At 44.6% G+C, this 72089-nt stretch overlaps 2 long non-coding RNA genes across 3 annotated transcripts; both read left to right on the top strand.

Annotated features, from left to right (window-relative positions):
- Window positions 1-3258: 3258 nt before the first annotated feature.
- On the top strand, window positions 3259-24957 carry LOC111094001. Its single transcript, XR_005384349.1, has 4 exons — window positions 3259-4550; window positions 6557-6697; window positions 21598-21674; window positions 24741-24957. It is a non-coding gene; the product is annotated as an uncharacterized LOC111094001 (long non-coding RNA).
- A 9067-nt stretch (window positions 24958-34024) lies between these two features.
- Window positions 34025-48061, top strand: LOC119867616. 2 transcript variants are annotated; one of them, XR_005384155.1, is made up of 5 exons: window positions 34025-34488; window positions 35391-35515; window positions 39839-40005; window positions 40473-40589; window positions 47911-48061. It is a non-coding gene; the product is annotated as an uncharacterized LOC119867616 (long non-coding RNA). The 2 variants fall into 2 exon arrangements; XR_005384154.1 differs by lacking the exon at window positions 47911-48061 and adding an exon at window positions 43019-44895.
- The last annotated feature ends 24028 nt before the right edge of the window (window positions 48062-72089 follow it).

Consider the following 72089-nt stretch of genomic DNA (forward strand, 5'->3'; position numbering starts at 1 on the left):
TGTCCCCAGAGGCTGGCAGGTGGGTGGGCTGCTGGGGAGCCTGATGGAGATCCCAGAGACTGTGTTTCTTATGCTCCCCTCCACCTTCCCCTTCTCTCCCCTCCACTTGTGCTCTGTCTCCTTCACTTTCTGAGATGTTCAGATAGACAGGAATGAAGCAGCGCTAGTATCTGCAGCTCCCCCGCACCTGCTCTCAGGCCCCCTCCCCTGGCATGCCGTCTAGACTCCTCTGCCTGCCTGTGTTAGATGGGAAACAAACTACACAGTAGGTTGAATGTGGGAAGTTTAAATATAGAGATGTATTAACTGCAACAGGGAAGTAAGTTACACAGATGTAAAGAAAACCCTACAGAACACCCTAAGGCTAATGGAGAACTCCTGTGGAAAGACAAGCCCGGAAGGGGCCCCTCTCCTAGGCTACTGGGTTTCTAATAGTGTTGGAGAGAGTGTGATCACAGCCTGATGGGTGGGAGGCTGCTCTCACCTCCCAGTGGAGGCCCAGGTGGGCCAAAGTTGGCAGGAGAGGTCACAGAGGGCAGTGGGATGTCAGAAGCCTGGTCTCCAAGAGGCCAGTGTAAGGACCAGGGTGTTCAGACTCTATCTACATCAGAAGTGCCGTGGCCAGGTGGTCACCGTGGGCAAAGGGCTGGGTCTGGGTGCTAAGCTCTGGGTGTAGGGCTGGGGCCAGACACTGGGAGCCAGGCAGCCCCAGCAGGGTGAGGAGGAGACAGCAATACCCCACAGCGGAACCAGGAAGAGAAGCTCCTTCCTCCTGCTGGACCCAGAGCTGTGTGCTGACAAAGCTTGATACTGCATTTGCTGCAAAGGAGAAGCCACTTACAGCTTCTTGATCACAGAGCAGGTGCAGAAGCACGGATCTGAGGCTCAGAGCAACAGATCGACGGCCGACCCTGACCTTGGCTGCTCTCCCTGTCTGGCTCACACAGCTTTAGGAATCGTATTCCCCAGCAAACACCCTCTGGCTCTTCAGTTTGGCTGCTCCATCATCTTTCTCCAGGTGTTGATCTTTCTGGCCTAAGGAGAGTGTCCTCCCGTCTCTCTTCTTGATCAGATTCGACCCATTCCGTAGGCCTGGTGTGAGGCCCGTGAACTGCCTCCTAACTCTTCCTCTGCTCTGGTTCCACCACATCTGGTTCTTGTCACTTCGCCTCCCTAATAAAACTGCATGTTCCTTGAGACAAGGACAGTATCTCTCTGGCCCCATTTTCCATGGTGCCTTGGATAATGCCTGGTCCTCAGTGACCCCCGATTGATATTCTGATGTGATTGAATAAGGACCTGGAAGTTTCAGCGCTGGGAGCCAGTTGGGGAATGTTTGGAAGCTTCTGGAAAAGGAATTCAGTGGCTGCTCCTTTCTCTACTCACACCCAAGACCCAGTCTGAGAGCTTATAAGAGACTGGGAGCCTCCTTCACAGGCAGCACTACTTATTTCCTTTCCGGTGTTAGGAAGTAGAGTCATTGCAACCCACCCATTAACAGCATGTAACCTCCTGCCATAATTCTGTGTACCAAGTGAAGGAGGAGGAATAATGTCGGGTATAATGAAAATGCTTTTGCCTACTTTGACCTGAGTCTGGTCGGCAAAGGCTATATTACTCTCTTTATCCTCTTTATAAAATGGAGTTGCTTTCATAATAGGGACCTATTTCTCAAGATGAAATACTAGAGATCATAAAGAAGTGGAGAAAGAGAATGACCTGAGTGCTTTATATGGGACATTTTATTGGATCAATGCTATTTTGTCTTATTGCTTCGTGCTTTCCCAAATGGCCGGTAAGTGAATCTTGAATCACTGTGATCTCAGCCTCAACAGCCAGGACTAGGTTATATTAAAAGCTTTGGTCTGTGCAATGAGTCACTTGTTGTTTATGGAGCAGGGCTCCTCAACCCTCTCTGCTGGCATTCCTAAACAGTCCTTTAGAACTAATCACTTTCCTTTATTTTTTTTTTTTAATTTTTTTTTTTTAATTTTTATTTATGATAGTCACAGAGAGAGAGAGAGAGACACAGGCAGAGGGAGAAGCAGGCTCCATGCACCGGGAGCCCGACGTGGGATTCGATCCCGGGTCTCCAGGATCGCGCCCTGGGCCAAAGGCAGGCGCCAAACCACTGCGCCACCCAGGGATCCCTAATCACTTTCCTTTAATATCCGGGCTCGATCTTCCCTGACTACCTCCTCCTACCATTAGACTGAGCTGATTTTCTTCTTTTGTATTTTCTTAGCATTAAAAAAAAAAAAAAAAGGGTAGGCATGTATAAATATCTCATATCACTCTGTATTGTAATTCTTAGTTGATTCCTTGTCATTCTGGAATGTGCCATCTTTAACTGTGTATCCCCAGGATATAAATCAGTGGCTTACATATAGTAAAGGTTCAATAAGTATTATTGGTATGAATAGGTGGTTGAATGATGACCCAATCATGCTTCCTTTGGTGGCAAACATCAATAATCCAATTTGACCTCTTTTTTGGGCATAAAAGAAAATTTATCTGCTTGTGTAGTTAGGAAGATCAAAGGGTATGACTTCTGGCTTCAGGTATGAGTGGGTTCAGGGAATGATTCTATCATCAGGACTCTTTCTTTCGAAAAGAATCTTGGTTTCTGCAGACATCCAGATTTACTTCGTTATCATAGATCTCTCCGTGGGGCCTGCCTAAATAAATGAAGAATAAAGCCACTGAAGGTTCTAGCCCAGGGTTTCTCAATGTGGAGGTATTGACAATTTGGAATTGGTAATTCTTTACTGTATGGGGCTGTTCCATGTCCCATCAAATGCCAGTAGTGCTTCCACACATCGTGACTACTAAATTTATCCCCCTCCTCCAAACTTTCAAATGTCCCCTAGAGAGGATAGTACGGCCTCTGGTTGAGATTCCAAAGAAAATGGCCTGTCACCTAGTCTCTATATCAGCTCTTGAAAAGGATTCTGATTGGCTCTGTGTAGGTTGTGTTTCTACTTCTGGACCGATCACAGTGTTCGATGCATTTGGGAGCCTGGCATAATCTGATTGGTCAACGTATTAGTTGTCTATTGCCTCTCAGCAAATTACTCCAAAACTTAGCAGCTTAACGCATTTATTGTGGCAAATGATTTCTGTGGGACAGGAATCTGGGAGTGCTGTGGTTGGGCTGTTCTGGCTCAGGGTCTGTCACAAGGCTGCAGTCAAGGTGATGTCTTCCCAAGGCTCACCTGGGGCTGAAAGATCCACTTCTTCTTCTTTTTTTTTTTTTTTTAATTTATATTTTATTGGTGTTCAATTTGCCAACATATAGAAGATCCACTTCCAAGCTCAGCCATGTGGTGGCTTGTAGGCATCATTTCTCGTGGGCTGTTGGGTAGCTCACCACATGGTTTCTCCGTAGGCACATGGCAGCTAGCTTCCCCAGAGTGACTGATCTAAGAGAGAAACTGGAGAGGAAAGGAACAGAGGTGAGAGTGCCGTGTGGCACTGCAATCTTTTACAACCTAATCTTGGAAGTGACATACATCATCTCTGCTATATTCTGTTGGTCACACAGGCCAACTCTGGGTGGGGCTACATGAGGGTGTGAACCCAAGAGGCAGGATCTCTGGAGGCCACTGGGAGGCTGGATTACAGGAATGCCCCTCTGGGAAATCACAGAGGGTGAGGACCTGCATTTCCCCAAAGGAAGTCATGCATCGTAAACAAAAAGTAGATAGATGTCTGCTACAAATGAATATTTAAATTCACATCATCATTAACTCACTCAAGGCAGCACAAGGAAAGGTCTGGTGAAAACAGTGCTATGAGTTATTTCTCTTTATCTGTGGCTCATCCCATGCTCCTTAAGAATATTTTTTTTCTGCTGCGAGCTGATGTTTCCTGGTCAGCATTTATTTGTGCAAAGGCTTTCACAAGCAATTCAACTGCTGATGTAGAAATAGGTTTTGTAGATCTTGGGGGTACACCAGTATTTGGGGGTGTGACTCTTACATGAATTGTCCTGGCAGCTGCTTACTGTTTCTCCAAAGTTCTCCTTTCTCTGATGCTCTTTAATGCTTTCAACTTATAGCAGAGAGAAGGCATCAGCTCTAGCCTGGTACATTTCCACCGAGAGGAGGTGGGGTGCAGGACTGGAGCAGCCCCGGGAACAGCATACAGCTGAACCCACTACAAGGCAAGAGGTGGTTGTTCAAAAGTAGGCGTTCTGATTCTGTGCATTGGGATAGATGTTCTGCGGTAGTGTTCCCCTGAGACGACGTGGAATAGGTAAATGCTGTTTTCTCATTAGGGATTAATGGTGTACACAGGCAAGGTGATTTCTGAGACTTCGGTCTCTGGTTAAAGTACCGCCAGCAACTGAGCCATCCTGACACCCCACTGCTCTCAGTAATGAGAAATCACTCTTTGCCTTCCCACCGCCCCGCCAGGAAGAAGGCTGCCAGCTATCGTGTAACCCATACCCAGACAGCTGATGGAAGATTTTGCTTCTCCTCCCTCCAAGCTTTTGGAAAGTAATAAAAGCAATGTAGAAAACGAGCGACTCAGGAAATGGGTTGAAAGTAAGTCTTGTGCAGGTTGAATTGTACAAATGGAGGCACTTCCTCTCTTGACTAATGAAAACAAAGATGCCAAGTGTGAGGCCCTGTGTTCCTTCTGCTTGATTTTCCACAAATGCTGCCTGTCAGATTGGGAACCCCTTGACAGTGAATGTTCTGTTCAATGAGGAAGAAGATGCATCTGACTTGGGGCAGCTCAACACATCACCAAGCAGAGGCCGGGATTTGTCAGCTCTCTGGCCAGAGTATCTAGAAACAGGCGAACCACTCGGCCTGGCCAAAGGCTGCAGATTTATGCACTGGCCTTTTCAACAGGGCTTCAGAAGTGATTAAACATCTACAAATGACACTCCTCCATTCTTCTTTTGTTCCTGACAAGCCCTGGCCCTTTAACTGTCCAGGTAGCTCAAGAGAGAAGAGTAGAGAAGGTGAAGAAAAACAGCATCCTTAGGAGAATGTGGCCTGTTTCCCTGCATGCTCCAGCACAGATGGAAAGAGAGAGTCACACGTACCAAATTGGTTCTCTTATGCCGGGTCTCACTAGGCTGGATGTGTTGGTTTTACATTTGTGAAACCCAGAATACAGCAGGTCCCCCCCTTATCTACTGAGGATACATGCCAAGACCCTCAGTGGATGCCTGGAAACTGTGGGAAGAGACATCACAGTTAAAGGGGGACTCTGGTATTTAAGCGAAAGGTTATCTATGGCTAGCTGGAGTCATAGAATGAGGGGGTCCTCCCCAGGGGTACTCAGTGGAGTGCTATTAACTTTGGTGTCATTGCCGGAGGAATGAATGGGGGATGGGTTGCCCGAATCTGTGTCCCTGTTTCTCTCCTTACACTTAGGCTCTGACTATTCTGCTGAGCCATGTTCCCTACCCTGTCCCTCTCATTCCTGAGTGGCCCATTGGCAGGGCTTGGGCAGAAAGGAGCATGAGGCAGATAGAGAGGGTTTGATCTCTAGCTCTGGACATGGACAGTCCTGGGTTTAATTCTGCTAGCTGTGTGAGCTTGGACAAGTTCCTTAACCTCTCTGGGCCCTGTGTTCTTATGCAGACACTGGAGATAATCGTGGTACCTCTTTAACCTACGGGGCTGTAGTAAAGGCTAAGTCAGATGATGCAGTGCCTGGTGTAACTCAGAAAGGATCTGCACCTCCTGTTCTAGCACCTGGGTGGTCACCCTCACACTGAGGGCTCCGGAGTATAGGATGGCAGAGCTGGAAGGACCTAACCACTCACAGGGCCCCCGTCCCTCCTTCGGTCTTAGGGGTCAAAATCCAGCCTTGTTGCTGTTGTTGTTCAATCAGCCTTCTTGGGAACCCTCTTACACTGTTGGTGGGAATGTGAACTGGGGCAGCCACTCTGGAAAACTGTGTGGAGGTTCCTCAAAGAGTTAAAAATAGACCTGCCCTACGACCCAGCAATTGCACTGCTGGGGATTTACCCCAAAGATACAGATGCAGTGAAACGCTGGGACACCTGCACCCCGACGTTTCTAGCAGCAATGTCCACAATAGCCAAACTGTGGAAGGAGCCTCGGTGTCCATCGAAAGATGAATGGATAAAGAAGATGTGGTCTATGTATACAATGGAATATTCCTCAGCCATTAGAAACTACAAATACCCACCATTTGCTTCAACGTGGATGGAACTGGAGGGTATTATGCTGAGTGAAGTAAGTCAACCGGAGAAGGACAAACATTATATGGTCTCATTCATTTGGGGAATATAAAAAATAGTGAAAGGGAATAGAAGGGAAGGGAGAAGAAATGTGTGGGAAATATCAGAAAGGGAGACAGAACATGAAGACTCCTAACTCTGGGAAACGAACTAGGGGTGGTGGAAGGGGAGGAGGGCGGGGGTGGGGGTGAATGGGTGAAGGGCACTGAGGGGGGCACTTGATGGGATGAGCACTGGGTGTTATTCTGTATGTTGGCAAATTGAACACCAATAAAAAATAAATATATTATTAAAAAAAAAATCAGCCTTCTTTGGTTTTCTTTCCAGGAGGAGGAGTTTGGAATGTTCCACCACTTTACCTTAGGGAGTGGGGGGAGCTCTAGTGCAGCACTTGGAATTACCTGCCACCTGTCGTTGTATTGGAAGAAGCAGAGCTCAGAGAAACTGCCACGTGATCTTCCTGAGAAGGTTTGCCTCTGTAAAGCTTTGTAAGACAGAAGGTAGACAATTCATCCTACCTTTTGACCTGGTGTCCTTGTTGTTGTTGCTGTTTGTTTTTTGTTTTTAAAGGAAGAGAGGTAATAATTGTGTGATGCAGCCTGTAGGGAGTAAACAAAACACCTCTGTGTTTAGTAAGTCTTTCATTTATTAATTTTCTACTAGGATTTTTTTCTCCCTTTATTTTAAATGGAAAAATAATTTTATTTTTTCCTCACCGAGAGAAATATTTGGTCTTCTGCTGTTTTTCTTCTCCCCAAAGCTCTGCTTCCATCACATCAAAGCACTGCAGGCCTGGCTTCAAAACCCAGTCAGGGGACACCTGGGTGGCTCAGTGGCTGAGCATCTGCCTTCAGCTCAGGGTCCTGGGATGTGTCCTGCATCGGGCTCTCTGCAGGGAGCCTGCTTCTCCCTCTGCCTATGTCTCTGCCTTTCTCTCTCATGAATAAATAAATAAAATCTTAATCAATCAACCAACCAACCAACCAACCAACCAACCAACCAACCCCAGGCGGGAATAAAATGGGGCCAGAGTCAAGCACCTGCCATCTCACTGCCTGGGGCCACACACAGTAGGGTAGGCTTTGCCCTAGACCCCAAAATATTGACATTGAGTGTTTAGACACAGAGCCTGATGCCAAGTGGCACCCACAGGGGCCTGGGTCCAGCCCTCCCCCACCACATGGGACCCCAGGTGTCTGAAGTGCTGGAAGCGCACCTGCAGTCCTGGCTGACCAGGGGTGGGGGACCCCAGAGGACAGGCACCCAGCCCCTGCCGCATGGAGCTTCTGTCCTGCGGGAAAGGCAAGCATGAAACCAAGGCTGTGGGGGAAACTCATTCCCAACAGCTATGGGGAGGGAGACCTTCTGAAGATGGAATATCGAGGAGCAGTTGAGGGATGTGGTGGAGACTTGCTCTTCTCTGGATGCTGAAGGTCAAGTAAGTCACTTGAAACAAGTGTTTGGGGAGCTTTTCCTTCACAGTCATATTTGAGACTGAACGAGGGGTGGATATCGGAGGCTGGGAAGAGGAGGAGTTAGCACCGCCAAGTAGCTGGCCAACAGCGCCTCTGGGGTGGAGGGAGCCCGAGTCTGGCCGGCCCGAGCCTGGTGGGTTTGCACCCAGCAGGGCAGGGACTGGTGTCCTCGGGCTGCGGGGAGGCCGCGGTCCTGGTCATCCCGAGACTGCGGAGGCAGAGGCCTTTGGAGCCCAACACCCAGGCCCCTGTGGAGGTGCAGGCTGCAGCGCCCGGCCCCAGAGCCCGCCTTCCCAGGGGCATCAGGACCCACTTTCATAATGCCTTTCCACCCACCCTTTAGCTGGCTTGCATTTGCATCCAGGACTAAAGCCTAGGCCTTGTTTGGGGTTTTCAGCTTCTGGAACATTTTCCTTCACTGCTTTCAGAAAGTGTCCAAATGACACCACCAAGGGAAGCCGGAGCAGTTAGATCTATGGCCCCTCTGGGGTTAGCAAATGAATGGCACTGAAGGTGGCTCTCGAGCCCACCCCTGGCGCTTAACTCACTCGGGCGTCAGTGAGCTCACCCCTCAGGACTGGCACATTAGTGACCTCGCAGTAATAACTTTCCTGGCAGAGACCAAAGTGACAGCCCAGCTGGAACCATTAGGTCACTCCCCATCCCTTGCAGGTGTAGATGGCCTCTGATGCTTTACCACTGCATCTGAATCCATGCAGGTAGTTATCGAGCCAGGCAGAGCTGCATGCCATTATCTGGCCCCTGCTGTCCTTCCAGCTCCCTTCCCCACCCCACCCACCCCTCCTTCATGTAGCCTGAGTTCGAAGAAGACTCTGTCCTCTTTCCTGAACATACCTCTGTGCTCTAACTGAAGGCATTCATTCACTGGAATGCCCTCCCCTCCCATCTCTACCTGTTGAAATCCCATTATTCTCCAGTGTGCATCGCAAATGCCATTTCCTCCATAAAGCCTTCTGTGATTTCCAGACCCAGAAGTGAATCTGGGCTTCATTGCGGTTTTCTGGGCTCTCATCTCCTTGTCCTTCTCAGAGCATGGTTATTTCCATCAGCTCTCATCCATGGTTGTGGGTCTTTAGCTTTCTGGACTAATTTTTGCTACACAAATATCCATTGACGATCTTTGAGTTCCAATTACTGTGTTAGATACTGGCAGCATGAGGATGAATAAGACACTGAAAATGTCTTTGAGGACGTATAAAAATCCCCCAGTGAACAAATAGGCAGGTAAACACCTCATTACAATAAAATGTGCTAAGACACAGAAACAGGGTTCTGGGAGTGCACCAGGATGGACAAGGTCTACTAAAAACTACTCAGGTCCTGGTGTAGCCAAGGAATAATTATTAGCCTTTGAGGGCCCAGAGGAAGGGCCTATGTTGGGAAAAGAAACTGGAGAACCATGTTTGTGATGGCTAATTCCGTGTGTGAACTTGGCTAGGCCATGGTACCCAGATATTTGATTAAACACTATTCTCCATATTTTGGTGAAGCTATGTTTTAGATGAGATGAACATTTAAATCAGTGGACTTTGAGTAAAGCAGATTACTCCTTATAATGTGGGTGAGCCTCATCTAACTAGTTGAAGGTCTCAATGAAATCAAGATCAGCTTTCCCCAAGGAAGAGGAAATTGTGCCTTTGGGCTTGAGTTGCAACATTGCTTCTTCTTTGGGTCTCAACCTGTTGACCCACTCTGCAAAGTTAGAACTTGTCAGCTTCTGTATCCACATGAGCCCATAGCTCAAAATCTCTCTGTCCCTCTCTCTCCACGTATTGATGTGCATGCACACACACATGCACACATACATACACACATGCACACCTCTTGATTCTGCTTCTCTGGAGAGCCCTGACACAGTATTGATCCCCACTGCCAGCTGTTTTGCAGGCAGTATAAAGCCATCAGAAGTCATTAAGTAGGGGTGTCTTGGGTCAGAGCTGTATTAATAAAGGGTCCTTTTTTTAAAAAAAAATTATTTATTTATTTTTGGAGAGAGAGAGCATGCACAAGTGGAGGGGCAGAGGGAGAGGGAGGGAGAGAGAATCTCAAGCAGACTCTCTGCTCAGAGTAGAGCCTGGCACGGGGCTTGATCTCACGACCCTGAGATCATCACCTGAACCAAAACCAAGAGTCGGATGTTTGACTGACTGGGCCACCCAGGTGCCCCAGTGAAGGCTTCTTTATTAAAGGAGCAGGTTCTAGTCCAGGCTCAACTATAGCTGTTAGCTTTGGGCCACCAGGAACCTCAGGGGGCCCTGCCCCTTCCTGGCCACAGGGGTGTCCTGTGCTGTCTGCCATCAGTAAGGAGTTTTGTCCCATTACCTGCAGTGTTGGGGAGGTGGTCACTCTCTTTCGGTTCCCACGGACCCAGTTGGGTGTTCATCACCAGGAACTGCTGAGACTGCGTCTTGCCTCATCTCTGGTTCCTGCCCATCCAGCAGAAGGTTTGATTCTGTCCTGCCTGCCCTGGGGGAGCTAGCCACTGCATTCTGGAAGCTAAGCGAAGGAAGTAAGCATGTGGTTTAGGAGCGTCCCCGGGCAGAGATGCTGGTCCCGGACAGTGCTTCTAATCATAGACACGTCCACCTAGGGCTGTTGAATCCTGTCTCCTTACCGATGGCCGTTGAGAGATGAGTGGCCCTCCATAGGGGGACGGGGTAGGAGCCAGGCTTATTTTCTACAGACTTGAGGACCGCCCTGCCTAGGGTGGGTGAAGGCCTGGCCCTGGAGCAGGCATATGCAAGGCCATCAAATGGCCCAGCTCGGGGAGTGGATCCAAGCTTCAGGGGCAGGGGTTGCTCAGACTTGAGGCACCTGGAGCTTGCAGGAGCTCAGAAGTTCAGGGTCACTGGCTCCCCATCTGGAGCAGTAACTTAATTCCATGAGCCACCCTGACTCATGTGGCCAAGGATGCTGACATTTTCCTGTTGCTGTTAAATCCAGGCTCCGGGGCAGGAGGGGACCAGTCGTAGATGCGGCTGTGGGGGGCTGGAGAAGGCGAAGGTATGGGGAGTGAGGCAGGGCCGACAGTCCTGGTATCATGTAGACTTTCTTAAATTAGCTGTGGGGAGAGGAAATAAGAAAGAAGAGCCAGAAAGTCAGCAGCCAGACTTTCCCATACCATCTGGGATGGGAAGCAGTAAGCTGCCAAGAAAAGCTATGTGCTAGAGCTAATTGGGAGAACTTGAAAGCAGGAGCAGCATGCCGCCCCACGAAATCGAGAGGCTTTTCTTTTCTTTCTCTGTTTTCTTTTTTTTTTTTTTCTCTGTTTTCTTTCCTTCCTTCCGTCTTCCTTCTTCCCCACCCCTCCCCGTCCTGTCCCCCTCCCTTGCTTTCTTTTTTAAACACAGAACTCTATGGAGCCTCAAAAGTCATGGAACTGCTAAGAAAACACAGATCTGAAGATTTGGTATAATCAGAAAGCAAGTATGTAGACTAGTGAAGCAGGATTCAGCTGAGTCATGTCTGATAGTTTACTGCAAAGTGGGGCTAGCTCAGTGTAGCAGTTTGATTTTTTTAAAAATTTATTTATTCAAGACAGACACACACACACACACAGAGGCAGAGACACAGGCAGAGGGAGAAGGAGGCTCCATGCAGGGAGCCCGATGTGGGACTCGATCCCGGGTCTCCAGGATCATACCCTGGGCCAAAGGCAGCGCCAAATCGCTGGGCCATGGGGGCTGCCCAGCAGTTCGATTTTTTTTTTAATAAATTTATTTTTTATTGGTGTTCAATTTGCCAACATATAGCATAACACCCAGTGCTCATCCTCTCAAGTGCCCCCCTCAGTGCTCGTCACCCAGTCACCCCACCCCCCGCCCACCTCCTCTTCCACCACCCCTAGTTCGTTTCCCAGAGTTAGGAGTCTCTCATGTTCAGTTCGATTTTTTAAAATCTTGTTGCAAATTGGATTCCTAATTCGTAATACCAGTTAGGTCACTGTATGCATGCCTTAATTTCTTACTTGTGTTACTCGTAATGCAGAACAGTTTCACTGTGGGGCCCCTGCCACCTTGTCTGGCATGACCAGCCACCTGGTGTGGCCAGGGCTCCATGTGTTGAAAGGTTTAAGGAGACTTTAGGTGAGTGCTTGAAGCTTTTCCTCTCATCCAGATACTTTGAAGGCTACAGAGAGGGTTTGGCCTTCTCAGAGGTGGAGTACTCCTATATCCCCCCAATCAGATGAGGGAACCGGGCTCTGCAGAGTTGTACGATGTGAGTAAAATTGACAGCCAGTGGTTTGCAGGGTCAGTCTCGAACTAGGCTTGTGTGACCCAGAAACCTCTTCTCTTTCTGCCACATCATTATCTTCCTGCTGCCTTTTCACAGACTAAGGGGCTAGTGGCTTTTACAGGCAAGACCGTGAGGAAGCTACCTGAGTGCCTGCTAGGGCTCTGGGTGAGGGTAGGCAGTATGGAGGCGGTGAACGTTGACCCTGCTTGGCTTTTAGCACATTTCTCACTCCTGTAGCCTTCTGCTTCTATGAAAACAGAAATCTCTCCCCTAAGCCATGCCTTGGTGACATTATGTGCAGGCATAGCATCACCTAAGCACAGCAGCTCACCTTTAAGCAAGGGTAGCCTATACATGCCCCTTCTCTCTTGGTGCCCACGATCCTGTCCCAGTGCGGCCTGGAAGCCCAACCTGATACACCCTCTCCGCACCACTCCAGGAGTCTGCTTTCATCTTGCTCTTCTTCTTGTGCATGTTCAACAGTGACCCGCCCAAGGAAACATGAGCTTGTCACTGTGGACTGGAAGGACTCACGAGTGTGGTCCTCACTACTTGGTCCAGTGTCCAGCAGCTTGATGCTCAGAGGGGTATCCTTAAAGGGTCTCTTCCATATTGCCAGTACAAGAACACTTCACTTTTTTTCTCCAGTTGATCTGATCACTTTCAACTTTCTGTTGACTGTCATTAAATACAGCATAAGTAGAATTATTGCCCAGGGAGCAAGAGAGAGCTTGATACCTCACTATTGATGCATCAAGTCAGTGACTGGTATCTGTTTTGGCCATATAGACTCTTGAGACTTTAAAAGTGAACAAAGATCATTGTTTTCTGTGACATGAAGACACAAATCAATAATGTATTTCTACTTGTGGTGAAATGGGATAAGTCCTAGGCTGAGAAAAAACCTAGATTCAAGTTCCAGCTGCTTGACCTTGGATGGGTCACATAACTTGGATATCCTCAGTTTCTTTCTGTGCAGATTGGAGATGCCTAGTGGAGACTGCTGGCAGACACCCATGAGAATCCAAATGAGATCATTATGTGAGAGAGCTCTTCAATCTATGAAAGCTTAGACAGATATCAGGCAAGGAAGGTTAAAAAATATTCCACATGGTTTCTCCTCCAGGATCTGCAGCCTGGCAGGTTGGTCCCTCTCATGCCGGTGGTAAGAACTTGTGGGTTGTACATTATACCAGGGTCCCAAATGCAACCTGGAAATTTGTACACTTTCACTATACCCTGCATCCATGAGAATCACCAGAAAAAGCATAAAGGCTGGTAGAATTATATTTCATTTCAAATGGTATAAAGGAAGGAAAAAATAATTGCCTATCTTAACATATTATTTTGTGAATATTATTCCTTCCTTCCTCTCACCGATCCTTCCATCCATCCATCCATCCATCCATCCATCCATCCATCCATCCATGTTGTTCCATCCATCCATCCATCCATCCATCCATCCATCCATCCATGGTGTTCTTTCCCTCTGTTCATCTATGCACCCATGCATCCATCAATCCATACATCTATGCATGCATGCATCATCCATCCATGATGTTCCTTCTATCCATCTATGCATCCATGCATGTATGCGTCCACCCATCTGGCTGTCCATCCATCTATCAGTCTATCCGTTCATCCATCAGTCCATCCATCCATCCATCCATCCATCCATCCATCCATCCTTCTACATGCTGTTCCTTCCTTCTGTTCATCTGTGCATCCATGCATCTATGCATTCATCTGTCCATCTATTCATCCATGCATCTATGCATCTTTCCATCCATCCAGTTCCTTCTATCGATCCATGCTTTCATCCATCTACCCACGCTGTTCCTTCTTTCCATCCGTGCCTCCGTCTGTCCATCCATCCATCAGTCCATCCATCCATCCATCCATCCATCCATCCACCTTTCACTGACCACCTGTTAGGTCTAATTAAGCACGTGGGGATATACAATTGATTAGGAGGCAGTTTCTGTCTTTAGTTGCTTGTTGTAGTGAGAGATAAATGAGTAATCAACGAACTAAACTGCTATATGACCAAGTGATATAAATTGATCGAAAGCCTTCTCTCTACTTCCCTCCTTCCCTTCTTCCTTCTTTCCATCCTTTCATTCTTTGCATATAATAGAGTGTTTCAAGGGAATCTAGAGTTCTTTTTCTCATTTCTTAAGAAACAGCAATACAGGGAAAGGAACTGCTCTTTTTGAAGCTATCTGTAGTGTTTCTTTTTCTCCATAGATAGAGGACAGACTTATTCATTACATGCAGAATGACACTTTAATGGACTTTTTGGTTATGAAGCTCATAAATTCCAGATTGTCTTCTGGAATAAAGTGGTTTAAGACAAGAATCTAAATATTTTACATAAAATGTCTTCTGTGAGGGCAGAATTGCAAACTCAGATGATTTCATTGTAGAAACAACTCCCTGCCCCCTCCTATGGAAGCCTCAGAAGAGACCCATCTGGACTCCAACTTGGAAGACATGGTCCTTGGGGAGCTAGTTTGGGCTTTTCATCACAGTCCTAGAATAGGGCCTAGGAGAGCAGTGTCCAGCAGAGCCTGAAGGAAGCTTGGCCCATTGGCTCCAAGAGCAGCCAAAGCTCCCACCAACACCTTGTTAATCATTACAATCTATATTTAGAATCAGGGGATGGTCTGGGGTTCAAGCTTGGGCAAAGTGGTTCTGGAAGCAACAGAAGCTCTGGGAAAGCTAGAGTCCACACCATAGAGGTGACTGGATGTGAGCTGGAGGAGCAGACAGGAATTGGACAGTGTCACTCAGGGAGTCCTAGAACACAGGCCTTAGACCACTGTTTTCAAGGTGCTATTGAGCATATGACTCATGTAGGTAAGAGAGTCTGGGACATTTGGGCATCAGGCAGGTTTACTTAGCAACTCTTTATTCTTAAAAGAATATGCATAACATCTCACCCCCAAGTCACTGGCTCAAATTCTTGGCTAAAGGACACAGAGGACTTTAGCCTACACTATGGCCACCAGAAAAGTGGCCAGGCCAGCCTCCTCTAAGGCCCTGAAGTCAGCCTCATGGAGGTCGGTGGACACGAGCTGGGGCTTGAACCAGGCATATCCCCCTGACCATCTACTCCCCTGTGTCCCCTATGACCACAGTTTTCACTCCTATGAACATGTGGTTCTTATTTCAACTCTGATCCCACCCCCCTCAACCAAGTTGAACCTCTCTGCAGGCATCCCTCCCCCGACAGGGTCTTCAGAAATATACGTGGAAAAACAGCCTGATGTCTAATGTCCTGCACCCCCTTTTCTACAAAGCCTTTCAGGAAGCACAAGTAAACCCTGGCTTAAAACCATGGTTGAAACCATGGCTCATGAAGCCAGAGAATGCTAGATTTACCCTGCTAGGGATAGCTTGCACATCACCAAGTCTAACCCCCCGAGGATCTATCTGTTCCTCATTCTTCTAAAAGACTGAGTCTGCACAGGTGGAAAACCTAAAAGGGAAAAAGGTAATACCCAAGATTGAAGAAGAGTCTCCCATTGGCAGAAACCATCCCTTGCTTGAGTGAAAAGGGAAAAAACACTGCGTAGTAAAGTTCACCAGCTCTGGCATCAGAAAGATCTGGGGCTGGGTCCCCTGCGAATATGCCCTGGCTGCATGACCTTAAGTCCCACACACATAGTTTACTCATTTAATTCTCAGAACGAGCAGAGAAGCAGGTGTTATTATTTTCATTTAGAAACAAGGAAAATGGATGGTGAAAGGTTGTGCATAGAAAATGCCAGCACTGTGCATATCCACACTGAGTCTGTGGTAGGGGCTCCCTGTCGTTGCTGCCATGGGCCCTGATCCTTGGGATCTCCAGGCGCAGGTGGGTATTTATTTTATCTGAATCATGACAGGATGGTATAAAGAAGGCTTGTATTTACATAGCCCTTCAAAATGTACAAAGCACTTTCCATTCTTTATTCCCAAGAGGGCGGTACCCATTTGAGGAATTGGCCCTGGAGAAACAGGCCTTAGTTTCCTCACCAGCACCTGATTTTCCTACTTCAAGAAGAAGAAGTGCTTTCCATCTCCTTGGAAGCATTGATGCTTCCATTGTGCACCACCCAACAGAGGCGTGGGCTTGGTGCAGCGCTGTGGGTCCTCTTGATCCTAAGGCTTCCAACTGATCCACATCTGGAGATTCCAAAGAGGCAATGGTGTGGAGGTCCTGGTTGTGATGTTCTGTATGGACATTGCCTTCTGGAGTGTGTTGAATGGCATTCTACTCCCCAAAACACACCACCTATGCCCCAAAAAGGACATGGACACTAGGTGGATACCAGGAATCTAAATGGGAACTTATTTGGCGAGAGAGTGTCTCAGAAGTAACTAAGGATCTCAAGATAAGATCACCCTAGATTATCCAAATTGCCCCTAAATCCAGTGACGAGTGTCCTTAAAAGAGAAGAATAGATAGGGACAGACACACAGAGGAGAGGAGGCCACGTGAAGACAGAAACAGAGATTGGGGGGCAGCCCAGGTGGCTCAGCGGTGTTGTGCCACCTTCGGACCAGGGCATGATCCTGGAGACCCAGGATCGAGTCCCACATCAGGCTCCCTGCATGGAGCCTGCTTCTCCCTCTGCCTATGCCTGTGCCTCTCTCTCTCTCATTCTCTCTCATGATTAAATAAAATAAAATCTTAAAAAAAAAAAAAGAAGCAGAGATTAGAGTGAGCAACCACAGCCAAGGTAATGCTTGGAGCCACTGGAAGCTGACAAGGCAAGGAAGGGTCCTTCCCTCGAGCCTTGAGGGGGAGCACAGCCCTGCCGATGCCTCAATTTGGGACTCTTGCCTCCAGAACCGTGAGAGAATACATTTCTGTTGTTTCAAGCCACCCAGTTTGTAGTGATTTGTTACAGCAGCCCTAAGAAACCCATACACCAACACACACATGCACGTGCAAACAGTTCTGCCCCCACCTCCAAAAAAACTGCAGAAGGCAAATGAAATAGGGAGAAAGACCGAGGTTCTAGTCATGTAGATTGCGAAAAATTCATGTACACAGAAAAGTAATGTCCCCACTACAGAGGGAGAGATCGCTGGAAGGGATTCATTCTCTACTAACTCTTTCTTCGCTCATGCTTCTGGGTCAGAGAGGGGCTGCTGGCTTCATTCAGCTTGAAGCAGTTGCCCGTTTGTTTGGCCTCCAAACTCTTGTGCTTCTTTCAGTCACAGGAGGGACTTGCTCAACAAAGCCTGACATTTCCTAGTTCTTGGCTTTGTGCCTGGACTCCACAACCCCCACCAGGCAGGTCAAACAAATTCCCAACATGTCAGCATGTTGGTCTGCCTGGACCTGGCTTTTCCTTCCCACCCCTGGAAAGCCGTGCGCTGTGTCTCAAGGCTCCATGTGAACAGATGGATGTTGTCCACCCACAATCATAAAGGCTGCTTTGGTAGCCCTGGTGGCTTCAGGAGGGTCAAGGCCAGGGTGGCCCCACTAACTCTGGATGGCCAAACTTTTAAGAAACATTAGTCAAGGGTGTGGATCAGCCTTGTTTACTGGCCTAAATTGAAGCTTACCAGAAACCCAAGTGAGTAGCAACCCAAGACATCAGAGAGCTCCCTTGTCCAAGTAAGGACCAAAGGGTAGGTGACGGTGGAGGGTAGGACCCCAGTGTGGTGGTTGTGACCAATTCACTGAAGGAGCCAGCCCAGTGTAGGGTAAGTGGGACAAATTGGCGCTTCCCTGCCACCTGTTGCCTTTCCTGCCTCGACTTTGTGACATATCTAGCTGATCCTACAGCTTTCCTGGTCAGTTTGGGATCTTCATGAGCAGCCTCCCTTCTAGGTTTAATCCAATTGAGTCTAATATCAAAGCTTCAGTGTTCCAAGAGATGCTTGGAACTCTTGGAGAGTTCCAAGCTTCCAGCCTGGCAGCCCGCAGCAAGGAGAGTAACACAGTGGGGTCCGCTCCGCTCTCTAGGCCAGCCCGGTGAGGTGGAGGGAGGGAGGGAGGGAGGAGAGACAGGGCCTAGGAGGGATCATACTTGCTGGCCTCAGACAGGGCCAGAGGCCCAAAAGCTACCTCTGATTTTTGTGAGTTCTTTGATGTCCCTCTGGGGACTGCCGTGGGGCTCTCTGGTCACCACATTTTGCAGTGGAGCAGGTGGTTCTCCCTTGGACTGGTCAGAGCTTCTCCCAGCTACTGCTTCTGAAGCTTTACTCTTCAGAGACCCTTCTCTTGTGGTCACTTCCTGTTCCGGACACCTGTTGGGAGCATCTGTTTCAAGGCAGTTCCAGTCTCATGACCTTTTGCGGGGCCCGCTCTGGTCTGTGGAAAATGCTCTCTCACTCCTCCATGGTCTAGGAGAGCAGACTGCTCCCAGTGCTGCCCACTTCTCCCCTTGCCCTCAAGGCACTTCTGGTGGGACTTTGATTTTCAGACTGCTGCGGGCAGGGGTCAGGCATCAGTCAGACAGGGTCTCATCAGGCTCCTCAAACACTTCCTTACAGGCCCTTCATCTGGCCTCTGGAAGGGAGAAAGAGCAGGGAACCTCCTCCCCTTCCTGCTGGGGAGCAGGGAACACAGCCTTCCACACCCCCGGCATCCAGAGACCCTCTCCTCCACTTACTCAGCCTGCTGGTGATGATAGGCTTGAGGTCACAAACCTGGCTTTGGCCCCCCCTGAGAAAGTCCCACATACATGGTGCAACTCCCTTCACTGAGCATGGAGGTCAGCTCTCAGACCCTCCTGGGGCCACCAGCAGAGGATTCACTGGTTCTGTTTTCAGAGTGTTCTCGATTCTTCAAGCTCTCATCCCTGTGCCCTCCTTGCTGCTATTCCTCAGCCTCTTTGGAGCCCTTCCCCTGCTTGGGGCCCAGGCCTTCTCCTTCAGAGCATGATAAGCTTCCCTATGGGATGACAGTTCCAGTCAGAAGACTTTGAGATTGTGAACTGCCTCACCAGGCAGTAGCTGGCTGTTGAGGGTGTCCCCCTTTGCTCTGGCTCCTGAAGGCTTCTGGGAGGGATGGTTGAGATGGGAACAGGTCCATGGAAAAGGAGACAAGGGCAAGAGGCCCCTGACCCTTGGGTACCTCCATTTCAGTGAGGTCTGTCTCCACCAGTGATGCCAGGGCAACCTGTGCTTCTCAACACATAATAGTACTAGGGGCTGCTCTATGGAGTGCTTCTCTGGCAGGACCCTCGGGCTAGTCTATATGAGAGAAGACATACTCCTCTTAATGGCTGTGCTTTGGACATGACTGGGTGGCTCAGTGGTTGATCATCTTCCTTTGGCTCAGGTCATGATCCCGGGGTCCTGGGATCGAGTTCTGCATCAGGCTCCCCACAGGGAGCCTGCTTCTCCCTCTGCCTGTGTCTCCACCTCTCTCTCTCTCTCTGTGTCTCTCATGAGTAGGTAAATAAAATCTTTAAAAAAAAAATAGCTATGTGGGACACCTGGGTGGCTCAGCGGTTGAGCGTCTGCCTTTGGCTCAGGACATGATCTCAGAGTCCCAGGATCAATTTCCACATTGGGCTTCCTGCAGGAAGCCTGCTTCTCCCTCTGCCTGTGTCTCTGCCTCTCTCTCTGTGTGTCTCTCATGAATAAATTAATAAAATCTTAGAAAAAAAAAAAAAGCTATGCTTTGACCCCAGCGCTGACCCCACAATGGCCTAGAGCTTTGATGCTAAGTCTGGTCAGATGAATGGTGGCACCATGTTCAAATAATCCTGCTTTGCCAGAGAGGAAATTACACCCTCTGCCTCATCAGAGACAGTGTAAAGTGATGTGGGAAATGGAGAGGTTGCAAGGGGGCAGGAGACGGAAGCACATAGAGGAGATGAGTCCATTTTGGGGGAAGATGGACTTGTGCTTCTCTGGGAACCTTCAGTGGTAACATTTGGCTGAGTATAATGTGCAAAGGGGGTGTTGGGGAGAAGGCGCAGTGGTGGGGGTGATGCTGGAGGACCAAGCAAGGAACAGATGATGTGAGGCCTGTTGGTCACACCAGGGACCCTAGTTCGTTCGAGAGGCCACGGGGTCTATTACAAGGTTCTAAGTGGGGGTTGACATGATCAGCTTTATAAGTTAGAAAGAATACTCTTGATTGTAGCAGGAAGCATAAAAGGGGTGAGGTGAGATGAGCTAGAGGTGGGAGATCAGGTAAGAGGTTATTACAGAAGTCCAGGGGCCCATGCTGAGCCTGGACTAAGGCCATGGCAGTGGGGTAAGTAGGCTGAATGCGAGAGAGAGAGAGAGAGAGAGAGAGAGAGTGAGCGAGCACTGGAGGTGGAATCAGAGGGGTGGAGGCTCTGCTGGGGAGAGTGAAGGCTCAGGCAACTGGGCGGATGATGGCACCCTCCCCTCGGGTGGGAGACACAGGAGGAGCACATGTCATGTCTGGGCGTCCACAGTGTGATTTGGTCCTTGCTGGAGTCCCTGACCCTGCCAAGGATGGTCCTGGATGCCCACACCTTTCAGTAGACACGTCTAATCTAACTTCCTTCCTAAAGCCCTGGTCCTAATTCACTAAGGAATGCTGCGCTTGCAGAATAATTCCCAAGGCTTTTTCCTTCTTTCTCAGCCAAGGCCCTGTGGTGGATACACTCCTCCAGGCTCGACTGCCATAGTCTCCCAAGAGCACCTTCATATCTTGGCACGCTCCTTGGGTACAACGGTTCCTGTGAACTGAGACTTCCATGTACTTTGGAACAAAAAGTTACTTCTTGGGTCTGTAGAGTGGGTGTTTGCACCTTGATTTAGCTGTCACTGGGTCTGGCCTTTGGGGATGTTAAGTCCAATCGAAGGCCTGATTGAATCAGACTAACAAAAGTTTTGTTTAGCTTCCTCCTTCCTCCCTCCCTTCCTTTCTTTCTTCCTTTCATCTTCCTTCCTTCCTTCCTTCCTTCCTTCCTTCCTTCCTTCCTTCCTTCCTTCCTTCCTTCCTTCCTTCCTTCCTTCTTTCTTTCTTTCTTTCTTTCTTTCTTTCTCTTTCTTTCTTTCTTCTTATTCTCTCGTTCTCTTCCTTCTTTTATTCTTTCCTCCTTTCTTTTTTTTTTTTTTTTTTTTTACCAAGCTTATTTAGCACACTCAAAGTTTAGTAACTTAATAGACTGAAGGAAACATCACCTAGGACAGAGATTGGCTACATTTCAATTGTGTTTTCTCTTCCCGGCACACTGGGAGGATGCATTTCCCCACTGCCCCTGTAGTTATGTGGGGACCCATGAGTGGATTCTGGCCAATGAAATGTGGCAGGAAGAGAGATTTCAGTGGCTTCTAGGCCTGGCATGAAACCCTGTGTGCAATGGTCCATGCTCTCCTTCTGTGACAGTTTGGTACGACTCATGTTTAAGATGGTGACAATGCAAGAAGAAGAGAGATGAGATTCCTGCCTGAGTCACCTCATGGCATCAAGCCACTGATCTGCCTTGCATGTGATGTGAACAAGGAATAAACCAATATTGTATCAAGCGACTGATATTTGGGGTTTGCTTTGTAGCCTCATCTCTTTGTGAGAAGATAGCACATCTGCACAGCTTTCTCTGCAAAGCCCATCAGTCTCTACTTATAATACTTTGAAAATGGAGAAATGTATATTCTCTTATATATATATTTAATATATGTATATGCATTGTTTTTTTCTTCAAGCTAATTCTTGAAGCAAGGATCCACCAACAGGTACATGCTTTGGGAGACAGGACTAGACTACACATAAGAAAACTGAGGTAAAAAAAAAAAAAAAAAAAAAAAAAAAAAAACTGAGGTAGAAAGAAAATCTTCACAATTTTGGACAGGATTGATTTTTAAAATTGGAAATATGATGATAACACCTCATGGCGCTATGCCTGAAAGCCCCCCCTTCCCACCCCAGTGCTTCTCTTTGGGGGGAACGCCTTTTGTTATGCTTCACATATTCGTTGCCATCACCAGGGGACAGCTGAGCATATCCTTCCTTTCCAGCTGATGGGCAGGTGTGCAGGTGGGCATGCAAAGGTCAGTGTGACTTGAGAAAGTGAGCTCTGGAGAAACCACAACCATCATGTATGTCAACAAAACACGAAAGTTTCAACATTTGGTAATTTTTTTCTTTTCTAATGAGGACAAGTTAATTTCATCCCCACTATAAGGATGTCATGGTGTGGTCTCAGCAGAACAGAGAAGGGAGAGAACCCAATCTCTATGAAAGTCTCCTGCAGCCACAGGGAGACAAAAACATCGGGGGAGTGAGATTCTGTAAAAAATATTCAAATACAAAAATAGATTAAAGTTCATTTTGCCCAGTTCATTGTAGCCAATGATGAGAGGTTGAAGCAGGCCTGGTGGTGTAGGAGGGAAGCGATGGCCTGTTGTGTCCAGACAGAAATACAGAGATGGAAAGAGAAAGGGGACATGCTGCCAAGAGAAGCAGCTCTCTCTGTACACACACACTCAACATCCACACGCACACATATGTCCACATGTACACACATCTACATGTACACACACATTCCACTTATACCTTTAACTCATATTTTATAAGAAGAAGATATTATCTGAAGCTTCTCCAAAAAACTTTCTCCCCAAGATCTGGGAACTATAGGTATTTTAGAAAGTCCCTCTTTTTCTCATTTTGCAATACAAATTTCAGGTCAAAAACACCTAGATACCTGTTTTTGTTTTTTTTTAAGATTTTATTGACTTATTTTAGAGAGAGAGGGAGAGAGAGTACATGCACACATGAGCAAGGGGGAGGGGCAGAAGGAGAGGGAATCTCAGGCAGACTCCGTGCTGAGCACAGAGCCCAGGCGGAGCTCGGTCTCATGACCCTGAGATCATCACCTGAGTTGAAACCAAGAGTCGGACACTTAACTGACTGAGCCACCCAGGCACTGCATCCTCCCATCCCCCGCCCCAGCTACCTGGTTTTAGCGGATACTTGTTTCCATACACGAGTTGTAGTACTCCTCATTTCTTTTTTTTTTTTTTTTAATTTTTATTTATTTATGATAGTGAGAGAGAGAGAGAGAGGCAGAGACACAGGCAGAGGGAGAAGCAGGCTCCATGCAGGGAGCCCGACGTGGGATTCGATCCCGGGTCTCCAGGATCGCGCCCTGGGCCAAAGGCAGGCGCCAAACCACTGCGCCACCCAGGGATCCCTCCTCATTTCTTAAGTATAAGGTCATTCCCTCTTGTTGCCATTACAAAACAAACAAACAAACAAACAACTCTTTGGACAAAAATCTTAAACTTGAGATTTAATTATGCTTATTATTACTGAGAAGGCCTCTTAATTCATTTGTGTTTCTGTTGTCTGTTTTCTGACATGTAGTTGGGGCTAGAGCTGACTCATGATTTGCAGATCCCCTAGCCACAGTCTGTATTTTTGCTTTTGTTCTGTTTGGGAGAGGAATTAGCCATACTGGACTCCGATCCATAAGCCAGCTGGGTGATGTGGATGCCTTGATTTTGCTGCCCTGCACCGAATCTCCAACTGATTATCCACTTCTAACACCCAAAGATTCCAGGTCTTTAACTGGCCCTCAGCTAGGCAGAGCTGCCCTAGTTGTGGGTAATCTTCGTCCTCTTGCTGTCTTCCACTTTCCTTTTTGGGTGATGAACTTTTTGTTTCTTAACCACCTGTGATCACGAGGATACGCAGGGAGAGGGGAAGCTAAGGCCATTCTCTGTGCTGAACACTATCAACTTTTTTAAGAGGTTTGGGGAAGGAAGTGAAATGCTGTCTACATTTAGATGACTTCTAGATTCAAACCCTAGCTTTATTAGGTTATTTGTGGGTTTAATTTTTCTTTTTTGTGGGTTTAATTTCTAAAGTTGATTCAGTCTAATGTCTGGGAAGAATATTTCAAAATCAATTGCATCACATAACATAGTTTGAATTTATTTTCTCTTTATGGGAAATCATGCCACCATTTATGGAGATTTTGGCCTTACACAGTGGGGAAGTTGAGAATGTGCGCCGTCCAACATATCAACAAAACTGAAACTAGAATCTCCCATCAACTTCTGTTTCGATATCATGAATATATTATGCATTGCATCACAAGAGTGTACAGTTGGTTTATTTCAACCTCTAAAATATTTGAATAAACAAATGTCCTTGTAAATAAGAAGTTGACTTTTTGAGAGGATTTTATTCTTAAAATGCATATTACAAACACATTTCCATTATCACTCTTTAAAAAAAACCCAAATATTAATAATTTTTCTACTTTGTATCCTTTGAGTTGTATGGCAACAAGGGTACAGGTCAAAATAAAATAAGAAGCCAAAAAAATTTGAATTCTGTAGGTGGACCATGAGTATCCTGGAGGTCCTTATACTCTGCAAAGAGTGATACTCTGTGCCGTGTGCATCTAATAAATCTTATTTCAAATTCTGCCCCAAATGAACTTATCAACAGCCTTTGCTCATGGCGTTCATTGCCTCTGACAGATGTATCCCCAGCTGGTGTTGACTTCTCCCTGCACTGTGAGGAGATCATTAATCTTGTATGTTCTCTTACTCTGTGGGGCTTTTTTTTTTCTTTACTGAGATTTTAAAGCAGATTGTGCCTGTTTCCACTGACCTTTGAGAGATTTGTCATGTGTCCTTCTTTAAACAGGCTGTGTAGAAACCAATTGCTGGAGTATAGCTGGGGTCAGAGGCAGTATTTCTGTCATCAGGGTGTCAGCCTTGATTTTGTCATCCTTCCTCATGTCAGAATCAGGGGGAGGGCACCCCCACAGAAACATTTATTATTAAGCATCTGAAGAGATGCTCTGGAACCATCCTGATTAGCGATTCTTCTCCAGGCCCGGTGAAGTCACTTCATCCTGCCTCCTGAGCTGCACTGATAAGGTCCTGAGATGCCACCAGTCCCAACTGACTGCCAGTGCTGAGCAAGAGGGGGACCCCTGGAGGGGACTGCCTCTGTAGACCTCTGCACTTAAACCTGGCCATGGGCAGTGTTCTCTTGGCTGGGGAGAGAGGAAGGATTGTGTGTCTGTGAAAGCAGCAGAGAGAAGGTCAGTAGAATTATCTAGCAAAGATGCATGTTTAGAGAGGTATCAGTACTTGCTGGACAAAAAAAATGGGTGTAGACAACCCATTTGAGGCTCTGTAAGCACTGCCTTCTCCATGTCTGGTTATCTGTTTATTTCATTTTTGAATTACTTAAGATGTTATTTAGACTGCCCATTTTATATGAAGTTGCCATTTTTCTCCAGAAAAATGACTTTTGCTTTTGTATAATTACCTATATGGGACACCTGGGTGCCTCATTGGTTGAGCGTCTACCTTCAGCTCAGGTCATGATCCTGGGGTCCTGGGATCGAGTTCCGTATCAGGCTTCCTGCAGGGAGCTTGCTTCTCCCTCTGCCTATGTCTCTGCCTCTCTCTCTGAGTCTGGCATGAATAAATAAATAAAATCTAAAAAAAATTACAAATGGCAAGGACCCAACATTTATTAAATGTTTACACTGCTTCTCACCCCACATTAAAACTCTTTGTAGGATTGAAAGCAAGTGATGACAAGCCTGCGGAGAAAAATGGTGCATGTTCCTATTGGACTCCGTCCCCTACCAAATCTCTTCCCCATCCTGTTTACCCAGGGCCTCTGAGTGGGAGGGACCCCCTGGTGCCCACTCTGTAAGCAACATCAAACTCTCCTTCTGCTCACGTCTGGTACGGACACCACATGAAGACACCACTTTCCCACCTTGACAAATTCATGCTGATCCCACCCCCCACCCCACCCCCCCCCACCCCCCGCTCCTGAATTGTGACACCTTAGTTGGACTCTTTTAATCACAGCCAGTGGTCCGTTGTTTTCTGATTTCCATCCTTTCTTCTTTTTGTGGATCTGCTGCAAAGTGCTGTGTGGTCTCTGGCGTGTACTTGGATTCTCTAAGAGCAACATTGGCTCTATCCTGCCTGCACTTTCAGGTTGCCTGAGTGTACACCATTCTGGTGATATTTGGTCCCAAGACCTTTCCAATCCAATCCTGTCCCCTCGAGCATTGACCCTACCTTGGTTCAGCCCAGCCCTTTGAGAGGAGCCAAAACACCCAACAAAGAAGGCAATTGAAAATATAATGTTCATAATTAAAAATGTATTGCAAATACATTGAAAACTATCCAATAATATATATACGGCCCCTGTTTACTATTGATTTCTATACACTTTTAAAAATAGCATTGTTGGGGCACCAGGGGGGCTCAGTTGATTGAGCATCTGACTCTTGATTTCGGCTCAGGTCATGATCTCAGGGTCGTGAGATCGAGCCCCATGTTGGGCTTCGAGCTCAGTGAGAGTCTACTTGAGATTCTCTCCCTTTTCCCCATGTCTCTCTCCCTGCACACACGTGTACATGCTCGCTCTCTCTCTCTCTTAAATAAATAAATAAATAAATAAATAAATAAATAAATAAATAAATAGCTTAAAAATGATCATTGTTGCCCATAAAGACAATAATAAAAACAGGTGGTTGCTGAGTGTGATTGTGTTTGCGTTTTAACTGTAGTGGGGGTGGGGGATCCCTGGGTGACTCAGTGGTTTAGCGCCTGCCTTTGGCCCAGGGCACGATCCTGGAGTCTCAGGATCGAGTCCCATGTCGGGCTCCCTGCATGGAGCCTGCTTCTTCCTCCTCCTGTGTCTCTGCATCTCTCTCTCTCTCTCTCTCCCTCTCTTAAATAAATAAATAAATAAATAAATAAATAAATAAATAAATAACTGTAGTGGGGATTTCTACCTGAGTAAGCCTAAGAGGCAGAGATAGGGCTCTCATTACAGCCTCTGAGCTACCAAGGGACCACTTGACTACAATGCAGAGGTGATGAGTTCTACAGTGTTTGCTGAGCTGCTTGGTGCCCCGAGGGATTAGGGCTTGGAGCCATGGAGACAAACAGATACACAGAGCCTGGGCTCATAGGACATGTACTTCAGTGGGAGAAGAAGAGAATAAAGAAACACACACACACACACACACAGAAATAAGAAGTCAAGGTGTTCTACCACAGGGACGTCTCTGAGCCCTTGAAGGGGAGCTGCTTGGACTCCTTCACCTCTGACTCTCACCCTTCTAGAAGTTGTCCTGTAGTCAGCCCTCTCCTCACTGTCCATGGAAGCTCCTGATGCTGCTGTCACCAAGGCTCCCTGGGCCTCATTTTCCTCATCTACAGAATGGGTGGTTAGAACTCGGTCTTCAGGGACTCTTCTACTTAACAATTTTGAGGCAATAAGTAACTGAAGTGGGACAGGGGCAAAGGTGAAAATTTTTTTCCTCCTTCTATGCTTATAAAGATATTGTTGTTGCGAATATTCATTTGGGTGGATGTTTTTAAGTTCCTTGAAGTCAGAGGCCACATATCCATATGTTGTATTTGATTTTGTGCAAATCTTTAGCAAAAAAGGTGTACATTCAATCAAACACCAACCAAAATTAAAGTTGTGGAAGCATCAGGAAGATAAACGTTGCTTATAATCCCCAGCTGCTGCCTTGGAAGGAGAGGCTGTGGGTAGTGAGCACGGTGATGGGCACTCAAGGTCAAGCTTAGGCTTTACCTTTGAACTTCTCAGCGAGTCATTGAACCCTAGCCCCTGCCTCTCCAAGGAAGTGCAGATCTGAGGTGTGGGGTTAAGTGCTCCCTTGGGTGGTCCACCCCAGTGACCGCTGCTGCCCCTGGGTTCTTCAGAACCTACATACTGTGTGGCTTTTGCCTCCTCTTTGAACAGTGCCCAGTCTCAAGCGCTTCTCAAGGTCAGCACTAGTGACATTTGGGACCAGATAGTCCTGTGCTGTGGGGGGCTTTCCTGTGAACCGTAGGATGCTCAGCATCCCTGGACTCTCCCCACCTGCTGCCAGCAGCACCTTCTCACTGCTGACAATAGAAAGTGTTTCCAGGCATTGTGACATGTCCCGTGGGAGGCGGACTCTCCGACTGAGAAACAGTTGCCTGATCCCAAATCTCCCCTTTCCATCTCATCTTAACCTATTTCCATTTGATCTCTCTTCACAACACCACAAACGACGGAGCAGTATTGTTGTGATGTGCGTGTCTGTTGACCTTCTCTGTGTCTGGCTAGCATGGAAAGCACAGCAGGGCGTGGGCTCTGTTGCCCTCCTCGCTCTCCCTCCGGCTCCTAGAACCATGTGTGATGCATGCAGCAGCTCGGTAAATGGGAATGAACGCATGCATGTGAGCAGACAAGGCTGGGGAAGGCAGGAGCAAAGGGCAAGACTTGGAACAGAAAAGGACACGATGTTAAGAGAGTGGGAGGGAGGGACCCAGGGGGCCAGAGGCTGGGGAAGCGTGGTGGCCACGAGGCCTCTGGGGAGATGCTCTCCAGCACTGCGGCCCAGTCCCGAGGTGTGGCCTGCAGCAGAGCCCCCTCTTTACCAAAGCTTCTGCGCTAGGCCTCCCCATATACTGTGTAATTGGGGTTGTTTTCTTGCAGAGAATGAAGGCAGATTTTTTTTTTAAAGATTTTATTTATTTATTCATGAGAGACACACAGAGAGGCAGAGACACAGGCAGAGGGAGAAGCAGGCTCCCTACGGGGATCCCAGGGCGGGACTCGATCCCAGGACCCCAGGATCACGCCCTGAGCTGAAGGCAGACGCTCAACCATGAAGCCACCCAGGTGCCCCCACAAAGGCAGATTCTACGTCCTGCCCCATGGCTGGCCCTCGTTGAGGATGGCCCTCCAAGAACGCTCACCCAAAACTGGGTGCTGCAGGTAGACCCAGTGATCCACCAGGAATCTGCAGCACATCCGTGCTAGTGACACTGAGCCGGACTTGGTTCTCTACGTGCATTTTCTTTCAGGTTTTGTCTGTCCCCAAGGGAGCACGAGGACCGTGAAAGGCCGCTGGCAGAGGTGACACTGATGACATGGGCCTAATGAACAGCATGAAGCCCTACTGAACAGCAACCACTAGCTCATTCACAGTTCTTTTTGAGAAAAGAATTATTTTGTTTTTGCTCAACTGGCTCATTGATCTAACTTAAAGAGCCAATGAGGGGTGTGAAAGTAGTTGTGCAAGTGCAGAGTTCCATGGGGCTGTCAGTGGGGAGGGTGGCGGTGAGCCTCAGAGAGGAAACGTCTGCTGTCTTCTCACAAAGCTCCGAACGTGAGCGCATCCGTGTTGGTTGGCCGCCAAAGTGGAAAGGGCTTTGTGCACCTGGGGAATAAATCCTGCCCTGGTTACCCATGATTCCTTCCAAGGAAGCCAGGACAGTCAGCCCGGCCCTCTCCTGTCCTCCAGAGGGGGCCCCACTGTGCCAGCTGCAGAGGTCCTCCCCAGCGGCTCCTGGGGACGCCCTCCACTTGCACCCGAGATGTCCCTGGGGACCAAAAAAGCTTCTGTCTCTGCACCTGGTCCAAAATAGCCTTCTCAAGTGTGGATGCAGGGTCTGGATGCAGGATGTTGGGGAGATGGGATAGGGTACCCCTGAAACTGCGTCACTCCTCTGTCGTGTAAATACCCACCTCCTAACCCACCCGGTGCTCATCCACACCAGTGGCCTTTCGTGCTTGGCCTTTTGGGCCTGAGAAATATAAAGTCTTTTTTTTTTTTTTTTCAGATCAAAAAATGGATGTCCTATGTTCAGAAAGGACAAGAAAACAATGAAATAAAATGCTCCGCTGTTCCACGGAGTGCCATTCTTACATGAAGTATTTTAGTAATGGGTGCACTGTGTGGATGAATAAAAGCATAAGAGAGAAAATAACAGTTCATTTGTCCTTTTTCTTCTTCTCCACGGGGCTGGGCCACTCCACTGGGTCTCCCCTCCTCAGCTCTGAGCCACGACTGTCAGGTTATAAGGCTGTTCCTGTTGCACAGATGCTATATATCTCAAAAAATTTTTGCCCTAAAAATTCCAACAAATACAAAATAAGGTAGCAATTTGGGTCTAGGGTTTATAGCTTAAAAAAAAGTTTTATTTATTTATTCATGAGAGACAGGGAGAGAGACAAAGACATAGGCAGAGGGAGAAGCAGGCTCCCTGCTGGAACCCTGATGTGGGACTCGATCTCAGGACCCCAGGATCATGCCCTGAGTCAAAGGCAGAGGCTCAACCACCGAGCCCCCCAGTTGCCCCGGTTTATAGCTCTTTATGGAGAGCCTGAAACCTGAGCTCTGTTGCTGAGCCACCCACTTACCAAAACTTTCTGAACCTCTATTATTTTAAAATGGGTGTGAATGTCTATATCATTATTTTAGAGAAGATTGTAATTAGTTAATTAATATAGAGACGGGCAAAGCAAGAGAGAGAATCTCAAGCAGACTCCCTTGCTAAGTGTGGTGTCCGGTATGGGGCCCCATCTCACAACCCTGAGATCATGATCTGAGCCAAAATCAAGAGTTGGCTGCTCAACCGACTGAGCCACCAAGGCACCTCGTCTATGTGATTGTTTGATGGTGGTGATGGTGGTAGTTGGGGGTGGGGGTAAGTAGGATAATGTGCGACTACTATAGCTCATAGTACACAGGAAGTGCTCCCTAACTAGTAGTGATTGTTAAAATGATTATCATGCTTCAGTGTTGGATGTATGTTTTTTCCACCCAATACCTGCAGTCAGGTGAGGCCAGTGGGTAGCACCCATGTCTCTGGGAGAGATTTGCAGAGGCTGAGCCACTTGAGCTGTTAACTCAGTCAACTCCAGGAAAAGGGCACGTCAGTTCAGAGAGCGTGCATCAGATGCCCACCTTCTGCCTTGCAGTAAAACATAGGGTATGGGTTTTTCCTCTGTGTGCTAGACACGATGGGGGTGCATGGAGGCATGGTCCACTTCCACAGGTGGTGATTTTGTGGGTCTTGAGTTTTCCTGAAACCTTGTTCATGCTGACTGAGTCAGGTGCGACTGGATACCAACTCTGAGTTCCAGGATATTTTAACCAGGGGGTCACTGCTGTAAGTCGGAGGCGATAAGAATATAACATTATTCCTCTTGGCTCCCTTCCTCCAAAGCCCCAGTATTTTTTTCTAGTTTCTCTTCTCCCAATGGCTGCTGTGTCGGGACCTACATTGTGTCAAAGCAACTGACTCCTTCATGACTCCAGGCCTGGTTCATCGAGGAGGTAGTCATGCGGACATTCCAAATAGAGCATCTTTAGTCTGTGAGAAGGAACTGAATCCTTATTTCTGTGTGAGTCGCTCACTAATTCAACCTCACAGGAAAGTCCTGGAAAGAAAGGATTTTTTTTTTTGGGGGGCGGGGGGGGAGCGTTCCAAAATTGAACTCTGTCGTCCCTTTAAGCAGGACTACTGGTTCTGTGCAAGGAAGGAAAGAAAATTCTCAGTATAGTAGAATTACTCTTGCAACCTGGTGAACATTTAATCATAAGAAATATTAAGGAGATTCTCCTGGCTGGGGGTTAATGTGCTGCTCACTGGACAATGACTGGGATGTGTCCCTGTGGCCCAGGAAGATGCTCTACTCAGCTCAGCTGGTGGCAATATGTCTTGCACTCAGCTGCCCTCTATTGGCTGGAATATAGATTGTTCTCGTGCCTTCCCTCAGGATCTAAGAATAATGATCTGTATTCACAAATATTCATCTGGTGCATTTCATACGTCTGGACCAAAATTTCAAATTCACACATTTTTATTAAATGCACCCTCTACTCTTTACATTATCTCCTTACCTTGCCTAATTCTCTTCTCAGCACTTATCCCGTCTTATCTGTACCTATTTTATCTGCCTTTCGTCTGTCTCCCTGACTAGAAGTAAAGTGTTAGGAGATTGGGGACTTTGATTTATGGCTGTCCTCTTGGGCCTAGGAGGATCCCTAGTACATAGTAGGTGGTCTACAAATATTAGTTGAATACATGAATGATTCCCAAGTGTATCTTGGAACTGTGCTGTGATGAAAGGTCGTATAGTACATGGCCTGCCCTGCTGGAGGCCTGCAATCTAGAAGAATTGTACCAAAGGGACTATGGTTGTAGGAAGAGCTGTCAACACAACTAGTGTGTTATAATCTGGAGAAGATCGACTCATTCCTACTTATCTTTAGTATTTGAGGATCTGTCAGGTGGAAGAAAGATTGCACTGGTTCAACTTGTTTCCAAAGAACATATCGATTAGTAGAAGGCACAGGGAAAGAATTTTGGCTCGACAAAATTCTCAGAATTGTCTGGAATGGTTTTGGGCTATTTTAAGCATCCTCACAGGCATTTAATCATAGCCTTGAGAAACTTCTGTCAAGAGACGTTATCAATTGTAATGATTCTCAAACCTGGGTTGTTTTAAAAACTCGTTTTCCTGAGACCCTTCCCAGATAGAATAATTCAGGATCTACAGGAGGATGTACCAGGAATCTCTATTCTTTAATAAGCGCCTGGTGAGTTGGACGCAACCATCCACATCATGGGATTGGGGAGCTGAGCCATCAGAGGGATACTTGGACTGAGTTATCGTAGACTTCTAACATAAAATTTCATGGCGCCAGAAGATCACAGAAGTTACTTCTCCCTTATTAATGGTAATAATGGTAGGTGCAGTCTATGCCAAGACTATCACCAAAATAGAAAACCAAATCAAGAACGTCAGTTATGGAAGCCTGGCAAACATTTTAATCAAATATAGAGTAAAACTTCATATGTTCTATCATCCTGCAGAGGGTAGAATTGACTAATCCTCAAATCCCATGCCCAAATAATCCACCTTACAAGTTCTCTATCGTGGTCAAGCTCGTAATGAATGCTTCTGTACATTTCATTCCCAATCTTTAGGGCTTTGAGATGAAATCGAGATAATAGGTCAGCTTCTTTAGGGAGAATGATCAAATGAAGAAATATTTTGAACCCTACAGAGGAAGAAGGAAGGCTCCTTGCTCACTATACTCTACCCTACCACCACACCCTCATCTTTGTGTCATGTCCTGGACTTTCACGTACCTGTTTTGATCTTGTGGGAGGTTTGGTAATTCATATGGGGACTAGAGAAAGAAGTTAAAGGTTAATTGTTCATCTTTCTTAGCTTTTAATGCAAACAGTTTTTATTTAGGACCATGGACGCTTATCAGACAAGTTCCAGCGTGCACTGGTCCATCCACAAGAAGCACCCAGTAAACAGCAGTTACTGTTTTTACAGATCAAGGGTGTAAAACATAAAGGTGAAGAGTCTGGGAGCCCCGCTCGCAAGGAGTACAGTCTGGCTGTGAAGACACAATCACAAAAATGTAACGAGTCCTTTCCATTTGTGCAAAGGTGTGTGTCTCTGGTATTCCCAGTTCAGTCTGAGCAGACGTGTACCAACAAAGCCTGTTGCCTCCCCTGCCCAGGTGATTAATTTGCATCAGTTCATCAGCCTGGTTGCTTTTGTGTGTTTTTGGTTTTTGGTTTTGGTTTTGGTTTTTAACTGGAAGGAGGAGGAAAGGCTTATGCTTGGTCCCTAGGATATTGAAGAGAAAGGCAGGAGCATGGAGGGGATTGCATGGCACCCTTATCCCATCTGGGCTGAGACGCTGGATCTATAAACGGGGAGAACAACAGAAGGTGAAAAGGGGCCTCTGTAGACTTGGGGTGCACACAGAGTGTGTCTTGGCTCGGGTTCTGAAATAAGGCACAGAATGGAGGGAGAGCTCTTTCCCTGTGCTCCTTCACAGGCCAGAGAAGCCCAATGAAGCAGAGGGACCCAAAATGAATGAGTTTTCACAAGGGCATCTGCTGGGCAGAAGAGGGGTGCTTTCCTCAAGCAGATCGGGGCTCCCATTTCTCCAGGTGAAGACCAAGACCGAAGTTCAACCATGAAGGTGTTGCTGAGTGCCTTTATGGTAACCTGTGGTGGGGCCCACGAGAATAACTGGGGGTAATTTGAGGGTGAATTTAGGACCTGGGTCAGCAGGTTGTTAACAAACTATTAAAACTCGGGTATTTTTGGTAATTATTTTGTATCAGAGGCTGGGAAGGCCATGGCCATTTCTGTTCTAAGAACACAGAAAAGTGTCAGGAATCTGTGAGAGGGGCAAGGGGGAGGTTAGATGGGGGCAGGGAAATCTACAGTAAGGAGGACATTGTGACCTGAGCTTTGAAGGAAGAATTGGTTAGGCTGACACAGGCCAGTGAGCGTTTCAGACAGAGAGCATTGTTTTTTGAACTTCTCCCCAGCACCTTCTGATCTTTTTCTCAACTTCCAGTGTTAACCCAATGCTGTGTCGTACCTTCTACATACACAGAGCAGCACAGTGCAACTTTGGGGTTTCTCGCCGATCCAGTCTTCTCAAGGGCATGCCCCATAAGTCCAATGTTGACTTCTGAACCCATGATTTCCTATCTGGTCCCAGATGGGGCTTGGGATTAGCCTCAAATGCTAGAACAGGAAGCCTTCTCTGTCCTCGTCTATACTCACATTACATATTTATATATGCACATACAAGGGAGAGTTATTCCTTTTTTTAAAGACTTTTTTTTTTAAAGCAATCTCTACACCCAACATGGAGCTCGAACTTACAACCTGGAGATCAAGAGTTGCAGGCCCCACCGACTGAGCCAGCCAGGCACCCCAAGGGAGAGTGATTCTTACCAAATGCAGCACAGATTCTCTTAAAGGTGCCTGTTCCTCTGTCCTGCTTGCTGGCACCGTGGCCAGACTGCTGGACATGGAGAGTGGGTGGCAGAGGACAGCTGAATTCCCAACCAGCAGCAGGGCCAGGCCGATGAATGATGGGTACTGAAATAAACTGAGCAAGTGAAATGAAACACTTTAAAGACCACTTCCCACCTGGCCAGGCTTGGGAAGCACCTTGATCCATCTGCTGCCAACAGGAGGATTGGGGTGGTGTCTTTGGACCAAGGGTGTCAGGAACCCAATAGATTATCCAGTATGAAGCATCAAGCTTGGGAACTGGAACCCCCACCCCACTCCCCTGCCCTGACCAACCCACACGCACTTCAGTTCACCTTTGCTCACGCAGGTGGGCACCAAGCTGCTCCCGAGCAGGACTTTGGGCACACCCCCCCACACTCTCTGGGAGTGCATCTTTCCTTTTGCAGCTGCAAAATGCAGCCTTCCTTACGTATATTGCTGAGGGTTCAGCAAGCATCTGCAAAGATTAGAAGATGTTCCCTTTCTTGTCAATCCGAAAAGACTCCGTTTTGCTAAAGCAAAACAACTGTCTGTGCAGTTGCTCTGCTGGTCAGGCAGGCAATGGCTCTGCCACACAATTAAAAAGATGCAACCATTGCCTGTTCAGTTAGCAGCCTTCCTGCTGTCGCTGCACCTGTGCAGGGGACCCTGGGGGCTTCCCATCCTTGTACTCATGATCCCGCACAGTGAGCTATGGGTTATGCTAGCGTGCCCCACCTTGGGTTCATGTACATTTACTTGATGTGTGGGGGAATGAGAGAGTGCCGTGCTGACTTGCAAGGTGAACATCAGCTCATTAAGCTTGCCAAGAATTGGACACTCCGTGAAGATTAATTACGGGCTCTGCCTTTTATGTGTTTGGCAGACATCTCTGTTGCTCTGCGAAGTTAATGCAAATAATTAAAGCCAACCGGTCCTCTGTGTGGGGGCCACTGCAGCAGGTGGCCTGCTCCCCACCGCATGTACACACTTCAGGACACACTTCACCAGGTGAGCCCAGCAAACAGGAAAGGACAAAAGGAGAAAGTGAGGAGTGGGACCAGGGGCGGGGACTCCTGAGTGGGGAAAGAGTGTCACTCCCTGTCCCAGCTGGGGCCCTTGTGACTCTCTTGCACACCCTGTCCTGCTCCTGCCAAAACACCAGCGGAACCTCAGATGTGTTTTTATGACTTGGCAGGGTGAATTCAGTGAGAGAAATACTTCCCACAAACCCTGCTGCCTTGAATTCAAATTGATTTCTTTCTGCTGTGCTACTATTTAATTAACTCAACATAGACTCCAGTCCACGGAGAAGTGAAATATGAGTGTTTGGTGGGGGGTTGGGGAGGGTGGGTAGCAGGATTCAAACCACTCAAAACCGACCAATATCAATGAGGGCATATTTGGGGCTGGCTGATAGGATGGGATAGCATGTATTTTTAATTTTGTTGTTTTATTTAGTAAAGTGGGCATTCTTGTCCACATGGGCTATTTTTTTAAATGCCTGGAAAAACTTGTTTAAAGCATGATGGTTAGATTCCAACACTAGCCCACAAAAGCTGGTTTAACTCACATAACGCACACTGCAGAGCTGGTTCATTGGTCTGCTGGACACACGTCCCACATCCCTTCTTTGTCCTGGGGGCAGCCTCCGAACTCTGAGGACGGGTAGCACAGCTCATCTGTCCCTACTGGTCTGACACACATTCTGGATGAAAATGAATTCAATGGATCAAATACAGTGTACATGCCTTTCATTCATTCTTCTTGGAGCACACAGCTAGTGCTGGCTACATCCGACAAGATGAGGATACTGAGATGAATAAACCAGAGTTCTTGCCTCAAAGGAGCTCACAGTTTGGTGATAATGGTCGAAGAGTAAAACCAGCTATTCCAGGGCAGTGTGAACCTTCTGTGCTCAGGGTCTGTTCAAGATGCTTTGGGGACTCAGTGGGGATTGTGTCTGTGGAGATTATCCTGGTCAGAGAGGGGAAATCAAAGTGGGGAGCAGGGCAATGACAGCCAAACAGCAGATCTTTAGTGGGGGCACCTACTAACCTACTAACATAATCATTTAAGCGGCTGTGAGTTTACGAAACAGTTTACATACATTCAGATTGATTGAATCCCCACAACAACTGCCAAAGGCAGAATTTGTATTTCTCATCCTCCAGTTTGTTTAGCAAACGTTAATTGAATTCCTACCATGTGCCAGGTGCTGTAGGAGGCTCTGGGGAAAGCAGCGAACAGAGTCAGTCCCTGCCTATGGGAGTTTACCCTCTGGTAGGAGGCCAAGTTACGCACACTGGTGACTTCCTTGTGATCATAGAACTGGTCGGTGAGGCAACAGCTAGTACCATGTCTTCTGTGCTGTTGGATTTTTCCATCTTGTTACTCAACTATCCAACCAAGGACACATTCCTCTGACACATTCCTCAGCATCCCCCAAATAAGTCTGATTATTCTATTTATAGCATTAACGCTAATGCACTGATGTTGTCACTAGATACATAGTAATGGGAGATTTTCAGGAATGCTTAACCTAAGGAAGATTTCAGATTCTAGAACACCAGTTTACATGAATGGAAGAGGTGGGAGAAATTAAGTCATTGTGGACAAAAGGGAGTATTTCTTCTTACACTCTATTATTGAAGCCTTGAAAGGGACTGATTGAACCAGCCTACAGTATGCCTTGATATAGCTCATCCTATCTAAGACTGTTGTCTCATATTTTTAATAATTCCAGAAACTTTCAGGATATGTTAAGTCATTTTTATTTTGGGGGTTGATACATAGGTGAGGTTGGGATAATGGGTTTACTTTGCCTTTATTGGAGCTCCACACAAAGTGGTACACTGATAGATGCCCATCAAGTGGCTGTCCAGAAAAAAACGTGCACATAAATTTATTATAAGTTTTTACTGATATAAAGGATATATAGCACGTAATTTACAAATTATAAAATATAAAGCACTCTTTAAAAATTTTTTAAATTCCAGCATAATTAACATGCAGCATATTAGTTTCAGGTGTGCAATACAGTGATTTAACAATTCTACACTTGAGTCAGTGCTCATCCTAATCAATGTCCTCTTAACCTCCTTCACCTATTTCCCCCTCCCCCAACCCCCTCCCAACATCATTTGTTGAGGAGACTTTTTCCCATTCTTGCCTCCTTTGTCAGAGATTAATTGACCAAATAATCACGGGTTTATTTCTGGCTTTCTATTTTATTCTATTGATCCATGTATCTATTTTTGTGCCAGTACCAAACTGTTTTGATTACCATAGCTTTTTAGTATATCTTGAAATCTGGGATTGTGATACCTATAGTTTTGTTCTTCTTTTTCAAGACTGCTTTGGCTGTTCAAAGTCTTTTGTGGTTCCATACATATTTTAGGATTGTTTGTTCTCGTTTCGTGAAAAATGCTGTTGGTATTTTGATAGAGATTGCATATTTTGATAGAGATTGCGTTAAATCTGTACATTGCTTTGAGTAATATGGATATTTTGACAATATTTGTTCTTCCAATCTATGACTATGCAATGTCTTTCTATTTCTTTACATTGTCTTGAATTTCCTTCATCAGTGTTGTATAGTTTTCTAAGTACAGGTCTTTCACCTCTTTAGTTAAATTTATTTCTGGGTATTTTATTATTTTTGGTGCAATTGCAAATAGGATTGTTTTCTTAATTTCTCTTTCTTGCTGCTTCATTTTTAGATATAGAAATGCAGTGGATTTCTGTACTTTACATTGATTTTTTGTATCCTGTAACTTCACTGAATTCATTTATCTGTTCTAGTGTTTTTTTGATGGAGTCTTTAGGGTTTTCTATATATAGTATCATGTCATTTGTAAACAGCAAGAGTTTTACTTCTTCCTTACCAATTTGGATGCCTTTTATTTCTTTTTGTTGTCTGACTGTTGTGGCTAGGGCTTCCAGTACTACATTGAATAAAAGTAGTGAGAGTGGACATTCTTGTCTTGTTCTTGACCTTAGGGGAAAAACTCTTAGTTTTTCACCATTGAATATGAGTTGGCTGTGGGTTTTTCACATAAGTCCTTTATTATGTTGAGGTATGGTCCCTCTAAATCTGCTTTGTTGAGGGTTTTTTTTTTTTATCATGAATGGATGTTGTACTTTACCAAACGCTTTTCTGCATCTATTGAAATGGTCATGAGGTTTTATCCTTGCTCTTGCTGATAAAATATATAGCATTCTTTATTGTAAATTCCATATTTGATACAGAATGATAATTAATACAGAATGTATTTCTGCTGGACTTTTGTATCCACAGCAAACTTTGATCACAAGGAGACCATAATCTGAGAAAATTAGACTACAAATAAATGTTAGATTACTATCCAGTTCAGCACAGTCACTTAAAGCATTGACAAATGAATGTAATCTAAACATGAAAGTTGGTGGGTCTTTTTGTTTATTTTGAATGAGACAAAAGGGAGAAAATGAAGACCTAAGTAAGAAACTCCTTCTTTCATCAATATGTGACTTCTTCACTGAATCAGATCTTAAATACTAGAAGAATATTTCCTCAGTTTTTTGTTATTCACAATGTGGCAGCTACAGATGTGACACGTACTTTTGTTTAATCTACATCACTAAAATCTTCTCCTTCTCCTTCTTAAGTCTAGACAGGCAACAAAAAAGAGAACTCAAGCCCTGATGTGTAGTGTTTGCCAATTTCTGTGGTGTAATTATTCCCGCTATGGCTGATTTCATGCTCCTAACATGACATCCCTGAGCACAGAGATGTGCAGCAGCATCTCATTATGTAGTGTTTCCACAATACAGGTGCTATGGTAGAAAATAAGCTTGAGAGCATAGATAATAGCAAAATGTTATAACATAATTAGGAGCGATGAATTTTGAGGATGTATTACCTTTACTTTGAATATAATTTAGGTGTAAGCTTATATAATTTTTAAATAATGGCTGTATTTAACAGCTGGCTTGCAAAAATCCTGAAAATGTTAACAACTGGTTCTTAAGAGCAGGTACAAAGCAGCCCCAGCACACCCCTACCCCATACCACTCCCCTTTATGTGGGAAAGATTAGTTTCTTCTCATAAATGTTGTGACATTTGGCTGCTGAAGTGGAACCTATAAACACGTGCTCAGTGGGATATGTCATGTTGAATGAATGAAAACACTTGGAAGAATATCTATTTGCTATAATCAGAGAGCATGCTCTTGGGTTTTTGGTGTGTTTTTTTTTTTTTTTTACAAGATCATACAATCAGATGTAGAATAACTATATTTGAACTCGCAAATACCATACTTATTGCAATCCGTCCTGTTTCTCTGCTGCAGCATGATTTTCTACCATTCCTCTGATGGCACAGCTTGCATGTGGAAACCAGGCCCTCACCATGTGATCCTACCTTGTTCAGTTTGGAAAATAACTCATAAGAAAGCTAATTTAAAAAAAAAAAAAAAACAGCAGTTTCCTTAAGGCCCCAGATGGAATGTCTTCTCAGGTGAGTACTTGCTAATTGGCTAGCAGGGGTCTCGTCTTTGGGGATTTGTCTCACCAGCTGCCACAGGTTGTTTATACCAGGAGATGCTCACCTTTATCCCTGCAATTAATAAGGAGTAGAGTCTTCCAGTTCTTGCTTTGATTCTTGAAGGCCAAACAACTTACCCCTCACGTCTGCTCCTGTCTAAGATGTTCTTCCTCTGTGAGTGATCTGTTTAGGGGTTCAGAGAGTCAGCGACAGAAGGCAAGCCTGGTGCTGTATTGAAGTCACTGCTCTGCAAGCACAGAAGGCAGCCATCCATCAGATGACCAGGGACACACTGCATGAGAGCGCTCCTTTGGCATCCATCCACCTTCATTTATCCTCACTCGCCCAGTGGCTGATTAATGAGTACCAAGTGCCTACCTGAAATCTGAGCAGTGTGAATTTTCAAATAGTTCCAAACTTTCATTGATGTTTTCTTACAGAAGCAAAGCATATTCATTGCAGAAGAAAATAATGAAATACAGATCAGTGAAAACAAAAGAGAAACATCCATAATTCACCCTATCAAAGATATCCATTGTCATCTTCCAGACTCTTTGGTGAGTATATAACATGGTTGCAAAATTGGGACCACACCCAATATAATGCTTTTTAATTTAAAATCATATAGTGAAGAAAAGGTTTTCATTTTAACAAAGCTTTTACGCTGGTCCTGAGAGGGAGACAAAATGTCCCATTAGACTCGTTGTAATAGAGGGAAATAAAATTCCACCCCATGGAAATCCAGTGCTGGAATAGAAGAAACCAAAAGACTGGTGCCAGCCCTTTTGTCTGGAATATGCTATCCCTGGGACAAGGGAATCTGAGCCTTGGAATCTTGTCACTGGTTTTTTGTTTTGTTTTGTTTTGTTTTGTTTTTTTGAGTGTGATGTCCTTTGAATTAGAATCTTTAATTTTGGAAATTGGATTACTGTTAATAAATGCATTTTTCTGTAATTATTTCCTTTAGTTTACTCAGTTAGTGATAAAAATATTTTTTAAATGTGAGCTTAAGTTACCTGTGTTGAGAGGAAATGGAGAAAAGAGCTTTAGTGTACTCTGTGTCTAAAATAGAGGAATAAACAATAAAACAAAATAAAATAAGCAGCATTTTGCTTGTATTCCTGGCAGGTGGAGCCAAGATCAGACTCTTCCACCCAGGCCACTGTCCACTCTGATGTTGGAGGCTTACAGTGACACTCATCTTTTGTCACTGAGCAAGCCCCTGAAATGCTTAAGATTTGCCTCTGAGCCCAACCGCAGATAAACGTGATAAAAAGAGGGTGGCAGCCTGAGGTGGGGGGAATGGGAAGCCAGAGAGAGTGGATGGATGGAACTGGCATCTGGATGAGGTCTGCACCCCCACTTCTGTTCTTTTCTCTGGGTGATCACATTCCACACCCACTGGGGGCTTTAGCTCTGACACCCTCTCCCCTGAGCTCCAGACTCTCAAGGCTAACTTCTTACTGAACAGATCTATGGATGTCCTGCCTTCTCTCTTTACACTTGATGTGTCTAAAGCTGAAAAACTAGAGGTGACACCCTCCCTCATTCCTACTCCTTTTCCTGTGTTCTTGGGAACAATGTTTCCACCCCTCAAGCTGGTTGGGGCTGTCCCCTGACTATCCCTACCATCTCCCTCTTCCAGCCCACACTGCCACTGACTTGATCCAGACCCTCGTTATGGCTTTCCTGCATTGCCACTGTACCCCTCCTTTGCTATCCACATCCTGGCCCTCTGCCCTTCCCCTTCCCCAACCAGCGTTGTTACTGTGATCTCTCTACACCCTTCCTATTGCAGGTGGGATCCCTGGACCAGCAGCACCAGCATCACCTGGAAGCTTGTTAGAAATGCAGAATCTAGGGGCACTGGGGTGGCTCAGTTAGTTAAGTGGCTGACTCTTGATTTCAGCTGGAATCATGAGCTCAGGGTCCTGGGATCAAGCCCCACGTTGAGTTCTACTCTGGGCCTGGAGCCTGCTGGAGATTCTCTCCTTCTGCTCTTCTCCCTTCTTGTGCATGCATACTCTGTCTCTAAAAAAAAAAGAAATGCAGAATCTCAGGACTCATATTCTCTATCAGTAAGGATCCAGTCTAGACAGAAAGCACCATTAATTTGAATATTTTCAATTAATTTGAAATTTTAGTATAATACATGAGTGAAAGGACAAATAAGTGTATGCATCCACACAGTGGAAACTCACTTAGGAAACAGCATGAATGAATGGCAAAGGCATGAGGCTGAGTGAAAGACTCAAATCTCAAAAGGTTATACATAGTATGATTCCATATTTGTAACATTCAAGAAAAGACAAAACTCTATGGGGCAAAGTTCAGTGATTGCCAAGGGCTGGAAGGAGGGGGAGAGTTGACTACAAAGGCGCAGCAGGAGGGAACTTTTTGAGCTGTGGAACATGCTCTGTATTCTGATTGTGATGGTGGGTAGACTTGTTCATACATGTGTTAACACTCATAGAACCAAAAAAAGACAACCAAACAGAAAAGAAAACCAAAGAAAGCCAAGTGAACTGTGGGTAAAATTTAAAATCACTATTCACTAATTAAAAAAATTAATAATGATAGTAATGAGTTATAAACCATGGAGTAAAATGGAAACCATGAGTTCATATTGATACAAGTAAGTGAACTAAATGTATCTTTCCCCCAACACTTCCTAATGACAAAGGGAAGAAGATGAACTTTATGGTGGAGAAGAAGCCTGGATGACCCACCTGAATGGAAGGATTAACATTAACACCATCAGCGATGAATGGAGCTGGGTCATTTGTTGTCTGACAGACCCAACATGAAGACAATAGTGTGATGTGGGCAGCACGCTCGGCTCAACACTCTGCTCTTGCCATCTTGAAATTCTTAATATTTCTAAATAGGAGGTCTTATTTTCATTTCATTTCATTTTGCACTGAGCCTTGAAAATAATGTAGCTGGTTCTGCACATGGCCTCACTTTTGTGATATTCCTGCCATAGGTATAACCCTGGACTTGATCCTGATGAAACATCAGACAAACCCAAATCGATTGGAGATTCTTATAAAATTAATTGCCTGTACTCTTCAGTGGCAAGGCATGGATGGAAGTCCCTGAAGGACTGGGGAACTATTCCATGTGGAAGGAGACTAATGAAGAAGCAACCACAAGTCAGGACACCATACGGGATCATTTGGTTATAAAGGATGTGGTGGAAACAGTTGGTGAAACTTGCTTGGGGTGATAGTGGCACTGCATCAATGTTATTTTGCCCATCTTGATGGCTGCAGTATGGTTGTGTGGGAGGATGTTCTTGTTGGAGGACTTCCAAACTCAATTATTTAAGGGTGATGGTGCACCATGTTGACAACTTATTCTCAAGTAGTTTGAGAAAAGAAATTCCTTGTATTTTTTCTGCAACTCGCCATTAGGTTTGAGATGGTTTCAAATAAGAAAGTATGATGATGGGATAGAGTTGGGGGAGAAGAAGGACCTCTCTGATAAGGTTACATGTGATCACAGACCTGAAAGAAATGGCGGACCAAGTATCAGGGTATCTGAAGGAAGAGCATTCTTGGATGAGGGAAAAGAATGTGTAGAGGCTTTGAGGAGGGGGATGACTGGAGTGTTTCAGGAACCTCACTAGGAGGCCAGTGAAATTGCTGTAGAGTGATAGTGTGAGAAAGTGGCAAGTGGATGAGGCCACTAAGGTAATGGGAACCAAATCAAAATCCGAAAGGGATTTGGGGTTTTGTTTTTTTTCTGTGCTGGGATACACTAGGGGGAGGGGTGGTCATAACCTCATTTATGTTTTATAAGGATCACTCTGGCTACTGTGTATAGAGCAGCAAGATTGGAAGCAAGGAGTTTGGAAACTTTGGGAATATTTCACTCTCAGATAGATATATGGGCTGCAGGAGTCTCTAGAAAGACTTTGAAGAGCCACTACCTGGGCCACAAACACTGCACTGGCATCATTTAGCCTCAGCAGCAGCAGAACCATCCGACTTCTTCTATCTCTCATGCCCATCTTCCCTTGGAGGCCTGCCAAGAGGGTCCAGCACAGAAGCTGCTCGCCAAAGGGCAGCTCTGATCATGACTTGTCAGGAAAGTTGAGAAGCCAGCTGGATGAATTTTTAATCTAATTTTTCAATTATTTGGCACAAGTGCTGAAGTGTCCTTTTAAATTAATTATCATAGAACCAAAGACAAGCTTAGGGAGAAATACTGTAACTGTCAGATCTGGTCTCCTTCCCCAGAGCTGCATGACACCACAAACACTATTGTCCTGTGTAGAGGGACTTCAAATGAAAGGTCTTGAGGTTTTACCTGGTTCTAACTAATGAAGAAACCTGTGTATTGACTCCTGATTTTTGAACCCATAAAGGACCTTAGAGGGAAATGATTCCATTTCCCTCTTTTTCTGGACCCACAAGATGAGTGACAATTTATAGCTTGCTTAGTTTGGTTTTGCCCCAAACTTGCCCTCAATTGTCATAAAGTCTCAGTGGAAAAACCAAAGAACCTGGATTTGTGTCTCAAGAACTATGTTCATCATGATTTGAAATCACATGTTCATTGTGATGAACATAGCTCAGACCTATGTCCAAATCTTTCTCTCCTTGGAACCCCCAGTGATTTCAAGGACATATCTAAAAGACAATTTGATGCCTCCTTTGTGTTTGTTTTATCTGCAAAATGATTCTTTTCAAACATAAAAATACACTTATAAGTGTTAGATTTAAAGCACACCTTTTAAAATCCAAGAACAGGCTCATACTCAAAGAGCAACATTTAAAAATGTTTTTCCCCTACCTTAGATATACATATATCTATTTTTTATATCCATTTTTAAAATATTTTATTTATTTATTCGAGAGTGAGACAGAGCATGAGAAGGGAGGGAGAGGCAGAGGGACAGAGAGAGAAGTAGACTCCCTGCTGAGCAGGGAGCCCTACATGGGGCTCGATCCCAGGACCCTGAGCTCATGACCTGAACTGAAGTCTGATGCTTAACTGGCTGAGCCACCCAGGCATCCCAAAACATATCTATTTTAAAGTGCATTTCAAATGTGATCCTAAGCCTCAGAGAATTAATCCCCAGTTTACAAAGCAGCAAGCAGCATGATTAGTTGATGATCTGTTCTAGGATGGAGACAAAGCCAGTGACTTTGGCAATTGAGGCAAGTGGTTAGAGTTGAGTGAATTCCAGGTCAGGATTCAGGCTGATGCTCTGCCAAACAGATCTTGCCACGGATTTTGTTGGCTTGATAATCACTGAACTGGCCCTTACTTGGCCCAAGGTGCCTGTTCTTATATTCACTGAGTATGATTAGCTTCAAATTTTGTTCGGAGAGATTTACACCATTCCAAGGGTAGAGATGAAAATATGATCTTCCTTAATCACTTTTTAGGATTATAATTCTGGGGCAGATAAAACATTTCATTCTAAAAATGCTACCGAAAGAGCTCAGCCTTAAAAGAAAAGCGCTGCCACGGATTTAAACTTTCAAACAATTTGCAGAAGACATGAAGCATGGTACAATGCTTTCATCTGTCAGATTTGTAGACGCCCTTTCAAAATCATTGGCATTTTCTGTGACCACAACTTATCTTTTGCTCTGATTTCCTGACAACCATTCATGGGTCTACTTATTTGGGACACACACTTCCGATACTTTTTTTCCTGCCTTAATAGACTGAACAAGAAAGCTCAGAACCTCTGGGTCTCGAGTGTACAAGCCGTGTGACTTTAAGGTTCTACGCCTGTTAATATTCTCAGCTATTTAATTCTTATTTGTGGGTCTATTCTCTGTTATGGGCTGAATTGTGTCTTTCCCTCAAAATCTCTAGTGAAGATCTAATGCCTCAGTATCTCAAATTGTGACTGGTAAGGCTTGTGGTGGTAAGGTCTTTAATGGGGTAACTAAGTTCAAATAAAGTTTTTAGCAAAGGCTCTAGCCCCGTGTAACTGGAGTCCTTATAAGAAGAGGAAGTTTCTACACAGACACACATGGAGGGAAGACCACATGAGGACCTAGGGAGAAGACAGCTGTCTGAGAGAAACCTCAGAGCAGAACCCACTCTGCTGACACCTTGACTTGGATTTCGAGCCTCCAGAATTGTGAGAAAATGAATATCTGTTATTTGAGCCACCCAGCCTGGTACATAACTCTGTTGTGGCTGTCCTAACAAAGTAATCTAGATTTTGGTATTGGGGACTGAAGCTGCTATAACAAATAGCAAAAAAAAATAAAATAAAAAAAAAAAATTTGGAAGTGGCTTTGGACTTGTGGCTTTGGACTTGGATAACGAGTAGAGGCTAGAAGAATTTTGAGGTACATGTTAGAAAAACCTAGATTGCCTTGAAGAGACTGGTGGTAGAAATACAGATATCCAAAGTGATTCTGTTGAGGACTCAGATGGAAATGCAGAGTATGTTATCAGGCACTGGGAAGGCCATCCTTGTCATGAAATGAACTTGGCTGACTTGGGCTCTAGAGTTTTATGGAAGGCAGAACTTGTACGTAATACACTTGGATATTTAGCTGAGGAGATTTCTAGACAGGGTGTTGAAGGTGTGGCTTGGTTGCTCCTGGCTACTTATGGTAACATGTGAAAAGAGAGGGAAATTTAAGAAGGAATTGTTTAGCAAAGAGGATCTGGAACTTGAAGATTTGGAAGGCTCTGAGCCTACCCATGCACTGCCTTGTATCTGATAGGGTGGCTGTGGGGGCTGAATGCGATAGGGTACACATGCCGTAGTACTTTACAAACTGCAAACTGTTACACAAAGACAAGATGCTAGGATGTTATTATTGCCTTAGTGATTTTATAGCTTCCTCACGGGGTAGAGGGAGAGGAATATGTCAGTGTGGTTATTTTTTTCATTTGGGGTATTTGAAGTCTGGAGAGAAGTAATTTATACAATAATATCATCAGCTCACAGAACCTGGATTAGGTTGGAATCTTCAAAGGCTCCGTCCACCATTCTTTCCAATTCAACTTCCTGTCCTACTACAGACTTGTGGACTTCCAGCAAATCAGATCAACAAGCAATTAATTACACACCCTAACCAGCACACGGCTAGAACCATTGAAGAAAACAGAATAAGCAGGAGGCTTGTCTCCATGTCACCCAGAAAGCAAAAAATAAATACATGTTTCAGCTAACAGACCACATAGTGATGTTGGGGTGATAAATTTCCAGTTTTCCACATTCATTAATTGGTTAACCTATAAAAGCAGGTTGGCTGGGATGAGCACTGGGTGTCATGCTATATGTTGGCAAATTGAACTCCAAAAAAAAAAAAAAAAAAAAAAGGCAGGGAGATCCCTGGGTGGCTCAGCGGTTTGGCGCCTGCCTTTGGCCCAGGGCGCGATCCTGGGGTCCCGGGATCAAGTCCCGTGTCAGGCTCCTGGCACGGAGCCTGCTTCTCCCTCTGCCTGTGTCTCTGCATCTCTCTCTCTCCTCTCTCTGTGTGTTTATCATGAATAAATAAATAAATCTTAAAAAAAATTCTAATATGCTCTCCTTTGGAAAGGGTTGAGCATATTAAAAAAAAAAAAAAAAAGCAGGTTGGCTATCTCCATAACATTTTTTTGGAAAAATAATAAACACAGGTTAGATTCAGAGTTCTAAAAGCTTTTATTATTTTTTTGTTCATTTGCCAGAGATGCAATTTTTCCCTCCTTATAACTTCTATAATTGCCTTGGAAGGAAAAGGTTTTCAAATCAGAGGCTGACATCATAGTCTGCAGCTCCTGCCAAGCCTAAAAGGTTACAATGGGGGAATATTTGTGAAGTTGGTCACTGATTTAATGAAAAATGGTCCCTAACATGAAGATGTTCTCAGGAAGAGTAAAACCATTTTGCGGATCCTGTTTTTGCAGTTGTGAAGCGGTCTAGAAGCCTCAGTGGTGATGTTCCCTGCAAGAAGCTCCGAGTATGGGAGTTCCTTTCGAGCACCCCATTCAACCTCACCATTGCTTTTGTAGCGAAACCATGTTTGCTGGAACACAGGTGTTAAAATTCTGTCTTCTTTTACACAGAGGTAAAAGCTTTTGCAAGATCATAGCAAGGGTATTAATATTAATAATAATAGTAATAAGGATAAGAAGGCAAAGGAGGCGAGGTGGGAAAAAGTTGAAGGACAACCCAGCAATACAAAGCAAATCAACAATACAATACAAAGCAATACAATACAAATCAAATCAGCCCTTCTCATCCTGTTGACAATTCACCAGTTGCACAAACACTTCTTGCCAGTATCTATATGGGTTATGCCAACTGACTAATCTTAATGGGAAATAATGCTTTTTATAAACCCTTTCTAATAAATCTGCTTTCAAGCAGAAGATCCTCAGATATGCTGACCCCCTCATATAGTTCTGAGAGGTGATATAGAGATGGAATCATAATCCCATCAATGATAATCCCATGGTGAATTATTTTGTGAAGAGTAGAATCTTTTTTTCCTATTTGAAGACTCTACCACTCACTTTTGATGTTTCAGTTTGGATTTCCATGTATTTGGTTGTCCCAAAGTAGGAGCCCTAAACTGACATATGACCATCTGTTGTGATCACAGGGCCCATCTCCATTCATGCTGCTCCCAAAGTACAGGACAGTGATATGCCTCTGATTGTCTCCAGAAAGGCCACTTTAAATGTGTTTGGCTATGCCACCAGACAGCATGGCACACACATCCTTGGGATCACAGATATTGGGGAAAGAAGAGCTACTTCCCCCCAAAAAGATTTGTTGGCATCTCAGCTCATGATCCCTTCTTCTTCTTTTCTCTGTCTGAATCCTGAAACTTAAAACAAGGTTTACTATTTAGCCATTCCTCGAGTAAATTGCAAAGACCCTACCACACCTTTGGGCTTCCATTTTTCTGTTTGACATCCTTATTTATCTAGTTCCATCTGTGCCTATATTCTACTGAGGCTGCATGTGTGAGGGAGGGAGGGAGAGAGAGAGAGAGAGAGAGAGAGAGAGAGAGAAGTGTGTGTGCATGCATGAGTGCACATGTGTACCCACATGTATCTGTGAATGTGATGTTTGTGTGTTTCTCTGTATCCCTTTCCATTCCTCCCCTAAATGGCCATACCAAGATCGCCTCCCTGCTCCTACAATACAAAGCAAATACTGAAGCTAGTGAGAGTATCTATATATGGAGCTTATTATGTGTCAGGCAACTCATTCTCTTTATATATTTTAACTAATTTAATCATCATAATAACCCTATCAAGCTGGTGCTATTAGCCCCTTTTTACGTAAAAGGCACTGATACAGAAACTCTTGCAAATAAATCCAGGGAAATGAAATAAACTGTCCCTGAAATGCACTCTGTCTTTAGGCCCCCGCGTTTTAGTGTGCGTGAGTGTGGGTGTGAGATATGTGCAGACAGAGAGACAGACAGAGAATAGAGAGTACCTATGCAAGAAGGTTTGGACAAAGTCCTGTAAATAATAATTCCTCTTTCTACTCCACTGGACACTTCCTAGGTCTTCATTAGCCTGAGTTACCTTTCCTTCCTTCCTCTAACCCATTCGACCAGAAGGGACAACAGTGCCGAGCTAATCTGTTCACAGAGCATAGGACAGCCTTGGCACCCAGTAATCAATCACGTGAAAGTGTTCCTGACACTTCTCTTCCCAGACTCAAGACTGAAACTTGGCAGGCTGGTTGCTGCCTGGCGAGCCACAGGTCTCCACGGTACATGACTGCCACCTAGAGCTCACACATAGGAACAGATTCTGGATGCAGCAAAACCGAGAACAAAGAAAACCAAAAAGTGACCCCAAATCTGTCCTAAAGCAAGATAATTTGGTCTGATCAGCTTTTAGATAAATCATATAATAGGTCCTAAAATTAAATTCCTTTGCTCAAGATGTCACATTTCTGAAAAGTGTGCTCTCATCCAATAAAATTGTTAAAATTAAAAAAGCTCAAGTTTGGCCGTTTTCAAAATAAGGAAGAAGGGGAAAGAGAGACAGAGACAGAGGGAGATAACATGCTTCAAAAAACAAGCCTTTGTGTTTGTGTCCATCATCATCATCATCATCATCATCTCACAGCTGAACAAATGGAAGACCCAAAAGGTATCGGATTTCTCTTGGTTCCATAGCTAGTAAGTGGTGCTGGCAAGATTGGAATGCAGGTTTTGTCTGGTCTTTTATTCCAAAATGAACTAATCACATAGAAGCAATATAAAACTTAAAATTTCTTCCCAAAACATGGTGGGCGGCCTTTCAACTGCTTCCCTGGCTCCCGCCACACTCCCAGGAGGGATATGCCAGTGTGCTGTTCTGTTCAAAGATCACCAGTTAAGACCTGGTGGATTTGAGGTCGGCTCCCCGGGAGGGTTGGCTTTGCACTGCTCTGTGTGCACCCTCCCCCAGCAGCACACACCTGTCAGATGGTGGCTGACTTGGGGGGGGTGGAATCTGTGATGGGAGAATGGGTGAAGAGGCCCATATACAAGGGAAATGGCCACAGAAAAGGCCCCACTAACACCCTGTTCAAAAGCACCTCTTCTCAACCTGGCAGGCAGGAGGAAGTTGTCCTTCAGAAGAGGAGCTGTGACCCAGATGGAGGCCTGACAGGAAGGGGAGTGTCCTCAGGCAAGGACTTTGTGGTGTATCTTGTGCCATGGACCCCTCTGGGAAGTCTGTGGACCCATCCATAGAAGAACACTTCCAAATACATAAAAAGAAACACACAGGATTGTAAAGGAAACCAATTTTGAGTAAAGAAGTTATTAAATTCTTTTAAAGTGTGCGATTTTGTATTGCATCTGTGTCTCAGTCTGCTAGGGCGGCCGTAACAAAATCCCACAGGCTCAAACAACAGACACGAATTGCTTGAAGTCCTGAAGTCCTGAAGTCCGGGAAGAAGCTGACAGCAGCTTCCATTGTGGGGGAAGGCCTGCCTCCAGGCTTGCAGATGGCTGCCTTTGCCATATCCTCACATGGTAGAGAGAGCTCTGGTGTCTCTTCTTCTTTTTAAAAAGATTTTATTTATTTATTCATGAGAGACACAGAGAGAGGCAGAGACATAGGCAGAGGGAGACGCAGGGAGCCTGATGTGGGACTTGATCTCAGGACCCCGGAATCACAACCTGAGCCAAAGGCAGACGCTCAACCTCTGAGCCACCCAGGTGCCCCTGTTCTCATTTTTAAGGACACCGGTCTTATCATGAGGGCTCCACCTTTATGACTTCATCTAAATCTAATCACCTCCCCAAAGCCCCACCTTCTAATACCATCACTTTAGGGGTTAGAACTTCAACATAGAAATTTGGAGTGTGTGTGGGGGGGACACAAACAGTTCATAACAGTGTTAACTTCTTATTGATGCTTTAAACAACAAGCCAGAGGCAGACCTATTACCACCATACTTGTGAAGAGGTAATGAATATAATTGATACTTTGAGATATTTGCCACAACGTAATGTGATATGAAAATGTTGGTGATTTCCACTCGTGACAATGTCATAGGCACTTAGTAAAAATAAATATATATATATATTTTCCATCCATATTCAAAGATGCTGGAATTTCATCCATGGACCTCAGTTAATAAGCATCTACTTTCAAGTATCTCTGCAAATTCACTGGCTTGTATTCACTGGAGTGAGGGGTTGAGGAACATCTAAAACTTGCTACATTAAATAGCCCTTTACAAGTGTGTCCAGAGAGGCGCCTGTGATGTGTAGGGAGAACACTGGGGCAGGCATTCGCACCACAAGCCATCACCGCACCCAGTATTTTTCTTTCCCCAACCCTATCATCTTTCTAAAATGGAAAACATGAGTCCATTGTAGGGTCTAAGTTCAGTGTTCTTGTTCTCTGGCTTTGGATGATCCTGTGAAAGATATTATTAACAGGTCTAGTTGACCTTTTGGTCCTAAAGCACTGACCTCAATAGGGAGTTCCTTTTTTTTTTCTTTTTAAAGATTATTTATTTATTTATTCATGAGAGACATAGAGAGAGAGAGAGGCACAGACATAGGCAGAGGGAGAAGCAGGCTCCATGTTGGGAGCCCAATGTGGGACTCGATCCCGGGAGTCCAGGATCATGCCCTAGGCCAAAGGCAGGCGCTAAACCGCTGAGCCACCCAGGGATCCCCTAGTTCTTTTTTTTTTTTTTTTTTTAAGATTTATTTATTTTTTATTTTAGAGAGCACATGCACAAGTGTAGCAGAGAGACAGAGGGAGAGAGAGAAGGACAAGCAGACTCCCCACTGAGTGGGGATCCCGATGTGGTGCTCGATCTCAGGACCCTGAGATCATGACCTGATCTGAAACCAAGAATCGGATGCTTAACTGACTGAGCCCTCCAAGGATCCTGGAAGTTCTTAATTTCATTTCCTTCCTGGGAATACTAGGGAATCCACAGATCTGTGTTCCTTAGAGAAAATGGCTTATGTTTCTAGTGTTTAAGGCCAAAAAGAACCCTTTTGTAAGTAAAGTACAAATAAAAAGCAGGGAGAGGTGGAATCAGTTGGAAGGTTGTCAGCTCTCAATAGAAATATCTTTGTAAATTGAATGCAAATGTTCATGAGTAATTTCAATATCTAAACTCATTAAAGAGGTATCAAAAGATTCTTTCTTCCCCTTAGGGAAAACCTTTGGCCAATTCTAGAGCAAATATCACGAAGCCATTCCTTTTGGGTCTCTCCTATAATCACCGTATCCAGGAATACGTTTTAGTTGTTCTTTCTAATCATAAAGGAAAACATCCCATGTTGCTTTTTTATTGATTTGTTTGTTTATTTATTTATTTATTTTTCCATGTTGCTTTATTTAGACACTTCCTCTCCCTTCGAGTTATCAGCATTATTGGTCCTTGTTCAACATATAGGAGTAGAGGCTCAAGTAAGTCCTCCAGTCTGTGTAGGTTTGAGTGTGTTGTGCTTAGATGGCCACATTGTGGCTTTTCTGCAACAGGTCAAGGGAGGACTCTGTCAGGGGGAGGAAAGCAGCCTCCTGGCTACAGGCCAGCTCAGAAAGCTGACTCCCCATGGTCAACTCTCCAAAGCCAAGCTCAGTGGTAATGGGGTGGGGAGGACTACGGAGAACACAGGCAAGCAGATGGTGGAAGGAGGAAGGAAGGGAAGGGCAGCTTATGGAATTCATTTGGAGTTTTAAAAAAGTTAGTTACACAGATGATTCCTTATGAAAAGGGAAATTCTCAATATGACTCAGACATACTTGCTCATTTCCCCAATTTCATCGTGCTACAAAAAAAAAAAAAAAAAAAAAAGCCAACGGGATTTTTAAGAACAAATGGGCCACATGCAGTGGACACCCTGGACATGGTGCTCAGCTCTTTCCAGCGTTAGATTCCTGCCACTAAGAGAGACCATGAAATCCCCCAAAGGAAGTAAGAGTGTTTCCTGATGAAAAGACTCCTTGCTTTTTAAGTGTCTTTATTGTGTTTAAATGATAGACACTAAAATAATTTGGACTGAGTAAATGAAGACTAGATTAGAGGATATAAAATTTTTTTATAATTTAAACATTTCATTTTGGCAAATACCCTTTTGGTATATTTTTATGCAAATCAAAACATAGCATACCTTTTTATGTAACTCATATTGTTCAACATCACATTACGTACATTTCTCACGATGACCTGCCATCTTTGCAAGTCTCAACTAGTTGTATATGGACATAACATGCCATCATTTTTAAATCATGCTATTATTGCATATGTGTTTCTTTTCCATATTTTTGTATTTTGAAATATTTCCTTCATAGACCTCTTTTCTTCATGTGAATAAGGATCAAGTTTTGGGACAAATTCTTAAGAATTGTATAACCAGATCATGGACTATGACTATTTCATCTAAATCAATGTGTATTGCCATTTGGCTTTGCAAAAGAGTCGTACAATTTGACAATGTCACCAACAGTGGATGGTGTTCTAACTTCATCACAAATTCACCAGCACAAGTTCTAACAGAAAAACAACCAAAACAACAACAACAAAAAAAACCCTTTGCTATTTCAGAGGGTATGAGATAGCTCTTCTTATTTTTTAAAAATATTTTATTTATTTATTTATTTAAAGAGTTCAAGCAGGGGGAGGGGCAGAGGGAGATGGAGGGAGAGAATCTTGAGCAGACTCCTGAGCTGAGCACGGAACCAGATGTGGGGCTTGACCACATGAACCTGAGATTATGACCTGAGCTGAAATCAAGAGTTGGACACTCAACTGACTGAGCCACCCAGGCACCCTGAAATAGCTCTTCTTTTAATTTACATCTGCTTACTGATGAGATTGGACATTTTCTCAAATACCTATTTCAATTTATATTTTCTCCTTTGGGGAATTATCCGTCCCTACCTCCCCATTTCATTTAGTGGGTACTTCATGTTTTCCCACTACATTGGAAGGATTACTGTAAGATATTAACCTTTTGCTATTTATATTTGAGGAAAATAATTTTTTATTATAAATTCATTATAGATTTTATTTTAAATTTTATTTTATTATTTATTTATTTTTTAAAGATTTTATTTATTTACTTATGAGAGACATACAGAGAGAGAGAGAGAGAGAGAGAGAGAGAGAGGCAGAGACACAGGCAGAGGGAGAAGCAGGCTCCATGCAGGGATCCTGACGTGGGACTTGATCCCAGGTCTCCAGGATCACACCCTGGGCTGAAGGCGGTGCTAAACTGCTGAGCCACCTGGGCTGCCCTAAATTTTATTTTAAATTAATATATTTTACATGGTCAAATGTGTCAATGTTTGTATTTCTGTGATTTCCCCTAATGTGTGTCAATCTTAGAAAAGTATTATCTCCACAGATTCCTTTCATGTTTTATTCTCATTTTATATTTTAAAGCAATCTTTAATGTTTTGCATATTGAATTCTTTAGTTCTCCTGCAGTTTGTTGTGGTGACTAACAATATTTCTTATATATTGACCATCTGAATCAGAACTCCTTAGGGCACATGTTGACAATCTAGATTCTTGGACACCCTAGCTTAACTGAGTCAGAATCTGTTGAGGTGGCCCCAGTTCCATCATGAGAGAAAACACTGGACAAATGGAAATTAAGGGACATTGTACAAAATATCTGGCTATCTTCCTCAAGACAAACACCTGACCAGTACTCCTCAAGATAGTCAAGATCCTGAAGACAAGAAAAAGAGATTGTCACAGACCCAAGAAGCTGAAGGAGATAGGATGACTACAATCAATGTGGGTCTTGGAACAGAACCAAGACATTAATGGAAAAACTGATAAATTCCAAATCAAGTCTCAGTTCAGTTAATAGTAATGCACAAATATTAATTTGTTTTGACAAAGGCCCACAGTAATAACATTAGACAATGAATGACATTCAGTGAGGGGTATACAGGAACTCCCTGTGCCATCTTTGCAAGTCTTCTGTAAATCTAAAATAATTCTCAGATACATTTATTTAAAAAAATGTATTGAGATGGGGCTCAAGGGTCTTTATTTTAATAATCATGTCAAGTGATCCATGCTGGTGGATGATATTGGGTGCACTGAGATGGGTAAGTATCAGGGAGGTGGGTAGTTGGGGTGGGGGAGGGGAAATCCATCTTTTGTTTTGAAGACTGTTTCTGATCTTTGTATTCTGTTGTTGAGGCCCATAGTGTGGCTTTGGAGCACTGGAACTGTTCTGACCCCGAGCTTAGTGGCTGAGGCTGCAGTGAATCAGCTGCATGAGGGTTGAAAAGTGGAGGAAGCCAAGCTGGGGTAGGGGCATCCCAGTCCTGCTCCCAGCCTCCCCACCCCACTAGTGGTCTCTGGTTTTCTACCTCCATCCTCAGAGCCCTGCCTCTGTCATTCTGACTCCTTGATCTTTTTCTTAGCTCAGTTTCTATCTTGTACCCTGTGTTCAGTGCAAACATCCAGGGTCGGGGGCATAGAGGGGAGGGAAAGAGCTGCTCTCTGAGCACATGCCTAAGAGAAATTTCAAGATAGGAGATTGTCATGACGTTTGTTTAAACTATGGCAAGATGACCTGAGGAAAAACAAGGGGAAAGTAGGAGTGTGAGATGTTTAGAGAAGGTAGACCAGGGGCACTGCCTTTGCCTCCTGTCTTGTGATTCTGTTAGGGTGAAATGTCCAGGCTGGGCCAACCCGGGCAGAAAGCAGAGTGATTGTAGGGCTGTGGGGAGGGGTACGGGAGTGGGGGCTGCTCCTGGGTGCAGGTGTATATTGGGGGAGGTGATAAAAGTGTTTTGGGATTAGATGATGGTAGTTATGGCACAGCTCTGTGAATATACTAAAAACTTCTAAATTGTACACTTTCAAAAAGGGGATTTTTTGGCATGTGAATTACATCTAAAAAAAAATGGGTGATGTCTTTTGAAATGCATTTCCTGACCCTGCCCCCACCAAAGGAGCAAGGCTGTCTACCCCACCTTAGGAGGGACCTGTGTGTTACTCCCTCTCTAGCTTCCCTGGACAGGGACCTGACACCTGTTAATGCCCAGGAGTGGAAAGTGCAGACTGGCTTTGAATCTTGGCTCTCTCTCTCTGTTACCGGATGGATGATCTTGGGCAAATGACTTGACATCTCTGAGCTTCTGTGTCTTCATTGTCAAGTAAGGATGATAATACTATTAATGTCATATGTTATTAAGAGGATTAATATGCTTGGAAGAGTGCCTGGCATCGGACAGGTGCCATAGAAAGTGTCAGCAATGGTTCTCATCTGTTCATTCGACACCAAAAATGCTTTGTCTGTTCCTCTGCCCCCTTGTCTGTTGGGATGGAAAGGTGAATAGAACTCAGCTCCGGCCCTCGAGGTATATGCTGTACCTTACTTGGTCCTGAGGGCTGCCCAGAGAAGGGACTTGAGGCTTCCTTTCCCCCAACAATTTGGGATGGGCTAATGAGGATCATCGGGGTATTCGGTGGTATGTTGTGTGCACAAGGAGTAACCATCTTCTTGGTTAAAGGGAGCCGTTTCAATAGGATTCTGTGGTTTCTAGCCTTGGAACTCCATCAATGACTATTTTGTAGGGGGTTAGCGCCCACGGAAGAAAAACTAAGGCAGCTGTTTATCTCCTGGGGAAGCTGCTAGGTCTGGAGGCCTGGAAGAGACAAAAGCCTGAATCCAGGGTTCCAGAGTCATGGGGAGTCTCTGTGCCCCAGACGCCCAAAGGAGCAAGGCAACCCAGGGAAGCGAGCAGCCCTGTGGCAGCTCTCCGAGGTCGACTATGGGTCCTGCTGGCCATTAGCTTCGTGTCCCAAAATAAAGTTTTGCTGGAATTATTCCCTTGAGAAAACGAAGCTCAACAGGCACACCACCAGGCAGAGTCTTGACATGGGTTCCTGTCCCAGTTCTGCTAGAACCCTGCTTTCCTGTCCTCACCGCACCACTCAGGATTTCAGAATGGCAACTTGCACTGGGACTTTGGGTCCCTGAGAACCTTCCTTTCTCCCTGGGGGAAAAAAATAAGTTTGCATTGGCTCAGGGCTCTTGAAACGGGCCTTTCCAGAACCGCTGGAGGACCAGGCACGAAAGGCATAGGATGCAGGCAGGCCGCTGAGCTCACCTGAGCAACTTCACTTCATGGACACTTGTGTGGAAGCTTCCTTTAAAAAAAAAAAAAAAAGATTTTATTTATTTATTCATGAGAGACAGAGAGAGAGAGAGAAAAGGGGGGGGGGGGCAGAGGGAGAAGCAGGCTCCATGCAGGGAGCCTGATATGGGATTCGATCCCGGGTCTCCAAGATCACACTCTGGACCGAAGGAAGGCGCTAAACCGTTGAGCCACCCAGGGATCCCCTGGAAGCTTCCTTTTGAAGAAAGGGGTCCAGGCTTTAAAAGCAGGAAAAGCTGCAAGGACAGACCTCACTGAGGTCCATCTTGTAGCTATGAGCAAATGGAAGGTGGCACGGTGCTTGTCCTTATGAGGGATGTGTGTAGAGAAGCTCCCATCACCCTGTTCCATTAGTCTCCAGGACTTCCATGTGCCCCGAACATTCCCAGCATTGTTTCTCCCCAGTGGCCTAAGTGCGTAGCCTGAGTTCAGGAGGCGCTGGCCCTGGGTGGGAGGGAGGCCTGCCCTGGCCCGCCACCCCAGGCGCCCCCCCCCAACCGAGGCTGTGGGGGAGACCCTGTCAGCCATGAGTGGGGGTTTTCTGAGGTGGTGCTGCTTTTGATATGTTGACATTTTAAGGCCAAGGCCAGGAAGGCTGTATTGAGCTCTTGGGAGTGGCTTTCTCTGCACGTTGCCTGCAGAGTCTTCTTTAAAGGACTGAGATCTTTCAACTGTCACAGGCTGGAATTTGCCAGATTGATTACCATTGTCTTAAGCACCTGAGTTTGTGGGGGTCACAACAATGGAAAGTTGGACTTTTTATTACCTGCATCTTTCCCTGCAATTTCAAACAAGCTGATGGACTAAATCAGTCTGTCACCTGAAGGAATCTGAGGTTATTGGTCTGGTTTTTAAAGATTTATTTATCCACTTTTAGGGAGAGAGAGAGAGAGAGAGAGAGCAAGAGCATGAGCAAGAGGGGCAGAGGGAAAGGGAGAAAGAATCTCAAGCAGACCCACACTGAGCGTGGAGCCCGATGTGGGGCCCAATTTCACAACCCTGAGATCATGACCTGAGCTGAAATCAAAAGTCAGATGTCCACCCAACCAACTGAGCCACTGGGGTGCCCCGGTCCAGTTCTTAAACTTTCTCATTCCTGGGCTTCTACTGTCCAGATGAATTTGAGAACCAATGGGCTAAGGGAAATGTGCTGAGAAGATGCATGGGAAACACGCTTGCACACACACACACACACACACACACTGGATTTTATGTCTTGAAATGTGTCTGTTCAAAAATACCATCTGATAATTTCATCTCTCATTGTATAAAAGGTCACAGGCAGGATATTTTCGTCAAAGGAAAATGACTTCTGGATCATGGGAATGATAATTTAAAGGGAATAGTAAAGTAAAAGTCACAGTCTAATTTATAAATGAGGTTTATACTCCCATTTAACCTCCCCCCACCAGTTCTGTCTTGCATTTTAAATCACATAATAGATTGTTACAAATGGATTGTATTTTCTTCCAGGGACCCCGCTCTCATTGTTGATTGGCTTTATTTTTTATCTTGGAAATTTGGAGTCTTTGTTGGTTTTGTGTGTATGCTTATACCATGCATTTTTTAAAAATTGAAGTACAGTTGGCATATGATATTATATTAGTTTCAAGTGTACAACATAGTGATTCAACTATTATATACATTATGAACTGCTCACCACAAGAAGTGTGGTCGGCATCTGTCACCATATGATATTACAATATCATTGGCTGTATTCCCTAGGCAGTACTTTTCATCCCTGTGATTTATTTACTTTATAACTGGAAATTTGTACCTCTTAATCCCTTTCACCTATTTCACCCACCTCCCCACACCCTTCCCCTCTGGCAGCTACCAGTTCGCTCTATTTATGAATCTGTTTCTCTTTTTATGGTTGTTTGTTGTCTTTTTTAGATTCCACATATAAGTGAAATCATATGGGATTTGTTGTTCTCTGCCTGACTTATTTCACTTAGCATAATACCCTCTAGGTCCACCTATGTTGCAGCAAATGGCAAGATTTCATTCTTTGTTAGGGCTGGGTAATATTCCATTGTGTATATAGATCACATCTTTTTTTTTTTTTATATCACATCTTCTTTATCCATTTATCCATTGACGGATACTTGGGTTGTGTCCGTATCTTGGTTATTGGTTAACTCTTAAGGACCAAGTAGCACATAAATTAATCAGAGATAGGAGTCGTAGTCTATCAGAAAAAGCAGGTGTTCATTGGTTAAAATATGCTTATTATATATAGTAAACCACCATTCAAGTCCAGAATGGATTTCAAAATTCAATGGGCAGAATGTTTGTACACATGGAGTGTGTGTAATTTATATAATTACAAAATAAGAGGTACTTAAACTTTCATTGAATGAAGAGGGGGTACATAAAAATACAAGAATAGAAATTTAACCTGAAACTAAATATGATAATTACCTCAAAAGATTGCTCTGAAAATTAAGGTGAGGTAATATTTGTGAAGGAGCTCATTCAACCATTATAATCGCTACATTTCACATGTTGACTTCTGCTTGACCCTGTGTCTGCCCACTGAACAGACCTCATCTCATTTCATTCTTATGTTAATGCTTTGACAAGGCACTGGCTCACCCCTCATTCAAGGCCACGCTGCCAGGAAGTGGTGACAGCATCCAGCTTGGCTTCACCCACATTCTTTCTCATAAACTCTGCAATGCTCCAGTGCCCTACAACTGGATGGTATTGTTATTAGATAGTGTTCTTTTAGAATTTAGACAGTTACAGGCTTATTTGGGAGACCCAGATAACTTTAACAAGTTGCCCAAGGAAGTATGAGCTGATAGTTTCTTTTTCACTCATGAAAATCTTCTGACACCAATAGGGACATTCCATCTTTCTGTTGACCTTGGAGCTATTATAATTAGAACATGTTTTTATATTTGAAGATGAAAGTCATTAAAAGCAAAACCTCAATGTTTAACTGTTTCTATAGAGTGATCTTTAAGATTTATTAAGTGAAAAAAAAAAGCAAGGTTTTAGAAAAGATGAAATGCTAAGCAATATACGAGAAAGAGGGAAACACACACACACACACACACACACACACACACATATATATATATATATATATATAGAGAGAGAGAGAGAGAGAGAGAGAGAGAATCCTATTTGCTTAACTTTGTATATGGCAGGATAAAGCCAAAATTACTGAAAATGGTTTCTTATTGGAGAGAGGGCAGGTTGGAGAGGTGGCAATGGAAGCCAGCCTCTCTGGATTTTCCTGGTTTTGTTGACTTGACTTTAAACTTATGGAAATGTTTTATATAATTAGAAAATAAAACTAAATCAAAATAGAAAGCAATCCTTAAAAATTGAAAGCAAAATGAAGCAAGTTAGTAGGACTTGTATTAAGTAGATGGCTTAACCACATCAAGAGGACCTATTTCATGTCACTCTAAAGGACAGTTACTTAAATTGTACATTCCTAGTGGGTGATACCTTAAGGGATTAGACAACTACTAATAAATTTCCTATTGTGTTAGTTGTTCACTGAAATGTGTGTGTGTATGTATACATATATGCAAATGGATAATTAACATTAAAATTACTAGGAACTAAAGTTTTCAGTTAAAAAGAGATGTAAATCTAAAATTGAAAAAATAAGCAAAATTCTTCTTATTCTCAATAATAGTTGAAAATATTGATATGAATGCCTGATTTATTTTTTCTTAAGAAAGTATTTGCCACTACTGCTTTCTGTCTTTTCTAGAGAGAAAGGTCTAGAAATAATCCAGCAGTGAGCATCCTTAGCACTCAAATATTTGTTTCTAAGTACCAACTTCCAGTAAAAGGAACCAATTCAATTGTTCCTTGGAAAAATGGCCAATTGTACGTTTGGGACAAGAAATGTGCAAGATGAACCTAGAACACATTGATTTACCAGAAAGCAAGGAGATCATCAAAGACTTTTGGAGTTGTGCAAAAGCAATTCAAAGCCAACTTGATGAGGCTTTCACTCTGTAAAAATAGGGACATTTTGAGCTCAAAAAGAATTTGAAAATGATGCTACATACCAACTAAATTCTAGGGATCCCTGGGTGGCGCAGCGGTTTGGCGCCTGCCTTTGGCCCAGGGTGCGATCCTGGAGACCCAGGATCGAATCCCACATCGGGCTCCCTGCATGGAGCCTGCTTCTCCCTCTGCCTGTGTCTCTGCCTTTCTCTCTCTCTGTGTGACTATCATAAATAAATAAATTTAAAAAAAAGTAAAAAAAAACTAAATTCTATGAGTTAATTAGAATAGTAAAAAATTATCCTTATTGGTTGTTTTTCTTGTTTTTTTGAGGATGCTCAGGAACCAACTCATTATTTTGAAAGCCAATTAGTAAAGGATGTGAATGAAACATTTCTTCTGTTTTGCTTGAATGAACTGTACTTTAGGATAAGTAGCTGATGCCAGACAGATCTTTATGGACAATTCCAGATAAAATGCAGAAGAACGAAGAGAATTCAAAATTACATTTTTTCTTGTCCTAACAAAATAATGTCTCTAAGCAATGGTTATCAATTACTATGAAAACCATTAAACACCAGGCTGGTAGACACCTTTCTAAGGACGGATCAGGCTGTTGTCCTTAAGCCTGTCATCAGTTATAATCTCACAAAAGAGAGGCACAGACAATAAGGGCCACCACGTGTGTTCTTGCTAAAATAACTGTACCTGAATTTGGTCCTGGGTTTGGGTCTGCCTCCTAGTTTATAGGAAATACAGCAATACAGTGGGACAGAGAAACATGCTATATGGGATCATGAAGAAGAAATCAGCAAAATACAGAAGAAACTGGATAATATCCTGGATTTCTCAACATATAAATCACAAAGAAAAAAAGACATAAGGAAACTGTGATGGGTTGAATTGTGCCCCAACCTCCCAACACGTATTTTGAAATCCTAACTCCCTTTATTTCAGAATGTGACCTGATTGGCAGATAGGGTCTTTATAGAGACAATCAAGTTAAGTCATTAGGATTGGGTCCTATTACAATATGACTAGTGTCCTTATAAAAGAGGGACATTTGGAGCCAGACATGTACAAGAGAGAATGCAATGGGAAGTTGAAGGTAGAGGTCAGGGAATAGGGGCAGGGATGCTTCTACAAGCCAAGGAATGGCAAAGATTGCCACAAACCACCAAAAGCTAGGAGAGAGGCATGGGATAGATTCTCTCTTACAGTCCTCCCAAGCAGCCAGCTCCACCAGCAGACAGACACCTTTATCTCAGACTTCCAGCCTCCAGGACTGTGAGACAATAAATTTCTGTCATTGAAGCCACTTACATCGTGGTGCCTTGTTATAGGACTAAAATAGAGACCTATTGGTTCAAAGAGATTCAAGACACATGTTAACAACAAGCACTGTGTGACTCTTGCTTGGATCCTGCTTCAAGCAAACCAACTGTGTAAAAGTATTCAGTTGGATATTTGATGGTGTTGAGATATTACAGGGTCTTTGGGGGTGTGGTAATGTTATTTTGGATGTGTTTTAAGAGTCCTCATGATTTAGAAATATCTATTGAGGGGCATCGGGGTGGCTTAATCGGTTGGGTGTCTGACTCTCGATTTCAGCTCAGGTCTTGATTTCGGGGTCATGGGTTCAGGCCCTGGGCTGGGCTTCAGCTGGGCATGGAGCCTACTTTTTTTTTTTAAAAAAAGAAATATATACTGAAATACCTATAGATAAAATGGTAAGATGTCTGGGATTTGCATAAAAACAAGGCATCAGGGATGAGAAAATGAGTATAGGTGTAGATAAAACCAGATTAGCCAGCTGATGATCAGTCTCAGAGCTGAGAGGAGGAGAGTGGGAGGGACAGACAGTGGTGTGTTATCAAACTGGCTGGGGAAGCAGGAAAACCTAATACAAAGCATTTGCCAATTTCTGTGCTATTCCCACCATGGCTGATTTCAAGCTATCAATGCTTTAATCGACAACTTGCAAAATTTCTGAATCCTACTCAGGTCTTAGGAGGTGGTCATAGAACTGGCTCCAGCACACCACTGTATCATGAATCACTGTTGTATTCTCTCTGTTTTCGTGTGTGTGTGTGTGTGTGTGTGTGTGTTTGAAATTTTCCATAATTTTTTTTAAAGGACCACAACCTAACATTTCTACTGTCCATTTTATCCTGGAGTTTGGTGTTGGAAAAGAGGATCTGGCCTTGGAAGTCCCAACTGAGTCTCAGTTCTACAATTTACTAGCTATGTGACTTCACTTCTCTGGGCCTGGCTCCTCAGGGAAAAAATATTATAAGGACTACTTGAAGTAACAGAAATGGCTTTTAAAAATGTCCAGTATTGTTATCATGGCAATTCTTATTATTGTTTACCAGACCAAGACTAAAAGAAAGAAAATGAGATGAAGACTTGACAGTAGATAGCTATCTTAGAACTTTCAACAATCCATTGAAAATCATAAAAATATTACTGAGTCATTAGCAAGAACTTTCTAGAGGGATCTTCCAATCCTCTTCTTAAATCACTAATAAAGACTTTGGCAACATGGCAAGGACATTCAAGGGACTGTGGGGGCATGTGACGGTGGCAACTGGGAGCTTTGAATAGGTGGAGTGTGAGAAACTAAAAGATGGATGGAAAACACTTGGATAGAAAAATACCATCCAGGGCTCCAGAGTGGTGCAGGTGAAGAGGGCACTGTGGATGACTCCTTCCTATAACACAACTGATCACACACATGCTCCAGGGCTCTTGGGTGAAATCAGGTTAGAATAAGTAGCATGAGGAGTCACATCTTTGTGGAGGTCAAGTGGAAGGTAGAGGAGGGACAGGGAGTGGAAGGACATGTTGCGTGGGTGCTGGTTGTTGGTATAAGAGAGTCCCTTATCCCTTCCCTCAGCTTGGAATCCTGTCTCCTTTCCTGATGAGCACGCCCATTCCCTGGCCCTTGAGATGGCTCTGACTAGTTCTCTCCACCAGCGTGGGTCTGCAGAGGGGTAACTCAAAGTGAGGACAGTGGGTTGATACCCCTGGGAACAGTCTGGAATTGGCATTCCTCCTAGCAGGTGCCCCAACCCTAAGAAATGATACCATAAGTAAGAAGATGGCTTCGAGACTCCCAAGCTGGAGTTGGATGGAGAACTTTCTAGGGTGAGAAGTGACAAGCCCCTGAAGGCTGGCTTCTCCCCTGACATCTGCCTTTGCTGCCCAGAGCAGGGCTGGACAGCAGAGCTGGAAGCTCTGTGTGGGGACCCATCGGCCACCACGGTGCCGGCCACAGGGGGCACTGTTTGCTCTGTAACTCAAGCCCAAGGCGGGTGGATGGGAGTGAATTCATCAATTCTCAACTTTGGGTGGCATTGTAAACCCTCTCTTCACTTTAATAAGTGGCTCCTAAAGAAGGAAAAGCCTTCAGGACAAACAAAAACAAAACACTCACATTATAAAGGCACAGTGACAGGAGAGGGGAATGATGTTCTGGGGCCCAGACCCTGTTGCTATCCCTTCAGATCACGACTTTGTGTAAGGCTTTGTGTAGGACTTTGGAAGGATTTTGTATAAGGCTAGTTAAGGGCCACCCAGAGGTTGTGGATGCCTTAGCTGAGGTGCCGTTCATTCATTTGTTCGTTCATTCATTCAACAAAATTAAAACTTCATACACGCATCAGCTCATATATACTGACAGACACCGGGGATTTGGAGATGCAAAGAATATGACTCTAAGCTGAGAGGCAGCATAGCAAAGTGTCTAGACGCAGGCTACTGTGTGGCCTTGGACATGTCACTTGATGTCTTGGTGCATTGGTTTTTTTTTCATGGATGAAATGAATAATTTAATAAACTCTTTTCCTGGAGATGGGAGGAACACATGAATAAATACATGAAAAAATACTTAGATTAGTATCAGGCACTTAACATCACTCAGTAAATGCTTATGTTATTATTATTATTATTATTATCACCTTAACAGCAATTCTTTCAGATTCCTGGGTATCAGGGTAAATTGAAAAAATGCTCCATCTATATAAGTGTTTTTTGTTTTGTTTTGTTTTGTTTTCGAAAATCCATATATTGCCCATTGCAGAGCCTGGCATGTGGCCCCAGAGGTGACATCGGGACAGCCTCTGTTGTGCTAGGAGAGAACGAGGTTTCAACAGAAGGTTTTTTTTTTTTTAAGACTTTTGATTTATTTATTCATGAGAGACACACAGAAAGAGAGAGAGAGGAAGAGACAGAGGCAGAGGGAGAAGCAGGCTCCTAGTGGGGAGGCCAATGCAGGACTTGATCCCAGGACCCCGGGATCAGGACCTGAGCCAAAGGCAGACCCTCAACTGCTGACCCACCCAGGTACCCTGAGAACCAGGTTTCAGATTGGGTATTTTCCATTCAAATGGCTCACTTTTCCAGCTAACACCCAGAGCCAACACTCCTGCACATTACACTTGCAGGGACATACAGAACGGCCACGGTGGGACAGTTGCTAGCCATGCTGCTCAATCAATTTCTCAGACTCCGCATGTCCAGCACACCCCACCTTATCTCTGGCTCAGCCCAGAACACGTGTGTGTCCTCGCTCGTCCAGCACCCATGCCCTTGTCCTAGTTTCCCGACAATGAGATGGAGAGACCCAGCCTGTCTTAACCTTCTGCTCAGGACACCCCTAATTTTCTGCACATCTGTGTCCCTAAAATCCCTAAAGCTCCTTCCTGTGAGGATTTCAGCTGAGAAGGGGAGCGATTGCACTCTGTAATTGTGCATCAGTCCAAGCTGTGTAACAGAGGTGTGTGCAGAGTTTGAACAAAGAGAATCTTGTGGACTGGGGGAGCAGAGGAAGGGTCTTTAAGCTAGGGGTCTTTGGATTTCACCAGATGCATGGGACAGGGGAAGTGTGAAGGGCTGGATCAGTCCAGAATTTCTCCAGAAGGGAAATTATAAATATTTCCCCTTTATCATCTGTTCCCCTCTTTGTATTCCCCGATTTAATAGATTTTTATCTCTTTTAATCACCTCCTCTTCACTCCACTGGTGAGAGAGGGATTCCTATCCTAGGGTTACAGGGATGGAAGGATGTACAACCCCAGACAGTGGGTGGATGAGACCGATGGCAGTTTATTAATTACATACACTCACAGCCGGGGCGAGGACAGTGTATACCAGGCAGGGCTACATGGTGGTGGTTGCCTTGGGGGAAAGAATGAATAGCCAGGGGCTCTGGGGACAGGCTTTTTAGTAGCAAGAGGACAGAGTGCCGCCTGGTTGCCATGGGGGGATGTGACTGGCTTGTTGGAATAATTCTGCAAGCTGGCAGGGGACTGAGGACCACTGTTCAAAGAAATGCATTGTTTCCCTTGAAAAAGAGGGTTGTTGAGCTCAGAGAACTTATCCCTAGGAGCAGAGTGGGGAGGCAAGCTTACACTCAGAGCATTCAAGGTCCTCCCGGTTTTACCAGATGTCAAGGCAGCTTATAATTATCTTAGGCCTTACAGCTGTTAAAAGCAAGACAATAGACTCCAAATGGAATCACTTATGCTAAGCCCTCCATCATCAAACTGAGACTTAGTTATAATTTTGGCTTTTCCAGAAATAGAATCTTAAACCAATCAATCAGGAATCACCTGATCAGCACAACTTAGGTCATCTGCCTGGCACACCTCTGACATCCCCTAAAGGAAGGTAACCAACCCATTTTTTTTTTTTTGCCTGGTATAACTTCCTTCTACCTATGAATGTCTTTCATTTGTACAACTTATTGAAATTCCTTTTTTTTTTTTTAAGATTTTATTTATTTATTCACGAGAGACACACACACACAGAAAGGCAGAGACAGGCAGAGGCAGGCTCCATGCAAGGAGCCCAACATGGGACTCGATCCGGGTCTCCAGGATCACATCCTGGGTTGAAGGTGGCGCTAAACTGCTGAGCCACCCAGGCTGCCCTTGGAATTCCTTTCTATTTGCTAGATGGGGTGCTGCTCCTTTCGCAAATCGTTAAATAAAACCAATAAGATCTTTATGACTCACTCAGTTGAATTTTGTTTTTTAATGCAGCACATCATCAACCACTCAGTTGCACAAACTAGATAGTGGGTCTCATACTTGACAACTTCTCTTTCTCCCACATGGGATCAACCATTAAATCCTGTTATTTCTATCTCTCCTATATGGAAGCCCCCTCTTCTCACTGTCCCCATAGCCACGACAAGGGCTTTCAGGCACTTCATCTCTCACATGCCTTTCTTTCTTTCTTTCTTTCTTTCTTTCTTTCTTTCTTTCTTTCTTTCTTTCTTTCTTTCTTTCTTCTTTCTTTTTTTTTAACAGTAATCCATTATATTTCTCACATGCTTTTCTTTAGTCAATTTCATTTTGCATCTAGATCTCACATTCACTTGACAACTTCTCTTGTGCATAGTGTAAGAAAGAAATCTAAGTTTGCTTTGGGTCTTCTGGCTCTAGCTGCTGGTCTCTATGAACTTCTTTCTTGTGGGCGCACCCAACCTGATGAGCACAGCTGTCTTGGCTTCCACTCCACTCACCATCTCACTGTGGCACCATCATGGAGGGCATACCTTGTGCAACCTGGCAGGCCCTGGTCTTATTTTTAATTTCATCTCTCCTCTATAGCTTATTGAGAGCTTTGGAAGAAGGAAACATGATGAAATCATTGTCTAATTGCTTCAGGAAAATCCAAATCCCTCGTCTTTGGCTTGAAGCTCTTCATAAACTGGTCCCTTTCTTCCTGCCTTGGCTCCCATTCTTTTTCATCTTATGCATTTTACCTAAGTCAGCCACCATAAGCTACTTCCGGTTCCTAGATGTGCACTTCCCACCTCTGGGTCTTTGCATGTACTGGCCCTTTTGCTGGGCTACTGTCGTTCTCTTAACACAAACTCATCTTTAGGTCTCCAGGGAGACTTCACTTCTTCCACCAGTGCTCTAGGCCCTGGCCAAGCTGGGTTTGGACAGGTCCTATGTGCCCTTGGGTTAATCCAGCGGTAGCACTTCCCATGCCTTAGTATTTGCAGCTCTCTCCATTAGCCAGTCAGATCTTTGAGGACAGGGACTGCATCTTATCCCAGTTTGGTCCCATCATCCAACACAATGCATGGTACCTGGGCAGCACTCAGTAAATCTCTCTGTTGACCAAATAAGGGGCATCAAACGTAGGAATAGCATTAGCCTCTCTCAGCAATTGAGGGCTTATCATGGACTTGATTTTGTGTTTCCTTAAAAAAAACTCTGTGAGGTGAAAACTATTTTCATCCTCATTTTACAGATGATGGTAAAACCATAGGCCCAAGGTCTTTATTGACCATCAATAAAGAGGAGAGCCAGTTTTTAAATCCAGGACATCCTGATTTTGGACACTTGCTCTTAACCACTATTCAATGTTGCCTCTATGCAAATGCACAGCTGAATTTAGAAAGGATGGGGAAATAGAGAGTGACGTGCCATTCAGTGTATTTCCTGCATGGTGTGTGCAGGAAGGGAGGGGGCTGGGCTGTGGAAAAGGCAACCTGAGGGTGGTTGGGCTGGCTGGAAATCAGAGATGTTAATGGGGAAACCAACAGGCTCTCACCTGTGTCCTTAGAAAGATGGGTGCAGAGAAGGGGGCACTTCAGAGCTGCCTCTGGAGGAAGGGTAAGATGAAGCAATTACGGAGAGTCCCTCTTGAGGGGACCTGGTGTCAGAGGAGTCTGGAGCACGGATTCTGGAAGTTTCTAGAGGAGGCTTTGGGATTTATACCTTAGTGAGCTTCAGGCTTTAATTGTGGAGTTTTGAAGCGCAGCCTGAGAAAAAAAGCTATTACTTGAAGCCCATGTTTTATGAAACACAGATGTAATATTGATGCTCAGAGCCACTTAAGGAGTAATTTTGTGCAGGTTTCCCAAGCGATTTATTGGACAGGTCTGGAGATTTGCAAAATGGATTTTATTCTATTCATATTTTGGTTCTTAATCCCCTTTTATGCCAAATACTTCACATTTCAATTTGGAATTTCAGAACCTATTTAAATAAATCACGAGAGCTTAATGGAAAATCAAAATCAAATTAGATAAATGGGTTAGCTGTTCAGCTGCTAGGTTTTACTTCAGCCATTACAGGGTTAGGAAAAACCACAGAGCAATTTATAACCAACCTGTCTGCTCAGGGAGAGACCTCTATATCACCATACCCTCCTGGGCATACTTAACCCATCTCAAATGACACATGGAGAAAACATCTGTTCTTTGACAAATACCTACACAAGAACAATTCAAATCACAAGCCCAAATCAATACCAAACGTACATCCTGCTGCATTTTAAATAGAAATAGGAGATCTAGCAATGTAGAATTCATTGCAAGTCATTAAAGTTTATTTACCAAGCGTAAAGCTCGGAAGGGAGTTAAATTCCTTGAAATGGAGAGAATGGTCTATAATGCTGAGCAGTGAAGGAGGAGAGAGCCTGACAGGGGAGAAATGTGTTTTCCAGAACTTACCCTTCTCTTGGGGGTCCCCGAGGCTCTCACACATCTTCAGGACTCTTTATTTCCCTTCTCTCCCTGTACCCCCGCTTTACCAGTTACACTGTCATTCCACCCCACACTAGCACTGCTGGACAAAGTTCCTGAAAAGACAAGTTGCTCCCATTTTCTAAAGTTGTTTCCTGGCCTTTGTCTCTTCCTAACCATCCTCCTTGTCTTTGCTTCCATATGCTAAAGAGTGGTCTTAGTTGGTAGTTTTCTACAGTAACAAACGACTCCAGGTTCTCATGGCTTATGAAAAGAAACATTAATTTCTCATCATGGGACTGTAGTTCAACAACTGAGGCTCAGTGTGTCTCACTTGCATTTGGCCAGACTCCACTGGACTGGACTAGGTTTGGTTCCAAGCCTCAGGTCAGATTCAAGCCTGCTTTGTGTGTCATTCATTTGGAGCCCCAGGCTGGAGAAGTAATGGCTCCCTGGGGCATTCTTTTCTCAAGGAGGATGGTAGGAATGCAAGAGAGGAAGGGCAAAGCCACAATGCCTGCTCAAGTCTCTTCTTTGTACTGGCCTGCTACCATGCGTATCAGATTCCGATGGTCAAAAAAAGTCATGTGGCCAAGCCCAAAGTCAAGAGAATGAGGATCTATACTTCATCCTGGGGTGTGGACAAGGAATATGAACTTTTCCTGAATTATGGGGAGTTCGGGAAGGTGTGGAGTGCAGGGATCTCTCCATCATGTTTTATAAAGAAAAACCAATATTTCTCCAGCTTTTATTATGCAGTGGAGGCTCTGCCCTCATTTTCAGTGCTCCTGGTTAGTGCCTTAACTTCTCTGGAGAAAGAAGGCAACCTAAAAATATAGCCAGTCAATAGCAATCATAGTAATACTTAGAATTTATCTCGCAACCACCTTGTGCGTGGGTACTTGATGCATATTCATAAAGCAAGCTTTGCAAACAAAGCAACTGTTTATGTCTGTACCTATTTTCTGTTTCAGCATTCAGTTTAGTGTTCCCATTCCCAAGGATTGCAGAAACCCAATCTCAGTCACTTTGGGGGTGAAGCAGGTGGTGTGGGCATGGTGGGTTATCACCTACCAGAACAGGCACATTGCTGAGCATCCTTATTCCCACCTGGCCTCCAGTAATGTGAGTGGCACTGCCACTTCACCCGTCTTATTGAATGAGAACTTTTAGGTGTGGTTCCCCCTCAGCCCCACTCCTCTGCCTTTTTTGGGAACATGGAAAATCGCCCCTTTGTTCATTGAAATGCCACCTGCCAATTTCTGCTTTACTGCCTTTCCTCACTCTTGGGCTCAATGGACTTTGAGGTCTCATGGACCTTGAACATTTTATACATGTTCTTGGGTCTTTAAAACTAGTTGGGGTTTCCCTCGGTCATCTTCCCTTCCTGAGCTTGGCCTGAGATGCTTGAGATGGGGCAGGAGGCAGGGCTCTTTCTGGAAGCACACTCCAACAACCAACTGTCTGGACTCTATAAATTTTTCTCTTTTCCCAACCTACAGGCTTTTGTCTAGGTTTAGTTGGGCTGACTCAGCTTTAGGGAATCTTGCCAAATGTGTTGTTTAGGGCTTAATTTTATGCTGTGATTCCTTCACTTTTGTCACAGGTAGAAAATTGCCTTTGGGGTAGATGATGTCAATTTCCAAAGTTGATTAAGTTGGGATCCAAAGGCTGCCATCCCCCCCCAGTATAACCTGGTCCTACAGACAAGGACATTTTTTAAGTAAAAATAGGCAAAATGGGGATCTTTTGACATCTCAGCTCCAGTATGAAGATCGCAGTGACATGCATAGGACCAAATCAAACAGCATTTCTAACTCAGGATCATCTGTTGGGTGGTGGGAGTTGCCTCTGTTGTTGGGGCAAAGTTTCAAAGTTTCAAAATGGTACATTTTCCGCTCTTGTTTCTAAGTCTACAGAACCCAGTCCAGATGGAGAGAGTAAGAGACAAAGTTTCCCCCGCTCCTAGAACTCAAGCTGCAAGGGTCCAGGACAG

Source organism: Canis lupus, chromosome 35, assembly GCF_011100685.1.
Source record: "Canis lupus familiaris isolate Mischka breed German Shepherd chromosome 35, alternate assembly UU_Cfam_GSD_1.0, whole genome shotgun sequence".
Classification (NCBI taxonomy): domain Eukaryota; kingdom Metazoa; phylum Chordata; class Mammalia; order Carnivora; family Canidae; genus Canis; species Canis lupus.